The sequence below is a fragment of the Drosophila teissieri genome, unplaced genomic scaffold (genome assembly GCF_016746235.2).
Source record: "Drosophila teissieri strain GT53w unplaced genomic scaffold, Prin_Dtei_1.1 Segkk125_quiver_pilon_scaf, whole genome shotgun sequence".
Lineage (NCBI taxonomy): Eukaryota > Metazoa > Arthropoda > Insecta > Diptera > Drosophilidae > Drosophila > Drosophila teissieri.
The window spans coordinates 97,004-169,092 of NW_025224991.1; the positions used below are offsets into that span (position 1 = coordinate 97,004).

Genomic DNA, 72,089 nt, shown 5'->3' on the forward strand with positions numbered 1-72,089 from the left:
TGCAATTTCTGGAGCTGTCAGCGCTGCCAACTTATCTCAGAGGGCGATCTTGAGCGAGTGGCGTTGCCAGACGAACGGTTAGATCAGTGCAGTTCGGCGCGCAATTTCAAAATTAAATGTAAAATTTTAAATTAAATTTGATACTGCTTCGTTGTGAGCGTAACATTCTTTATTAGTTGAACATGCTTATAGTTAAACGATTTTACACACACAATATTATGGTTAATTTCGCATTTTATATCAAAATACCCCCTTCCGCTCTTTTTTAACACCGCATCTGAGAGCAGTTGGCAATATCTTATGCGAATATTACGTACAGTACCTGTTGCAAAGATTCCTAACACTCCTCTATGATCCAAGACGAGTCTGGGAAAGCCGCAGAGGGCAAGTGGCTAACTCTAGCTGAATGGTCCGTGACGTGGTAACGCAGAGCGACCACGACTTGACTTGACACCGGAAGGTGCGTTTTGGAGAGGGCACAGAAGAATGGCAGGGCAAGCATGGGACACCAGAAATATCGATGACGACATGCTGGCATACTAAATCGGTTCCCTGGTAATACCAACTGGCGATGCAGAAAGTATGGGGGCTGACCTCATAAATATGCTCGTCACAATTTACGATGAAACCATGACAAGGAAGAATAAGGCACAGCACAAACCACCTGCATATTGGTGGAGTTCCACCCTAAGTCAACAACGGTCTGAATGCCTGAGGGCTAGAAAAACGGCGCAGTAGCCACCACGTTGAGCTCATGGAGGTCTTTAGAAGAAAACGCTTGGAGCTCAAGCATGGCATTGCGGCTGCCAAAGCGCGTGCCTATAAGGAACTGCTAAATAGCGTAGACGAAGATACCTGGGGCCTTGCCAAGAAGCGAAGGAAGAGAGGGGTAACACCATCGGACCTGGGGTCCTGGCTAACACTGTAGGGGAACTATTCCCAGTGCAGGCCACATTATAGCGGCCAACAGTCAAAGAACTGGAAGTCGGCAGACATACAGGATAAATGTAACGCTACGATTGGAGGTGCCATCTACTGGCTCGAGAAAGCCGGGCTGGCAATCGCGGGGCACAATACTGAGGCAGTTCTCCTAAGCACCACGCGTTCTGTAAGCCACCCTTGTGGAGGGAGGTTGTCCTCGTGGGCAAGCAACCGACCTCCAGACTGTGGACCTCGGTGCTCCATTTGTGGCACTGCTGCAGGCAGGCCAGGAAATCCCTGGACCAGTCAGCGTAAGAAGAGGCTAGCCTATCAGCAGGTGTCCTGGTGTCAGAGCCTCTCCATCGTTGGGGTGGTAGCCAGTCGACGCGCAGGAGTGGCGTAGAGCAGCACTAATTCCGGGCGGAGTAAGAGGCTCGAAGAGGCAGCACGGTAGGTCTTCGAGGTCCTGAAAGGAGAGAAGAGGCGGTGAGAAGCGTCAGGATCAAAAAGTGGGAAATCTTCGACGGCGACCAGAACGAACTAGCCGTAGAGGATTTCGTCTTCCGGGTAGAAAGGCAGTCTAGGTGTTCTCGGGACAAGGTGCTGGGTAGCTTCTACCAGCTGATGCGAGGCCAGGCCGCCAAGTGGTACTGACAATACGTCCCTCCGCAGACGTGGGAGGACCAAAAAAAAGCCTGGTGGCGAGGTTTAGGGGCATCGGAAACAAAAACAATAGGATAAGATATTTACCAGCACAGGAGCGGATGCAGAGGTACCTCGAGGCTCGGAACCGGATTTTTGCCAACCACCAGATAGACGGGATGCGGAGCGTCAGCGGAAGGCTTTTAAAGGCCAGAGGCAGATTTCGGCAGAGGCATCAGACGCGACGTGCCGTGGTGGAAGCTAAATCGCTAAAATCTTAGCTACGCCAAAAACCTGGTGCCGTTATCTATTCAAAAACAACATTAGCCCTCAAAAACGCCACGAACTGGATATGTCTGGAGAAAATATTGTAAAATACCAAATGTATCGCCTTGGTTGTAAAGCAAATAAAAACACACACGAAGCATTTTACAGGAGCTCGCCTGAACGAGTCTACACTTTCGAGCAAACGGACGTTTTGCGATAGCTTTACGTGAAGGTCTTGTTGTTTACGTTGTTGTGCCGGAAAGTGATAGCTGCTATTCTGCAAAATAACACGGTGGATTTGTGCCATAGATCTGCGCGTAACCTAGGCGTGCTGAATGAACGCATGTTGCAGGTGGCTGGCATAAACCATATTGCAATTTCTGGAGCTGTCAGCGCTGCCAACTTATCTCAGAGGGCGATCTTGAGCGAGTGGCGTTGCCAGACGAACGGTTAGATCAGTGCAGTTCGGCGCGCAATTTCAAAATTAAATGTAAAATTTTAAATTAAATTTGATACTGCTTCGTTGTGAGCGTAACATTCTTTATTAGTTGAACATGCTTATAGTTAAACGATTTTACACACACAATATTATGGTTAATTTCGCATTTTATATCAAAATACCCCCTTCCGACCTTTTTTAACACCGCATCTGAGAGCAGTTGGCAATATCTTATGCGAATATTACGTACAGTACCTGTTGCAAAGATTCCTATTTTCTTGTAGACAACACTCCTCTATGATCCAAGACGAGTCTGGGAAAGCTGCAGAGGGCAAGTGGCTAACTCTAGCTGAATGGTCCGTGACGTGGTAACGCAGAGCGACCACGCCTTGACTTGGCACCGGAAGGTGCGTTTTGGAGAGGGCACAGAAGAATGGCAGGGCAAGCATGGGACACCAGGAATATCGATGACGACATGCTGGCATACTAAATCGGTTCCCTGGTAATACCAACTGGCGATGCAGAAAGTATGGGGGCTGACCTCATAAATATGCTCTTCACAATTTACGATGCAACCATGACAAGGAAGAATAAGGAACAGCACAAACCACCTGCATATTGGTGGTGCCACCCTAAGTCAACAACGGTCTGAATGCCTGAGGGCTAGAAAAACGGCGCAACGATCCAGAGGCAGTAGCCACCACGTTGAGCTCATGGAGGTCTTTAGAAGAAAACGCTTGGAGCTCAAGCATGGCATTGCGGCTGCCAAAGCGCGTGCCTATAAGGAACTACCAGCTGATGCGAGGCCAGGCCGCCAAGTGGTACTGACAATACGTCCCTCCGCAGACGTGGGAGGACCAAAAAAAAGCCTGGTGGCGAGGTTCCGGGGCATCGGAAACAAAAACAATAGGATAAGATATTTACCAGCACAGGAGCGGATGCAAAGGTACCTCGAGGCTCGGAACCGGATTTTTGCCAACCACCAGATAGACGGGATGCGGAGCGTCAGCGGAAGGCTTTTAAAGGCCAGAGGCAGATTTCGGCAGAGGCATCAGACGCGACGTGCCGTGGTGGAAGCTAAATCGCTAAAATCTTAGCTACGCCAAAAACCTGGTGCCGTTATCTATTCAAAAACAACATTAGCCCTCAAAAACGCCACAAACTGGATATGTCTGGAGAAAATATTGTAAAATACCAAATGTATCGCCTTGGTTGTAAAGCAAATAAAAACACACACGAAGCATTTTACAGGAGCTCGCCTGAACGAGTCTACACTTTCGAGCAAACGGAAGTTTTGCGATAGCTTTACGTGAAGGTCTTGTTGTTTACGTTGTTGTGCCGGAAAGTGATAGCTGCTATTCTGCAAAATAACACGGTGGATTTGTGCCATAGATCTGCGCGTAACCTAGGCGTGCTGAATGAACGCATGTTGCAGGTGGCTGGCATAAACCATATTGCAATTTCTGGAGCTGTCAGCGCTGCCAACTTATCTCAGAGGGCGATCTTGAGCGAGTGGCGTTGCCAGACGAACGGTTAGATCAGTGCAGTTCGGCGCGCAATTTCAAAATTAAATGTAAAATTTTAAATTAAATTTGATACTGCTTCGTTGTGAGCGTAACATTCTTTATTAGTTGAACATGCTTATAGTTAAACGATTTTACACACACAATATTATGGTTAATTTCGCATTTTATATCAAAATACCCCCTTCCGCTCTTTTTTAACACCGCATCTGAGAGCAGTTGGCAATATCTTATGCGAATACGAGTATTACGTACAGTACCTGTTGCAAAGATTCCTAACACTCCTCTATGATCCAAGACGAGTCTGGCTGTTATTCGATGTTTACATTTCTTATCTAAATTTACAAATTTCAACAAGTAGTTCTTCTCTAAGTTAACTACTGCTCCAACATTCCAGCTGCATTGAAGGTCCTTTGGTCGCTGCAAATTGGCAGCAACGCAAGTTTGTGGATGGACCGCTTAATGACGCCTCCAGACGTCATAATTTCTGAAACACGCGCTCTACCATCCTCACCGAGCGTTGTTGCCACCACGCGTTCTGTAAGCCACCCTTGTGGAGGGAGGTTGTCCTCGTGGGCCATCACCAAGCAACCGACCTCCAGACTGTGGACTTCGGTGCTCCATTTGTGGCACTGCTGCAGGCAGGCCAGGAAATCCCTGCACCAGTCAGCGTAAGAAGAGGCTGGCCGATCAGCAGGTGTCCTGGTGTCAGAGCCTCTCCATCGTTGGGGTCGTAGCCAGTCGACGCGATGGTACGAGAATTAAGCAGAGGCTCTACCTCTACCAGGAGGGTACTCAATTCGTCTGCTGTGAGCTTGGCGGTCGGCAACGCCTCGCAGCAACCGAAGCTTGGCGACCTTGACGGCTGCCTCCCATAGTCCCCCGAAGTGTGGTGATCTCGGCGGTATAAATGACCACTCGACGCCTTTCTGAGCTGCGTACCCTCTCAGTTGATCCTGATTGCGGTGAAACTCTAGGTGCAAATCTTCTAGGATCTTGCTGGCTCCAACGAAGTTGGTGGCGTTGTCGCTGAAGACTTTCTCCGGCAGACCTTTTCTTCCGACGAACTTTTTAAAAACAGATATAAAGCTGTCAGGGTTTCCTCGAGATGATGACCATGATAAATGAGGTTGTCCAGCCGCTGAAACAAACCGCAGCCGCCGTGCAGGCGATGCAGCAGCGGCGATACAAGGCGAATCCGGAGGTGGTCACCGGCAGGGAGGATCAAACGGACGCCAGAAGGCAACGGACGCGTATTCCAAGTCCAAGCCAGAGGGATTGAACCCTTGGACTCCACCCAAACCTCCAAGGGCACGCGACGTACCCACGGAGAGGGATGGCGACGGAGGTGGATATCCGGGAGAGCGGCAGCGCAGGAGTGGCGTAGAGCAGAACTAATTCCGGGCAGAGTACGAGGCTCGAAGAGGCAGCACGGTAGGTCTTCGAGGTCCTGAAAGGAGAGAAGAGGCGGTGAGAAGCGTCAGGATCGAAAAGTGGGAAATCTTCTTCGACGGCGACCAGAACGAACGAGCCGTAGAGGATTTCGTCTTCCGGGTAGAATACCTACAGTCTAGGTGTTCTCGGGACAAGGTGCTGGGTAGCTTCTACCAGCTGATGCGAGGCCAGGCCGCCAAGTGGTACTGACAATACGTCCCTCCGCAGACGTGGGAGGACCAAAAGAGAGCCTGGTGGCGAGGTTCCGGGGCATCGGCGGCGAGTTCGAGCGCGGATCGACGACAGCAGCAGGGCAAATCCGTGGAGGGTTATTTCCGAGCGATGCGGCGACTCGGAAACAGACTGGTGGCTCCGATACCGGAGGCGGAAATGATCCGAGTTGTTAAGAAGGGATCGCCCTAAGGGTGTTCAGCGTGGATCAGCTGCGGGAGGAGTGCCTCGAAGTGGAGGAGGCCTTCATGAAGCGTGAGCGGGACAGCCGAGCCGCATACCGCGGGATTCCGTGATTGCGCATCATTGGAGCGGAAAATCTTCTGCTACCGATGTGGAAAGCCGTAGGTGGTCACTCCAAACTGCCCGGTATGTGCGGGAAACGGGAGGCCCAACCGCTTATAAGCCTTCCACCGAAGCACTTTACCTCGGAGTCGATTTCTGGAGGCGATTCGGCTTGGCACCGGCTATCCTCCGCACCGGCACCGGCTATGCCAACAACGAACCGAAGGCGAACGTGAAAGAAGTGTGGGACGCGACAAATTAGAAGCGGTAAAGAAGGAGTTCCCATCTTTCGAGGACGTCGGTCTGGGCAAAACGTCGGTGGAGACACATAGAATCCAGCTCGTGGAAAGCGCAGAACCTTTCCAGGATCGGCATTATCTACAGTCGCCAGCGATGCAGGAGATTGTGTGGGCCGAAGTGGATAAGATATTGGAGCTTAGCGTGGTCGAGGTCAGCGAGAGTTCGTGGAGTAACCGCACGACAGTAGTGCGTAGGCCGGACAAGAACAGATTCTGTTTAGACGCACGGAAGCTGAACAACTTCACCGTGAAAGACGCTTATCCGCTGCCATGCATAGAAGGAATTCTGTTTAGAATCGAGCAGGCACACTATATTTCAAGTGTTGACTTGAAGTTCGCATTATGGCAGGTGGAGCTGGATCCCGAAAGTCGTCCATACACGGCGTTTACGGTTGCTGAAAGGCCTTTGTACCAGTTCGCCATGATGCCGTTCGGCCTGTGCAATGCGGCGCAGAGGCTATGTCGGCTGATGGACAAGGTGATTCCAGCGCAGTTGAGATCGAACGTCTTTGTTTACCTGGACGACCTGCTGATCATCGCACCAGACTTCGAGACCCATCTGAAGTATCTCCGGTTGGTAGCGGAATGCCTTAAAAAGCAAATTTGACGATAGGTCTGAAAAAGTCTACATTTTGCTACAATGCGTTAATATACCTCGTATTTATTATCGGTGGAGGGACCCTTCGGATGGATGTGGACAGGATCGTCGCAATGCAAAAGATTCCTGAGCCGAAATCTTGAAGGAGCTACGAATCTTCATGGGAATAGCGGGATGGTATCGCCGGTTCATCAAGGACTTCGCAACCATGGCGGCCCCGCTCATCGACGCCCTGAAAACGGGAAAGAACACCCGATTAATGCTGAACGACGAGGCCCTGAAGCGATACAGGAACTGAAGACGGCACTTACCTCGGCCCCTGTCTTGGTCCACGCCGATTTTAGACGACCGATTTATGTCCAGTGTGACGCGTCTCACTATGGAGTTGGAGCAGTCCTGTTCATGTACGACGAGCAGAAGAACGAGCGTCCGATCGTAAACACCAGATAAATTATTCAGTTACGGAGAAGGAGTGCTTGGCAGCAGTACTTTCCATAGAGTGCATCCACGCACACTGATATGGGTCAAGAGCACTGGCCTTGAAGTCGGTTCTCGACCTATAGAAGGGAGAAAAGGAGGAAATAGAAGTAGGAAAGGGAACGGTCAGAACAGAACCCATATATAGGGCAAGGTGACCACCATGTGGGCCAGTGAAAATTGGCAAATCGGACGAACCGCTGTCCGCGACTGCGATACTAACGGCCGTGTTTAAAATCGTGGGGCGCAAATAAACTTCGGCCGGTCTTCTGGAGGCGAAAGTTCCAATATAATCGTTAGTGATGTCTTTTGTTGTAGGGAAATTATTCAGGAAAAAAAAACCCGATCCCGAGATCGACGAGGAGAAGAAGGCAGGAACAGGAAGATACCAACCAGGAGGAAGGAAAAAAAAGTGAGTCCGTTCCAAAAGGGAACATAATTAGGAATAAAATATATCTGGGTTTTAGAAGGGCGGAAACGCATTTCCTCGGCCCCGGGATATCCTTATTCTGGACCCGGGAAGACCTTTTTCTTAGATCCGAGATCCTTTTTCTCGAACCCGTGGCCTTGTGAATCGATTCCAACCTCAAGCCCCACTCTGAAGCGAGCAAACCCGCCCGGGAGAAGTTCGGCCAAAATTTAAAATAATTAGGATAGTTATTTATTTCTTTAGTTAATCCACATTTATACCAGATACATTCACCTTATTTCATATTTATTTATTGAACTTAATTTATTTACTTATTTAATTTATTTAAGTGTTATTTATTGTTATATATGTTATATTTATTATTTATAGCACTTGTGCTAAAATTTTTCGCGAAAATATTTGAACTATTCGTCTGTGTGTAATTACTTCTTTATTTATTTTGGTGGCTAGTAACATGCCATACGAACACACGCGTATTTAAAAAAAGGCAATAGAATCTTAAAATAGCACGTAAACGTTGATTAAAACCGAAGGCACGTAACACGATAATTGATTAAATATAATTACGACATATAAAACATAAAACTCAACACAAAAACAAATATGTAATCCAAGCCCGGGTCCAAGCAAATTAAAACCTAAATCCAAAATATACTACATACGCGGAAGACTAGGCCGGTCTTGTGTAGGGGGAACCTTTTCTTAAGCAACAAGACCCGTCTCAGCCCCTGATCCTCATTGGAGCTCCATTTAGGCAGGAAAATCTGAAGGAATATGAAGGTCAATTGATTTTTTGAATATATAAGTTATGCAACCCATGGTTGCTAGGGGGTGTGACGAGCTCTTGTCACTGAATAGCTCACCTAGTGAGTGTAATCAACATCCTTGTTATTCTACAAATGGTAAAGGTGGCGATCTTCAGAAATAGACGAGACGATGTATTTCAACGTAATAAATTCGCTTTATTGTAATATTCTTAGAGAGATAACTCGATTTTATAATTGCTGGATTACTGTCGGCTCCGTTCTGGTGTCAGGAAAAGACTGACTTCTGCCGCTGGGACTGGTTCGCACTAGAGCTACGGCTCCAGAGTCGTGGGAAGTGTTCGCGGCCGGTGCGGGGTGAGGGGCGACTCCGCAAAGCAGTTGGGTAAGCGGCCGTAATTTGAGCCATGCCAAGCCGGCGGTCGCTTATCCAACGTCCGGCGGTTCTGCCGCTCCGCAACAAGAATTGCAGATGCAGCAGTTTTTCGGCAGCGCGATCGCGACCAACAACAAGAAGTGTCGCTGGCTGGCGTAGCAGTCGGCGCGATTGTAGCTAAGTGTCGCCTGCCGACGCAGCGCATCGCAGCCGGCGGGTCATTGAATACACTGTTGCGTTGCTGGATGAGGGAGGGGGCGAAGTCAGCGTTTTGAAGTGGGCATAGCGGAGTTGAGTGACCGTCAAGCGACGTAAGAGGAGGAAGCGCGTGTTAGGCAGGCTGGTGGGAGGGGGTAAGACAAAGGGAAAGGGAAGAGGGTTTATAACTCCTCCCCCCTCAAGATCTGCGTCCCGCAGATTATTGGGCCATGGGTGCTGTGAGGAGTCTTAAAACTCCCCACAAATCCGGGTGCAGCAGATCGGCGTAGCAACAGCGAAGACGGCTGGAATGCGAGAGGAGTCAAGGGCGGTCAGGTCAAACGGTAAATAATAGACTTTGGACCCCGGCAAAGCGGAGAGACCGTGAATTAACGGTACAGCGCTGGACCAAGCCAGCCAAGGGCACAAAGGTCGAACGGTAACGGTGCGTACTTTGGACAAGCACAAAGAGGACACACCGTGAACTAACGGGACATGTTTTGGACCTTGTACCCGAGCGAGCCGTGTGCAAAAAGAGAAATAACGGGATTCCCGCAGCCGATACGGAAAGCTAAGAAGTACGCGAAGAGTCGATACCGAGTGACAGTGAAACGGCGGGAACACAAGTGCGTCAAGCGGGCATCCAGAGTGGATCGCCGCACGTGAAGATCAGCGAAGGACGAGCAAACACAAGGACCTAGCGTGGTCAGAAAGGGACGGTGGAGTCAGTGGTCGCAACGGTGGTTCAAAGGAGAGCGCTAGCTTAACTCGCGGACGATACACCCTGCCCCATAACATCCTAAGCCCCGGTCGAGCCCGCAGGTTATCCTTCGGCGAGGGCAACAAGTGCCTGGCACACGCAGGAAGGGACGGTGGAGTCAGTGGTCGCACGGTGGTTCGGAGTGGAGCGCTAGCTTAGCTCGCGGACGATACACCCTGCCCCATAACATCCTAAGCCCCAGGCGAGCCGGTGCGGATCCCCGTCGGCAGCGACGCAGGCGTACGACGGAAGGACGACGAGGGAGCAACGACGTGCATCCAGCGGCGAGGATCACCGAATCCTGTTCAGCAAGTGACGCTAAATAAAAGTGGTTAAATCTGAGAATCTGTCTTCTTCTTGGTCGGGCAATCACACAAATCATAAATTTGGTGGGACGAACAAACAAAATCTCTGAGCTAGCCGTTGCATTTCGTAGCGAGCAGAAATAAGAAAAACAGTTCGTTACATCTGGCGCCCAACCGTGATTGTCCTGATCAAAAAGAACAGAGGAGAAGATGGGGAAATCGTGGATATACAGCCTGAAGAGGGATGACTTTCCCGCAATAGCAAGCGCCCTAGGCATTAAGCTCGAAGGGTTGGTCGAGGATATGCGGAGGACGCTGTCCGAATTTATCCAGCAGACCACAGACGAGCCCGAAACAGTCGCCATACTGGAGGCGTTGGAAAGGGAATACGCAAGGAGACCGGCCCCGGAAATCAAAGTCACCGGTGTGGAAGGCCTGGTGGGGAGCCTCGATGTCCACAGCATGATGGAGGCCAGCGGGAGCAGACCCGAAAGGCAGGAAACCGGGAGTGAACGGCGGGAAAGCAGCCGCGAGAGAAGGGAGAGGCGGGAGCCCAGCCGCGATCGGCGAGACATCGCAAGGGTAGCCCCTCCGGATTACGCAAAGGTGGCGAAACAGGTGCGGGAGTGGAGCTTCCGGTACGACGGTCACGACAAGCCGTTGGAGTTCCTGGAACAGGTGGAGTGGTCAGCAATGACGTACGGCCTGGATATCAACCAAATCCCACGAGCGATGCCGGAACTGCTGAAGGGCAGGGCCCTAAAGTGGTTCATCGCCAACAACAGATTCTGGGAGCCATGGGCAGAGTTCATCCATAGCTTCCAGGAATTCTTCCTGCCCAGAGGCTTCATGACGAAGCTGGCAGACCAGGTCAGGCAGAGAAAGCAGCGGCATGGCGAATGCTTCAAAGATTACATGGTGGACATGCAGACCCTAATGCGGCCCTTGGGGATGTCCCACAAAGAGATCCTGGAGAGGATAAGGGAGAACAGCACTCCGGCTCTACGGATGTTTGTCCGCCCATACGAGTGCCGAAACCTGGATGCTCTGATGGTCCTGGCCGACGAATTCGAGGAACTGGACTCCCAGAGGGAGCGGTTCGAGTCAGAGCGGACCCAAAGAGCCCGCCACCAGCGGGATTTCCAAAGAGGGGAACAGCACACGGTGTGCAGAAGGTGTCAAGAGGAGCCCACAGGACCGTCGAGGCACGAGACGAACGGGCGAGGCGGGGGTTTGTGTTAAACCCAGCGCAAGCCTGCCATAGGTGCGGAAGCCAGGAGCACTGGATGCGGGAGTGTCGGAACCGACCGATCACATTTTGCTGGTCGTGCGGGAGAATCGGCCGGAAGACCGCAGAATGCAGCCCAAGATCGGGAAACGCCACGCGACCCCAGCCTCAGAGAGGCAACCAGGGTTCGCAAGGTGCTGCCCCTCAAAATTAATGGGCAAGCTGAAGGCGGAATAAAGGCAACTGTCCGCTACAGTGCTCATAGACGGAATGGAAGTTAAGGCCACGATGGATACCGGAGCCACAGCAAGCTTTATTAGCGAAGAGTTGGCGGACAGGTTGCGGGCAGTGGGAGAGGTCGTAGCCACGAGAAGAGAGGTGCGGATGGCTGATGGACGGTTCGAGGAGGTCACATCGCTGCTCGAAGTGGACGTAGGACTGGGAGAGAGGACCGTAAGAATGCAACTGCTAATCCTCGTGGAAAGGACGACCGACTTTGCGGAGGAAGATATAGACGGCTTCCTGAAGGCAGAGCTAGCAGAATTGGGAAGAGTCCAAGGGACGTCAACGGTGGCGGTGCACAGAATCACGATGAAAGACGATCAACCGGTCAAACAGCGCTACTACCCGAAGAACCCGAAGATGCAGGTGGAGATCAACGCCAAGGTCGACGAGTTGCTACAAAAGGGGTGCATCGAGCCGTCTAGGAGCCCGTACAGCTTTCCCATAGTGATGGTGAAAAAGAAGACGGGTCAGTGGCGCTTGTGTGTGGATTTCCGCCAAATAAACGCAAAGTCCGTGAAGGATGCATACCCGATGCCAATGATCAACTACATTCTGGATCAATTAAGGGAGGCGAAATACATAAGCAGTCTGGATTTGAAGGACGGGTACTGGCAGATTCCGTTGGCAGCGGCAAGTCGGCAATATACGGCATTTACGGTGCCGGGAAAGGGCCTGTTCCAATGGAAAGTAATGCCGTTCGGACTGCACTCCGCATCGGCAACGTTCCAGCGGGCGTTGGACCAGGTGATAGGACCAGAGATGATGCCACACGCATTCGCGTACCAGGACGACATAATTGTGATCGGACGGACACTACAAGAGCACAAGCGTAACCTGAAAGAGGTGTTCCGGAGGCTGAGGGCGGCAAACCTGAAAGTTAACGCAGATAAGTGCAAGTTCTTTCGAAAGGAGCTACAATACCTGGGCCACCGGGTGACGGATCAGGGCATCGGAACGGATCCGGAGAAGGTAGCGGCAATAGCTCAGCTAAAGCCCCCGGGAAACGTTAAGGAGCTGCGACAGTATCTAGGAGTGGCGTCGTGGTACAGACGTTTTGTACCGGATTTTGCAACGTTGCAACATCGTCGCGGACGCCCTATCGAGGCAGCCGCTGCAGGAAACGAGCCGCAGGATAACGGTGAAGGAAGATGGGCAACCGGACGAACTGCAGGAGTGCAAGTGGATAGATGGGATGCGGAGGAAAATGAAGCAGGAGCCCCAAAAGTACCCGGACTACCTGGAGGAGGCCGGCCAATTGTTTAGGCACATTCCGCACCGGGCAGGACACGAGGATGTTGTGTCATGGAAGCTGTGTGTACCAACCAGGGAGAGACAGCGCGTCATGGCCGAGAACCACGACATGCCGACGGCGGGACACCTGGGAAGTCGGAAGACTATGGCGAGGGTGGCAGCCAGGTACCACTGGCCAGGAATGCACCGAGACGTCAGGAAATACGTGAGGAACTGCGAGAGCTGCATGAGATACAAGCCCAACCAGCTGCAAGCAGCCGGGAAAATGCTGACACAGGTGCCGGAAGAACCGTGGGCCACCGTATGTGCGGACTTTGTGGGCCCTTGTCGAGGTCAAAGCACGGCAATTCGATGCTGCTGGTCCTGGTGGACAGGTTCTCCAAGTGGACCGAGATCGTTCCGATGCGTAGGGCGACCACCGAGACGCTACGAAAGGCCGTGCGAGAGCGGATAGTGGCCAGGTACGGAGTGCCAAAGGTCATAATCACGGACAACGGAGTCCAGTTCACGAGCAGGGCATTCAAGAGGTTTTTGGAGGAGCTGGGTGTAAAACACCAGCTCACGGCTCCATACACTCCACAAGAAAACCCGACCGAAAGGGCCAACAGGACCGTGAAGACGATGATCGCGCAGTTCACGGGGGCCGATCAGAGGACATGGGACGAGAACTGGCCAGAGCTGCAGTTGGCGGTGAACACGAGCGTGGCAGAAACCACTGGATACTCGCCGGCATTTATAACGCAGGGAAGAGAACCGATGCTACCGAATGCGTTGTTCGATGAACAGACGGGCGGAACGGGCAGATGTCTACAGACGCCGGCGGAAAACGCGGGAAAACTGAAGGAGATCTTCGAACTGGTGCGAAGGAACATGGAAAAGGCAGCGCAGGATCAGGCGCGCCACTATAATCTCCGGAGGAGGCCGTGGAAACCCAAGGTGGGCGAAACTGTGTGGGCCAAGGAGCACCACCTATCAATAGCAGCTGAGGGCTTCGCGGCAAAGCTGGCACCGAAGTTCGACGGGCCGTTCAAAATAAAGAAATTCACGTCGCCGGTGATTTGTATTTTGGAACACGCCACAACGAAGAAGACAAAAACGGCTCATATTAGCGATTTGAAGCCGGGAAGCGCGGGCGCCGGCGGGCCAGAGGACAACGAGAGCGACACACCACAATAAAACCCTTTCGCGAAGAAGGGGGGAAGACGATACAGGGTATCGAGAAGTCGGAAGTCGCAGTTAATCACTCACACACACACACACACACACACACAAAAGGCCCGTTGGAGCGCGAGAGCGGGACAGGGAGGGTACACAGCCGGAAAACCGTTAACGGCTAACGCACACATTTGCGAATTCCGTAGGAGGCAGGTGCACGGAGGAGAATCCCGTTACCGGTACAGGCCCCGCGGAATAACGGCGGAAAGGAGTAAATCGAAAACCGAGGACGCCCTGAAAACGGGAAAGAACACCCGATTAATGCTGAACGACGAGGCCCTGAAGCGATACAGGAACTGAAGACGGCACTTACCTCGGCCCCTGTCTTGGTCCACGCCGATTTTAGACGACCGATTTATGTCCAGTGTGACGCGTCTCACTATGGAGTTGGAGCAGTCCTGTTCATGTACGACGAGCAGAAGAACGAGCGTCCGATCGTAAACACCAGATAAATTATTCAGTTACGGAGAAGGAGTGCTTGGCAGCAGTACTTTCCATAGAGTGCATCCACGCACACTGATATGGGTCAAGAGCACTGGCCTTGAAGTCGGTTCTCGACCTATAGAAGGGAGAAAAGGAGGAAATAGAAGTAGGAAAGGGAACGGTCAGAACAGAACCCATATATAGGGCAAGGTGACACCATGTGGGCCAGTGAAAATTGGCAAATCGGACGAACCGCTGTCCGCGACTGCGATACTAACGGCCGTGTTTAAAATCGTGGGGCGCAAATAAACTTCGGCCGGTCTTCTGGAGGCGAAAGTTCCAATATAATCGTTAGTGATGTCTTTTGTTGTAGGGAAATTATTCAGGAAAAAAAAACCCGATCCCGAGATCGACGAGGAGAAGAAGGCAGGAACAGGAAGATACCAACCAGGAGGAAGGAAAAAAAAGTGAGTCCGTTCCAAAAGGGAACATAATTAGGAATAAAATATATCTGGGTTTTAGAAGGGCGGAAACGCATTTCCTCGGCCCCGGGATATCCTTATTCTGGACCCGGGAAGACCTTTTTCTTAGATCCGAGATCCTTTTTCTCGAACCCGTGGCCTTGTGAATCGATTCCAACCTCAAGCCCCACTCTGAAGCGAGCAAACCCGCCCGGGAGAAGTTCGGCCAAAATTTAAAATAATTAGGATAGTTATTTATTTCTTTAGTTAATCCACATTTATACCAGATACATTCACCTTATTTCATATTTATTTATTGAACTTAATTTATTTACTTATTTAATTTATTTAAGTGTTATTTATTGTTATATATGTTATATTTATTATTTATAGCACTTGTGCTAAAATTTTTCGCGAAAATATTTGAACTATTCGTCTGTGTGTAATTACTTCTTTATTTATTTTGGTGGCTAGTAACATGCCATACGAACACACGCGTATTTAAAAAAAGGCAATAGAATCTTAAAATAGCACGTAAACGTTGATTAAAACCGAAGGCACGTAACACGATAATTGATTAAATATAATTACGACATATAAAACATAAAACTCAACACAAAAACAAATATGTAATCCAAGCCCGGGTCCAAGCAAATTAAAACCTAAATCCAAAATATACTACATACGCGGAAGACTAGGCCGGTCTTGTGTAGGGGGAACCTTTTCTTAAGCAACAAGACCCGTCTCAGCCCCTGATCCTCATTGGAGCTCCATTTAGGCAGGAAAATCTGAAGGAATATGAAGGTCAATTGATTTTTTGAATATATAAGTTATGCAACCCATGGTTGCTAGGGGGTGTGACGAGCTCTTGTCACTGAATAGCTCACCTAGTGAGTGTAATCAACATCCTTGTTATTCTACAAATGGTAAAGGTGGCGATCTTCAGAAATAGACGAGACGATGTATTTCAACGTAATAAATTCGCTTTATTGTAATATTCTTAGAGAGATAACTCGATTTTATAATTGCTGGATTACTGTCGGCTCCGTTCTGGTGTCAGGAAAAGACTGACTTCTGCCGCTGGGACTGGTTCGCACTAGAGCTACGGCTCCAGAGTCGTGGGAAGTGTTCGCGGCCGGTGCGGGGTGAGGGGCGACTCCGCAAAGCAGTTGGGTAAGCGGCCGTAATTTGAGCCATGCCAAGCCGGCGGTCGCTTATCCAACGTCCGGCGGTTCTGCCGCTCCGCAACAAGAATTGCAGATGCAGCAGTTTTTCGGCAGCGCGATCGCGACCAACAACAAGAAGTGTCGCTGGCTGGCGTAGCAGTCGGCGCGATTGTAGCTAAGTGTCGCCTGCCGACGCAGCGCATCGCAGCCGGCGGGTCATTGAATACACTGTTGCGTTGCTGGATGAGGGAGGGGGCGAAGTCAGCGTTTTGAAGTGGGCATAGCGGAGTTGAGTGACCGTCAAGCGACGTAAGAGGAGGAAGCGCGTGTTAGGCAGGCTGGTGGGAGGGGGTAAGACAAAGGGAAAGGGAAGAGGGTTTATAACTCCTCCCCCCTCAAGATCTGCGTCCCGCAGATTATTGGGCCATGGGTGCTGTGAGGAGTCTTAAAACTCCCCACAAATCCGGGTGCAGCAGATCGGCGTAGCAACAGCGAAGACGGCTGGAATGCGAGAGGAGTCAAGGGCGGTCAGGTCAAACGGTAAATAATAGACTTTGGACCCCGGCAAAGCGGAGAGACCGTGAATTAACGGTACAGCGCTGGACCAAGCCAGCCAAGGGCACAAAGGTCGAACGGTAACGGTGCGTACTTTGGACAAGCACAAAGAGGACACACCGTGAACTAACGGGACATGTTTTGGACCTTGTACCCGAGCGAGCCGTGTGCAAAAAGAGAAATAACGGGATTCCCGCAGCCGATACGGAAAGCTAACACAAGGACCTAGCGTGGTCAGAAAGGGACGGTGGAGTCAGTGGTCGCAACGGTGGTTCGGAGGAGAGCGCTAGCTTAACTCGCGGACGATACACCCTGCCCCATAACATCCTAAGCCCCGGTCGAGCCCGCAGGTTATCCTTCGGCGAGGGCAACAAGTGCCTGGCACACGCAGGAAGGGACGGTGGAGTCAGTGGTCGCACGGTGGTTCGGAGTGGAGCGCTAGCTTAGCTCGCGGACGATACACCCTGCCCCATAACATCCTAAGCCCCAGGCGAGCCGGTGCGGATCCCCGTCGGCAGCGACGCAGGCGTACGACGGAAGGACGACGAGGGAGCAACGACGTGCATCCAGCGGCGAGGATCACCGAATCCTGTTCAGCAAGTGACGCTAAATAAAAGTGGTTAAATCTGAGAATCTGTCTTCTTCTTGGTCGGGCAATCACACAAATCATAAATTTGGTGGGACGAACAAACAAAATCTCTGAGCTAGCCGTTGCATTTCGTAGCGAGCAGAAATAAGAAAAACAGTTCGTTACATCTGGCGCCCAACCGTGATTGTCCTGATCAAAAAGAACAGAGGAGAAGATGGGGAAATCGTGGATATACAGCCTGAAGAGGGATGACTTTCCCGCAATAGCAAGCGCCCTAGGCATTAAGCTCGAAGGGTTGGTCGAGGATATGCGGAGGACGCTGTCCGAATTTATCCAGCAGACCACAGACGAGCCCGAAACAGTCGCCATACTGGAGGCGTTGGAAAGGGAATACGCAAGGAGACCGGCCCCGGAAATCAAAGTCACCGGTGTGGAAGGCCTGGTGGGGAGCCTCGATGTCCACAGCATGATGGAGGCCAGCGGGAGCAGACCCGAAAGGCAGGAAACCGGGAGTGAACGGCGGGAAAGCAGCCGCGAGAGAAGGGAGAGGCGGGAGCCCAGCCGCGATCGGCGAGACATCGCAAGGGTAGCCCCTCCGGATTACGCAAAGGTGGCGAAACATGTGCGGCTTCATGACGAAGCTGGCAGACCAGGTCAGGCAGAGAAAGCAGCGGCATGGCGAATGCTTCAAAGATTACATGGTGGACATGCAGACCCTAATGCGGCCCTTGGGGATGTCCCACAAAGAGATCCTGGAGAGGATAAGGGAGAACAGCACTCCGGCTCTACGGATGTTTGTCCGCCCATACGAGTGCCGAAACCTGGATGCTCTGATGGTCCTGGCCGACGAATTCGAGGAACTGGACTCCCAGAGGGAGCGGTTCGAGTCAGAGCGGACCCAAAGAGCCCGCCACCAGCGGGATTTCCAAAGAGGGGAACAGCACACGGTGTGCAGAAGGTGCCAAGAGGAGCCCACAGGACCGTCGAGGCACGAGACGAACGGGCGAGGCGGGGGTTTGTGTTAAACCCAGCGCAAGCCTGCCATAGGTGCGGAAGCCAGGAGCACTGGATGCGGGAGTGTCGGAACCGACCGATCACATTTTGCTGGTCGTGCGGGAGAATCGGCCGGAAGACCGCAGAATGCAGCCCAAGATCGGGAAACGCCACGCGACCCCAGCCTCAGAGAGGCAACCAGGGTTCGCAAGGTGCTGCCCCTCAAAATTAATGGGCAAGCTGAAGGCGGAATAAAGGCAACTGTCCGCTACAGTGCTCATAGACGGAATGGAAGTTAAGGCCACGATGGATACCGGAGCCACAGCAAGCTTTATTAGCGAAGAGTTGGCGGACAGGTTGCGGGCAGTGGGAGAGGTCGTAGCCACGAGAAGAGAGGTGCGGATGGCTGATGGACGGTTCGAGGAGGTCACATCGCTGCTCGAAGTGGACGTAGGACTGGGAGAGAGGACCGTAAGAATGCAACTGCTAATCCTCGTGGAAAGGACGACCGACTTTGCGGAGGAAGATATAGACGGCTTCCTGAAGGCAGAGCTAGCAGAATTGGGAAGAGTCCAAGGGACGTCAACGGTGGCGGTGCACAGAATCACGATGAAAGACGATCAACCGGTCAAACAGCGCTACTACCCGAAGAACCCGAAGATGCAGGTGGAGATCAACGCCAAGGTCGACGAGTTGCTACAAAAGGGGTGCATCGAGCCGTCTAGGAGCCCGTACAGCTTTCCCATAGTGATGGTGAAAAAGAAGACGGGTCAGTGGCGCTTGTGTGTGGATTTCCGCCAAATAAACGCAAAGTCCGTGAAGGATGCATACCCGATGCCAATGATCAACTACATTCTGGATCAATTAAGGGAGGCGAAATACATAAGCAGTCTGGATTTGAAGGACGGGTACTGGCAGATTCCGTTGGCAGCGGCAAGTCGGCAATATACGGCATTTACGGTGCCGGGAAAGGGCCTGTTCCAATGGAAAGTAATGCCGTTCGGACTGCACTCCGCATCGGCAACGTTCCAGCGGGCGTTGGACCAGGTGATAGGACCAGAGATGATGCCACACGCATTCGCGTACCAGGACGACATAATTGTGATCGGACGGACACTACAAGAGCACAAGCGTAACCTGAAAGAGGTGTTCCGGAGGCTGAGGGCGGCAAACCTGAAAGTTAACGCAGATAAGTGCAAGTTCTTTCGAAAGGAGCTACAATACCTGGGCCACCGGGTGACGGATCAGGGCATCGGAACGGATCCGGAGAAGGTAGCGGCAATAGCTCAGCTAAAGCCCCCGGGAAACGTTAAGGAGCTGCGACAGTATCTAGGAGTGGCGTCGTGGTACAGACGTTTTGTACCGGATTTTGCAACGTTGCAACATCGTCGCGGACGCCCTATCGAGGCAGCCGCTGCAGGAAACGAGCCGCAGGATAACGGTGAAGGAAGATGGGCAACCGGACGAACTGCAGGAGTGCAAGTGGATAGATGGGATGCGGAGGAAAATGAAGCAGGAGCCCCAAAAGTACCCGGACTACCTGGAGGAGGCCGGCCAATTGTTTAGGCACATTCCGCACCGGGCAGGACACGAGGATGTTGTGTCATGGAAGCTGTGTGTACCAACCAGGGAGAGACAGCGCGTCATGGCCGAGAACCACGACATGCCGACGGCGGGACACCTGGGAAGTCGGAAGACTATGGCGAGGGTGGCAGCCAGGTACCACTGGCCAGGAATGCACCGAGACGTCAGGAAATACGTGAGGAACTGCGAGAGCTGCATGAGATACAAGCCCAACCAGCTGCAAGCAGCCGGGAAAATGCTGACACAGGTGCCGGAAGAACCGTGGGCCACCGTATGTGCGGACTTTGTGGGCCCCTTGTCGAGGTCAAAGCACGGCAATTCGATGCTGCTGGTCCTGGTGGACAGGTTCTCCAAGTGGACCGAGATCGTTCCGATGCGTAGGGCGACCACCGAGACGCTACGAAAGGCCGTGCGAGAGCGGATAGTGGCCAGGTACGGAGTGCCAAAGGTCATAATCACGGACAACGGAGTCCAGTTCACGAGCAGGGCATTCAAGAGGTTTTTGGAGGAGCTGGGTGTAAAACACCAGCTCACGGCTCCATACACTCCACAAGAAAACCCGACCGAAAGGGCCAACAGGACCGTGAAGACGATGATCGCGCAGTTCACGGGGGCCGATCAGAGGACATGGGACGAGAACTGGCCAGAGCTGCAGTTGGCGGTGAACACGAGCGTGGCAGAAACCACTGGATACTCGCCGGCATTTATAACGCAGGGAAGAGAACCGATGCTACCGAATGCGTTGTTCGATGAACAGACGGGCGGAACGGGCAGATGTCTACAGACGCCGGCGGAAAACGCGGGAAAACTGAAGGAGATCTTCGAACTGGTGCGAAGGAACATGGAAAAGGCAGCGCAGGATCAGGCGCGCCACTATAATCTCCGGAGGAGGCCGTGGAAACCCAAGGTGGGCGAAACTGTGTGGGCCAAGGAGCACCACCTATCAATAGCAGCTGAGGGCTTCGCGGCAAAGCTGGCACCGAAGTTCGACGGGCCGTTCAAAATAAAGAAATTCACGTCGCCGGTGATTTGTATTTTGGAACACGCCACAACGAAGAAGACAAAAACGGCTCATATTAGCGATTTGAAGCCGGGAAGCGCGGGCGCCGGCGGGCCAGAGGACAACGAGAGCGACACACCACAATAAAACCCTTTCGCGAAGAAGGGGGGAAGACGATACAGGGTATCGAGAAGTCGGAAGTCGCAGCTAATCACTCACACACACACACACACACACACACACACAAAAGGCCCGTTGGAGCGGGACAGAGCGGGACAGGGAGGGTACACAGCCGGAAAACCGTTAACGGCTAACGCACACATTTGCGAATTCCGTAGGAGGCAGGTGCACGGAGGAGAATCCCGTTACCGGTACAGGCCCCGCGGAATAACGGCGGAAAGGAGTAAATCGAAAACCGAGGTTTCGTTGCGGCGGAAAAAGCTATAGGCTTTCTTTTAAGATCAAGTCGGCACAAGATGAGTAGCAACGCACAGAACAACCGGGAGGTGAGGGTGACCGGCACTGGGGAACAGCCCGGAGCGATATGGAGGGCGGACTCCGAGTCCTACCTCCAGCTTCTGGCGTCACCCTTGGTGTCGCGATCCCCATCCCCGGTCCAAGAGGACACGGAGGAGGTGCCCGACACGGAGCTGTCGGAGGACGAGGCGATGGCCGAAGAACCCGTGGATTATGTGTCCCTCTCTTCGGAGAGCGAGGAGGACGACGGTGGTGTCCTCGGAAGAGGACGAAGGAGGCCGGAGCGCGAGGGCGAGGATGGCCTACCGCAGCGTGCGGCGGGCGACACAGGGCCACGGTCGGATTCGGCTTGGAGAGGCGATGCCGTCGAAGGACCCGCGGGAGATGCGCGAGTTCGCGGACGCACGGATCGCCACGCTGCGGCGGTTCGAGCGGATGGTGGTGGAGCGGAAGGCAGCCGCCGCCAAGGCCGCGTGGCAAAAACGCCTATCGGAGTGGCAAGAGGAGGAGGAGGCGCTGTGGGTGCCCCACTCACCGTCGTCGTTGCCACCGCGGCAGCCACCGCTGCCACCGGCACCACCGCCGCCGTCGCAGCCATCGCCACCGCCACCACCAACGCAGCAGCAGCAGGAGCAGCCGCAGCCACCGACGCCGCAGCCACAGCCGCCGCTGCCGCCACCGGCGCAGTCACAGCCGCCGACGCAGCAGCAGCAGGAGCAGCCGCAGCCGCCGACACCGGAGCCGCAGCACCCAGAGATGCCGCAGCCACCGACGCCGCAGCCGCAACCGCAACCGCCGTTGCCGCAGACGCCGCCACCGGCGCAGCCGCAGCCACCACCGCCACCACGCACGCCAACACCGCCGCCAACACCACCGACGCCGCCGCCACCACGCACGCCAACACCGTCGCCAGCACCACCGACGCCGCCGCCCGCCGCGCACGCCGACGCCGCCACCCCAGGATGAGGAGGGGCCCCGGTGCGAGCGGCAGCAGTCCTGGGAAGTGGACCAGGCGCACGTCGCGCAGACGCTATACAATCGGCCTGGGCGGCCGCCGGTGGCACCAGCAAACGGTGACATGGACATGGCCCGCACCGCCGGAGGACACGCCGGAGGCCCGCGTGTGGGAGGAGGTGGGCGCGGTCGGATGGAGGCCGGTGGAGAAGCGAGCGCGCGACCCGCAAGTTCGCGCACGGATAGAGGTCGGAGACTCGGAGGAGAACCCGGAGAAGGGTCCGTGGGTGTGGCCCGCACCACCACCACCGAAGCTCGCGCGGCAGGAGTCGTGCCCCGAGGCAAGACAGCCACCGCAGCGACCCTGCCTCCGCAGGCAGCAGTCGCTGTGCGAGAAGCCGTGGAGGGAACTCAAGCGCGCGGAGTGGCCACCCAAAGTGGTCGAAGAGGCCGAGGCCCAGGCGGGCAGAAGCCACAAGGACCGCTGGGCCAAGCTGTTCGTGTTGGACGGCCAGCGGTTCCGGCTGAAGGTGCGTCGCGGCGGGGACATTCGAGTATATGTTCCTTAATAAACACAGACAGCGAAAACGATACTCAGAGAGTTGTGGGTCAGGGGAGGGTAAGGGCACACATTGCTCACAGTAAAAAAAAAGGGTGCGAGTCATCTGCAGCAGCCAACAGGCAAGCGGGCCAGCGAGCGGACGCGGGGCCAGGCACGCGGGCCAGCAATCGGACGCGGGGCCAGGCACGCGGGCCGGCAAATCGACGCGAGGCTGCCGCAGGCGCGGAGACGGAAGAGGAGGCCTCCAGGGCGCTTGAGGGCCAGGAGCAGCCGCCCGGAGCATGTAGGGGCGTGCATCTGAGATCCCTGTTGAAGGGCCTCCAGGGTGCCCGTGTCCAGGGCCGGCAACCCTGGAGCATCAAGGGGCATCATGGCATGTCCGAGGAGCTGAAATGAAGAGAGGATGAGTAAATATGGCGGTTTTTACACTAAATTCCGTAACTTACCTCCATTGAGCTGCAACTCCGAAATCCACGTGTCTGGAGAAAATCGGGATGGGGGCGCTACGATAATAGCGGTCGATAGGGAGCAAAAAAATACTGGATATTATATTGATTTTCAACACGCTGTCACACTATTGGCAGCAATCGGCACGACATCGGAATATCGGAACAGGAAGTGGCAACGCCGGTCGCCAATATCGATAACTCGATCGCGCAATCAGCGATGGGACAACATCGGTAGGAATCGGAGGTGGCAACGCCGGTCGCCAACATCGATAAGTCGATCATGGTGAGTATCGGTGGAGTTGCCAGGGATGTGAAGCGATGAAGAGGCGGGAAATTTAAATGCGGAGCTGGTGACAAGAAGCGGACGGCAACAGATACAGGAGGCTGGAGAAGGGCGCAAATATCAAGATGCCGAGTCGAGACGTCGAACGACAGGGTCTACTAGGCTGAGGCTGCCGGGCTGAGATCAAGGAGGCGCAGGTCGACGTGAGGAGAATGGAACGTTGAGGATCAAGATGCCACGTCGAGATACTCGAATAGGCTGAGACGTAAGGATGCATCCAGCGGCGAGGATCACCGAATCCTGTTCAGCAAGTGACGCTAAATAAAAGTGGTTAAATCTGAGAATCTGTCTTCTTCTTGGTCGGGCAATCACACAAATCATAAATTTGGTGGGACGAACAAACAAAATCTCTGAGCTAGCCGTTGCATTTCGTAGCGAGCAGAAATAAGAAAAACAGTTCGTTACAGTGCCCTGTTAGCTTCTTGTACCTCCAGGTCCAATGTGCCGGCTCTTATGATTGGGATCCCCGTGGTCGATGTTAGCTTCCTCCATGCGGTGTATAGGGCCACATCGACAACCAAGGCGACCATTGCTTCCACCAGGAAGGAGAAAGAGACCTTCTAGGACATACTCTTCAGGTTCTCCATATTAAAGGCGTTGACGTAGTGCAGTGAAGGCGCGTATCCCGTGGCAGTTATTGAAGTGAGTACTGCCGGCATGACAGTAAAGTGCGTTGAGGAGTAGGTCGTGTAAGTTCTTCCGGCCACACTGATCGTCTCATTTGCGAAGTGGACTGTGTAAGTTCCGGCCAAGTGGAGGGTCCTGAATCCGACTTCCATCGTCCAGTTGAAATTAGACAGAAACATTGTCCCATCTTCGACCAGTTCTATGCGCGCCTCGTTGTTCCTGAGAAGTTCGCATTTAGCCTTACCGCCCTTTAACAGCTTGGCGTTGCATCCGTTCTCGTCTAGCTTCAGAAGACTTTTCTACGGGCAATCAGTCGTGATCCCCATGGAGAGGCAGTCGTCTACTACGGCGTAGGTCTCTTCGGTGGTTACAGCGACTTTGTCATGTTTGACCATGACTTGTTTCCCTCCATGCGTTGCCGGAAGAAGAAGAAAAAGGCGGTAGTCCTTAGGGGCGACCTTGTGCATAGACAAGATGTATAGCAGCGCCGTTCCAATTGTTAAATTCCAGTGATTCTACTGTATTCTGGTACGGCAAGTTCCTGACCTCGGTCAAAATGTTTTGTACCTCCACGTGGTCAAGTAAGCGGGAGTTTACAATTCCTGTCATAGCCAATTGGCAAGCTTGGGTCAGCTCGCCGACCTGACTATCGATGATCAGGGCCTTGTGCAGTAGCGTCGTTGCCGTGTGTACATCTCCATCGATGGCATTGACCCTCGCAGCTACTTCGTTCAATTGTCTCAGGGACTCATGTGAGGCGTCGAACAGGCCAGCGTTTATCCTTACTTGCTGGTCGGCCGTTTTGACGACGTTTTCCTGCGCACGAAGTATGGCGTCCCAATCCGATGCGTCCGGAGAACCCGCAATCCACTTCCACGCGGACCCAATCCAGTCCAGTGAACGACGTCCGCGCCGCGTGCCCATCAGTCTTGACAGGCCCTCCCGCGATTCTTAGAGGTAGTGCGTTACCAGCGCTTCAATCCTGGGATCCATTAGTAGCTTAGCCTCGCGTTGAACCTCCTAAACCAGTGCCTCGAGCCTTGCCAAGTCGATTACATGCGCCAGTTTGAATTGACCGTTGACCCGCCAGACTGTGCCCTCCTGCAGCGGCACAACCGGAGCTTCATACTTGAAAATGTCCGCAGCTCCCACCATTTGGGCCACGATGATGCTTGCAATTAAAAAATGTAGCTTGCAGTATTAAGTAAAAATTTTTTGGGGTGGGTGTTTGATTCCTTATTGTGTGTTATGTGCTTAGGGTTACGTGTAGTAAGGGAAGGGCACAAAGTGTGTGCGTGTAAGAAAGTTTGTGAAACACACATGTACTGCCCAGCGCTTTTTTATTTTTACCTTTTTTTTATATTTATTTTTTTATTATTATTATTATGATTTTTTTATTATTTCCGCAGATCGGACTTATCAAAAATTTTGCCTGTCTTGGTTTTAATCGTCACGTTCCTATCCTCAGCAACCTCTTCTTAATTTGTTTATTGGCGACAAATACCCTGTCTCCCTGATCGTAAGACACGGGTTCAGAACGGGTCTTATTGTGGGCCGCGTTTGTGAGTTTCTGCCTATACTCTATTAAGCCTCTAACATCCTCTAGGACCTTTGTCCTGAAGTTAGTCAGATAGTTGATCCTGGCCGAGCGCTCGAAGAACAGGTCCGCCGGCTTATTCCCAGTCACCGAGTGAATAGAATTGTTGTATCTGTCCACTGCTATAGCGACCAATTCGTTGAACTTGAAGTCAGGGTGTTCACCTTTCAAACATCGGTAAATCTCAAGGAAGGTGGAGTGAAACCTCTCGATTTTTTTGGTCGGAGTATTGTAGAGCGCAATCCCCAGCGTACGCAAATAGTTCAGTACCGTCGGGCACAGGAGGCCTCTCTCATTGTCTGAGACCAATACCTTCGGGACGGTGAAATAATGAAGCACCTCTACTAGTCTTTCCCGTAGATGAATCGAAGATTTTCATTCTAATGGGAAGAGCTTGGCAAATTTGGTGAACTTGTCTATACAGCTCAAGTAGATTTTCTTTTCTAAGGTGAAAATATCGATGTGAAGGATTTCGCATGGATATTTTGGGATAGGTGTCGATTGAAGGAGTGGTTTATTGGGGTGTCTCTCGTACTTGTAGAGTTTGCAACACTCGCACGACGAGAGTTGCTTGCGGATGATGCTGGCCATCTGAGGGAAATAAAATTTCTCCAAAATTTGCAGGCGCACCTCCTTAGCGCCCCTGTGAGCTCTGCGATGTTCTTTTTCAATAACTTCGCAAACCTCCTCGGGATCCGACAAATCTGTCACCAACCTTTGCGTTATTCGTTTTTTGAACGAGGCAAAATTCTCTAAGCATTGATGTTGGAATGATGACAGGTAAATTTCCGGAATCTTAACCCCGTTGATCACCGATGGCTTGAGATATTTTCCCAGGGTAACGACCTAATCGGATAAAAGACCAACTCCAACCGGGATGAGATGACGCACGAAGCCCCTGTGCGGTTGCTCGCACAAATATTCCGATCGGTTGGGATCGAAAACTAATTGGTTGCGGTATACATTAATGGGAACTTCTACGTGGTTGAGTAGGTGAGACGAGTCTTCGTCCGCGCTATGAATGGTTCAGTAGCCGATGCAGTGTCCGAACGGCACTCATCAAGGTAATGGTTAATCTGAAGTATACGGGACAAGGCGTCGGCAACGACGTTCGATTTACCAGGCTTGTAAATGAGTTCGCAGTTGTACTCCTCAATTCTCGCTTTCCAACGTTTCAATTTGGCATTGAAATTTCTGCTCCCTAGCGCAAACGTCAAAGGTTGGTGGTCTGTATAAACCTTAACAAATGCAGCGCCATACAAATAGGACCTGAGGTTGTCCAGTGCCCATACTTTAGCAAGCATCTCCTTTTCTATAGTGGCATAGTTTTGGTTCAGTTTTGGACAGAGTGCGCGAGATGTAAGCTATGGGGCGGTCTTTTCCCTCAATGTCTGGCGACAATACAGCTCCCAGAGCATAGTTAGACGCATCTGTGGTCAAATGGAATGGCTTGCCGAAGTCTGGGAAGGCAAGGACTTCTGAAGAGGATAAGGTTGCTTTGAGGTCAAAAGCCTGTAAGGCCGTGTCATCGAGCTCGACCGGGACTTTTTTAGATTGGTTCGCCTTAACGCGAGCGGATTCCCCGCGGGTCAAATTGGTCAGAGGTTTGGCGATTTTTGCATAATCGCGAATAAACTTTCTGTAGTAGGATGTCAATCCAAGGAAGCTTTTCAGTTCCTTGATATTGCCAGGGGGTTTCATTTTTGATATAGCTTCGACCTTTTTAATGTCCGCTCTGATACCGTCATGACTGACGATATAACCGAGAAACTCAACCTGGATGGACAAGAATTGATTCTTGGTCAGATTAACCTGAAGCCGGGCCTTTTCAAGGCATTCAAAGACCAGGCGAAGGTTTTCCCAGTGGTTTTCATAGTCGTTACTAAAGACGATGATGTCGTCAATATATACATAACAAATTTTGCCGATGTGTTCCCGAAGGACATCATCGATCATGCGCTGGAAGATAGCCAGGGCGTTTTTCAAGCCGAAGGGAAGGCGGAGGAACTCATATTTCCCGTTAAGGGTGGAAAATGCTGTTTTCACGGTGTCGGATGGTTTCATGTGTATTTGGTGAAACCCCGAAGTAAGGTCAAGTGTTGTAAAATATTTGGCTCCGCCGAGGCTAGCTAGTGTGGAATTGTGGAAATTGTGACCGCATTCAACCGTTTGAAGTCGATGACTTTTCGCCATCCGGTTTCGGCTTTTTTAGTACTATTCACACCGGAGAGTTATACGGACTTTTAGACGGACGTATGATACCCTCACTCAGGAGTTCTCTGATTTGCCTATCCACTTCAGACCTCAAGTTCGCTGGGTAGACCTCAAGAGCTGCGAGTACTCATCAATTAAGGCCTTTAAGGTTTGTTTTACACCATCCGGATGTGTTGGATCTATCAAAGCATTGACGTTGGGGGACCTTTTAGCAAGAAGGGGGATCTTTATCCCAGGGGATATAACCAAGTAGTTGTTCTTCCTGTCTACTAAGGCCTTTAGATCTTTGAGTGTGTCGTCCCCTATGATACCATCGAGGGTATTCAGTCCGGGGAGGACAACGAAGGTAAGGGTCAAGTTGTTTCCTAATTTCTTAAAAAACTTCCCGGCTACGCAGCGCGTTATTGTAACAGAGCCCATAGCCGATTGGACGCGGAAGGGGATAGGAAGGACAATCGACCCGGCGGCGATTCTGGGGCTGATGGAATTCTTGTTTGCGCCGGTATCGATCAGAAATTGTAATTTAGCCCCATCTTTCCCTTCGTATTCTAGGTATGGGACGCTGGAGAGGCCTCGGTCATAAAATGTGGGCCCTCAGTTCCCATCTCAGGGTCGTCCCAATCTTCCATAGCCTACTGGCGAGGCATCCTAGCGTTCTCAGTACCGAGCTGATCGTAGTAGGGGTCAGTTGGAAGGACCTCGCTATGCTCAACAGGAATTGTAATAGAATGGTTGGGTATGGGTTCCATGTGGTATAGCTTTCTTGCCCTTTGGAACGGGTTCTGGTATTCGGACGATGTTCGCTTTATTCCAGAACCCTCGCTCTGGGGGGACCTATAATCTGAGCGGTGGGATTGGCCCGACCGGTTCGACTCCATTTTTATGGCTGGTCTCGGGCCCTGGAAGCGGTTGTTGTTTTGGGGCCCACCATATCCCGAGCTTGATGAAGGTCTACCGTTTCCCTGATAGGGGGAAGAAAAGCGAGGAGCGTTTGGCAGCCGGTAGAACCGGGTATTTGGTACGAAACTCGCCGGCGCGGAGGACTGGGTAAAGTGACCCCCTATTGGGGCAACAGCCTGTATCTCCTTGCAAAAGAAGTATGCTTCTTGTAAATCTTTTGGTCTGCGCATGACCAGTAGCCTAGAGGCATTATTGCCGAATCCCCTGATAAAGACGTCAAGAGCCTTGTCCCTCGAGTGCTCTGAGAGGGCCCTAACTGCCTCCATTGGATAACCCATAGCCTTCAATCCGTTGAGGATAAGGGAAAGGTGCTTATTCATCTCCAAATAGTATTCCTCTAGAGTTTTATTCCCCTGGGTCAGTTGGCCAAGCTGATATTCCAGCGTAGGCACATCGCGCTTGTCCGCGTAGTGCAGTGCCAGAACTCTCTTAATTTCCGGCCAGTCGTCGTCTTGAACCCCATAAGAGTCAAGAGCTTCCTCAGCCTCACCTCTTATTTTTTGCCTAATGTGACATACTATGGCGCGGAACAGAGGTGCCCTTTGATAACTTCGTAATCGTTTAGAATTGCCTGCGCACGGTTAACCCAAGAAACGTATCTCTCGGCTTGACCTTCGAATGTTTGAAGTTCCTTGACGCAATCTGGAAGCGTAAAGACTTCCTTCAATTCGTATTCAGTGACCACCGGATTCAACCTTCGTTTTCGGTTTCTAGCGTACTGAGCCTACCATTTATCTTTTCATAACATCCTGCAACCCGGTCAACTGAGCAAGGAGCGCGTTAAGGGATTATTTAATTTCTTCCATTATTACGAGCGTGGGGGTATCGGAAGTAGATAGGATCGAACAGGTTAACCAAGAGTTCATTCACTTGATATTTAGAACGTATTTTTATTTTTTATTTTAGAGAGTCAATATTTAGGGCGTATTTTATTTTTTATTTTAGAGAGTCAATATTTAGGCCCTATTTTATTTTTTATTTTAGAAAATCAATATTTAGAACGTATTTTATTTTTTTATTATAGAAAATCAATATTTAGAACGTATTTTATTTTTTATAATAGAAAATCAATATTTAGAACGTATTTTATTGTTTATTATAGAAAAGCGCAAACTGGATGTAGATATGGTTTCACTCACCCTTGACAATTGATGTATGCGTGTTGAGGTGTATTGTTGTCTGTTGTGTACTTCTTAAAATCTGAGGAAAGATAAAGATGTTTCTTTTAGAAAATTCTAGTAGTAATTGTGGGCAATGGCTTATCGTTTTTTATATTCGTTTATGTTTCATGTTTTATTCTTTTTTCTTTCATGTGGTTTTGGTTTTTTTGACAGTGACGAGTGAATTTAGTGAACAGTTGAACTTTTGGCCTTGGCCTACTAATGGTACGGCTGCCACACAATCTACTAGGCAGCTTCCTCGGGTGCTTCCACCCCACTCAGCTTATCCAGCAGATTACCGCACATTTTAGTTAGAGTTTATCTGGTGATTATTTCATCTTTTCATTTTATTTATTCCTTTTTTTCCTTCGGCACATTGCACTCGCGAATAGGTTACAGCGAGTGTAGGCAAATCGCCGCAGTGGGTCATTACATAGGCCTTCACTATTATTTTTTATGAAGACGCTTTTGCGCCCGCGTATATTGCTCCTGGATGGAGACAGTATTAACGCTGTGGCGGGAGGTCTTTTCAGTTAGTTATGTGCGACTTTTTTACGCCCGTGCAGATTGTTGTTCCCGCTACAGACTGTAGGGGCATTCTCACCGCGGCGGATGGTCGTTTTTATTGTTTGATTGTTCACTGTCACATCACATCACTGTCACTCTAATTTTTCAAATTTTTCCACATTTCCACATTCCATTTTTTTCTTTTTTTTTTGTTTTAATTTCGTTTATTTCGATGTGAAGGATTTCGCACTGATATTTTGGGATAGGTGTCGATTGAAGGAGTGGTTTATGGGGGTGTCTCTCGTACTTGTAGAGTTTGCAACACTCGCACGACGAGAGTTGCTTGCGGATGATGCTGGCCATCTGAGGGAAATAAAATTTCTCCAAAATTTGCAGGCGCACCTCCTTAGCGCCCCTGTGAGCTCTGCGATGTTCTTTTTCAATAACTTCGCAAACCTCCTCGGGATCCGACAAATCTGTCACCAACCTTTGCGTTATTCGTTTTTTGAACGAGGCAAAATTCTCTAAGCATTGATGTTGGAATGATGACAGGTAAATTTCCGGAATCTTAACCCCGTTGATCACCGATGGCTTGAGATATTTTCCCAGGGTAACGACCTAATCGGATAAAAGACCAACTCCAACCGGGATGAGATGACGCACGAAGCCCCTGTGCGGTTGTTCGCACAAATATTCCGATCGGTTGGGATCGAAAACTAATTGGTTGCGGTATACATTAATGGGAACTTCTACGTGGGGGAGTAGGTGAGACGAGTCTTCGTCCGCGCTATGAATGGTTCAGTAGCCGATGCAGTGTCCGAACGGCACTCATCAAGGTAATGGTTAATCTGAAGTATACGGGACAAGGCGTCGGCAACGACGTTGGATTTACCAGGCTTGTAAATGAGTTCGCAGTTGTACTCCTCAATTCTCGCTTTCCAACGTTTCAATTTGGCATTGAAATTTCTGCTCCCTAGCGCAAACGTCAAAGGTTGGTGGTCTGTATAAACCTTAACAAATGCAGCGCCATACAAATAGGACCTGAGGTTGTCCAGTGCCCATACTTTAGCAAGCATCTCCTTTTCTATAGTGGCATAGTTTTGGTTCAGTTTTGGACAGAGTGCGCGAGATGTAAGCTATGGGGCGGTCTTTTCCCTCAATGTCTGGCGACAATACAGCTCCCAGAGCATAGTTAGACGCATCTGTGGTCAAATGGAATGGCTTGCCGAAGTCTGGGAAGGCAAGGACTTCTGAAGAGGATAAGGTTGCTTTGAGGTCAAAAGCCTGTAAGGCCGTGTCATCGAGCTCGACCGGGACTTTTTTAGATTGGTTCGCCTTAACGCGAGCGGATTCCCCGCGGGTCAAATTGGTCAGAGGTTTGGCGATTTTTGCATAATCGCGAATAAACTTTCTGTAGTAGGATGTCAATCCAAGGAAGCTTTTCAGTTCCTTGATATTGCCAGGGGGTTTCATTTTTGATATAGCTTCGACCTTTTTAATGTCCGCTCTGATACCGTCATGACTGACGATATAACCGAGAAACTCAACCTGGATGGACAAGAATTGAGTCTTGGTCAGATTAACCTGAAGCCGGGCCTTTTCAAGGCATTCAAAGACCAGGCGAAGGTTTTCCCAGTGGTTTTCATAGTCGTTACTAAAGACGATGATGTCGTCAATATATACGTAACAAATTTTGCCGATGTGTTCCCGAAGGACATCATCGATCATGCGCTGGAAGATAGCCAGGGCGTTTTTCAAGCCGAAGGGAAGGCGGAGGAACTCATATTTCCCGTTAAGGGTGGAAAATGCTGTTTTCACGGTGTCGGATGGTTTCATGTGTATTTGGTGAAACCCCGAAGTAAGGTCAAGTGTTGTAAAATATTTGGCTCCGCCGAGGCTAGCTAGTGTGGAATTGTGGAAATTGTGACCGCATTCAACCGTTTGAAGTCGATGACTTTTCGCCATCCGGTTTCGGCTTTTTTAGTACTATTCACACCGGAGAGTTATACGGACTTTTAGACGGACGTATGATACCCTCACTCAGGAGTTCTCTGATTTGCCTATCCACTTCAGACCTCAAGTTCGCTGGGTAGACCTCAAGAGCTGCGAGTACTCATTAATTAAGGCCTTTAAGGTTTGTTTTACACCATCCGGATGTGTTGGATCTATCAAAGCATTGACGTTGGGGGACCTTTTAGCAAGAAGGGGGATCTTTATCCCAGGGGATATAACCAAGTAGTTGTTCTTCCTGTCTACTAAGGCCTTTAGATCTTTGAGTGTGTCGTCCCCTATGATACCATCGAGGGTATTCAGTCCGGGGAGGACAACGAAGGTAAGGGTCAAGTTGTTTCCTAATTTCTTAAAAAACTTCCCGGCTACGCAGCGCGTTATTGTAACAGAGCCCATAGCCGATTGGACGCGGAAGGGGATAGGAAGGACAATCGACCCGGCGGCGATTCTGGGGCTGATGGAATTCTTGTTTGCGCCGGTATCGATCAGAAATTGTAATTTAGCCCCATCTTTCCCTTCGTATTCTAGGTATGGGACGCTGGAGAGGCCTCGGTCATAAAATGTGGGCCCTCAGTTCCCATCTCAGGGTCGTCCCAATCTTCCATAGCCTACTGGCGAGGCATCCTAGCGTTCTCAGTACCGAGCTGATCGTAGTAGGGGTCAGTTGGAAGGACCTCGCTATGCTCAACAGGAATTGTAATAGAAGGGTCGGGTATGGGTTCCATGTGGTATAGCTTTGTTGCCCTTTGGAACGGGTTCTGGTATTCGGACGATGTTCGCTTTATTCCAGAACCCTCGCTCTGGGGGGACCTATAATCTGAGCGGTGGGATTGGCCCGACCGGTTCGACTCCATTTTTATGGCTGGTCTCGGGACCTGGAAGCGGTTGTTGTTTTGGGGCCCACCATATCCCGAGCTTGATGAAGGTCTACCGTTTCCCTGATAGGGGGAAGAAAAGCGAGGAGCGTTTGGCAGCCGGTAGAACCGGGTATTTGGTACGAAACTCGCCGGCGCGGAGGACTGGGTAAAGTGACCCCCTATTGGGGCAACAGCCTGTAACTCCTTGCAAAAGAAGTATGCTTCTTGTAAATCTTTTGGTCTGCGCATGACCAGTAGCCTAGAGGCATTATTGCCGAATCCCCTGATAAAGACGTCAAGAGCCTTGTCCCTCGAGTGCTCTGAGAGGGCCCTAACTGCCTCCATTGGATAACCCATAGCCTTCAATCCGTTGAGGATAAGGGAAAGGTGCTTATTCATCTCCAAATAGTATTCCTCTAGAGTTTTATTCCCCTGGGTCAGTTGGCCAAGCTGATATTCCAGCGTAGGCACATCGCGCTTGTCCGCGTAGTGCAGTGCCAGAACTCTCTTAATTTCCGGCCAGTCGTCGTCTTGAACCCCATAAGAGTCAAGAGCTTCCTCAGCCTCACCTCTTATTGTTTGCCTAATGTGACAGACTATGGCGCGGAACAGAGGTCTCCCTTTGATAACTTCGTAATCGTTTAGAATTGCCTGCGCACGGTTAACCCAAGAAACGTATCTCTCGGCTTGACCTTCGAATGTTTGAAGTTCCTTGACGCAATCTGGAAGCGTAAAGACTTCCTTCAATTCGTATTCAGTGACCACCGGATTACGACCTTCGTTTTCGGTTTCTAGCGTACTGAGCCTACCATTTATCTTTTCATAACATCCTGCAACCCGGTCAACTGAGCAAGGAGCGCGTTAAGGGATTATTTAATTTCTTCCATTATTACGAGCGTGGGGGTATCGGAAGTAGATAGGATCGAACAGGTTAACCAAGAGTTCATTCACTTGATATTTAGAACGTATTTTTATTTTTTATTTTAGAGAGTCAATATTTAGGGCGTATTTTATTTTTTATTTTAGAGAGTCAATATTTAGGCCCTATTTTATTTTTTATTTTAGAAAATCAATATTTAGAACGTATTTTATTTTTTTATTATAGAAAATCAATATTTAGAACGTATTTTATTTTTTATAATAGAAAATCAATATTTAGAACGTATTTTATTGTTTATTATAGAAAAGCGCAAACTGGATGTAGATATGGTTTCACTCACCCTTGACAATTGATGTATGCGTGTTGAGGTGTATTGTTGTCTGTTGTGTACTTCTTAAAATCTGAGGAAAGATAAAGATGTTTCTTTTAGAAAATTCTAGTAGTAATTGTGGGCAATGGCTTATCGTTTTTTATATTCGTTTATGTTTCATGTTTTTTTTATTCTTTTGGTTCGGGCGCAAGCTATGCAACCCATGGTTGCTAGGGGGTGTGACGAGCTCTTGTCACTGAATAGCTCACCTGGTGAGTGTAATCAACATCCTTGTTATTCTACAAATGGTGAAGGTGGCGATCCTCAGAAATAGACGAGACGATGGATTTCAACGTTATAAATTCGCTTTATTGTAATATTCTTAGAGAGATAAATCGATTTTATAATTGCTGGATTGCTGTCGGCTCCGTTCTGGTGTCAGGAAAAGACTGACTTCTGCCGCTGGGACTGGTTCGCACTAGAGCTACGGCTCCTGAAGTGTTCGCGGCCGGTGCGGGGTGAGGGGCGACTCCGCAAAGCAGTTGGGTAAGCGGCCGTAATTTGAGCCATGCCAAGTCGGCGGTCGTTTATCCAACGTCCGGCGGTTCTGCCGCTCCGCAACAAGAATTGCAGATGCAGCAGTTTTTCGGCAGCGCGATCGCGACCAACAACAAGAAGTGTCGCTGGCTGGCGTAGCAGTCAGCGCGATTGTAGCTAAGTGTCGCCTGCCGACGCAGCGCATCGCAGCCGGCGGGTCATTGAATACACTGTTGCGTTGCTGGATGAGGGAGGGGGCGAAGTCAGCGTTTTGAAGTGGGCATAGCGGAGTTGAGTGACCGTCAAGCGACGTAAGAGGAGGAAGCGCGTGTTAGGCAGGCTGGTGGGAGGGGGTAAGACAAAGGGAAAGGGAAGAGGGTTCATAACTTATATGTATATTTGTACTGACATACCCGTGCAATAGTTTCGTGTCCTCGTCGTCTTCTTCCTGATCGATAGTCATCTTTGTTGTTATTGTTTGCTTTGGCCCAGGGCCAACTAATATAAAGTTTGATATATAAGTAAATATTATAATTAGGATGAAGTGCTAGAGTCTATTATTTTGGGGGGGAAAGATGAGCGGATGATCCGGTAGCCTGGAAGAAGCCAACGGACACATGCCAGGGAGATCCCAAAATGAAACAAGTCCGGATCTCAGGCAGGGAGGGTGCGTAAAAGGGTTGTTAACATCAACACCCCGAGCCCACGTTCAAGAGATCGAAGTTCGTGTTAGCTTTGTCGTATTTCAGTTGTAATTATTTCTTGTTTGATGTACATCGCGGCTGATATGTAGTTTGTTGTAGTTTTGTGGATTCAATGTCGATTGGAATGTATGGTGCGACCTGTGGGCACAAAGGAAAAGTCCGCCCTGATGATGACTGGTAAGCAAAACAGAGTATGCGTAAATCAATGGAAAGTTATCAAATAAAGTTAAAACAAGTTTGAGAACTGAATTTTGTAAAATGGTTTTGATTAATAAATTTCTGTATAATATAGACAAATTAAAAACCTAGATCAAATAGAAAGTCTAGTAATGAATGGTCATCTTTGTCATCCATTATTCGTAAATATATGTTGGGTTGACTTGGCTCGATGAACTGATCAAAGATATGATCATCATCAGGAAACTTATAGATTATAGTGTGTAGTATATCCAAATCGAAATGCTGTGCACATTTCATATAAGATCATCGTCCTGCGTTGCCGCTCCAAAAGGAAAATCGCTCCACTCAAGAGACGCAAATTCCCTTCCAATGTTTGTAGTGGGTGTAATTGACATAGAAGGGTCTAATACTCCTCTTAAGAATCGATCTACCGAATCCTCTAAGTCGGTAGCCTCCACATAATCTTGCTCCGAGCCTTCAACTATTACGACATCAGTGTCTTGGGTTAATGGAAGATCCATTGGTATGCAGTGCTGAGGTATTATAAGAACAGACTCTGTGCAATTTAAGGGGATCCATTTTTATGCACGAGGATTAGAGAGTTTGACATCTACAGGTGGTGTCTACTCTTAGAATCCACCTGATTGGATCTCGAATTAAGGAGCCTTCACAGACTGCAGACTGCAATGTGAAAGTCAGAAAGGGAGGGCGTGCTATGGGTTTGGATGCAGGTAAATAGCCGCTTGACTTTCTCGATAATATCTTCAAAGATTCATAAATATTTGATTTTATTGGGTCTCCTAGCGTAATGAAAATGGAGACAGATCACAGATAATCTGAAATACATATCTCAGTAGGGAATTATATCGGATGACCGCAGCCAGGGCTCAAGAAATTTTTGATGATTACTAGTCATTGTTACTTTATAAGTAACATTTTGCAAGGCATACATTTAAAACGTGGATAGCCTTAAGCTTAAAGTCTGTATGACTTCAGATTGTTTAGATTTTCTTCTCTCTATATATACGTATACACGACCCTATAACCAGTTTGTATGATATTTCTAAATATTTCTCAACAAATGTTCCAACCACCAGTTACCTTCCCAGAAAATTAAGCATAGAGTAATTTGCATATCCTTGAACAAAAATCTCACCCCCCACCCTTACGATCATCCTTATGACTGCTTGTGCGCGCAGGTACACCTCCTTCCAATATTGCTTGTGCGCGAAGAAGTGCAATTGTAATTTAGAGAGTTTTTATGAAAAGTCGTATTTGTAAATTGAAAATCATACCATTGGAAAGGGCTTGAAAAATCCTTTCCAATGACACCGAATTTATTATTTTATTTTTTTTGAGAGAGGTATTCCCATAGCATATACCGACTCGGCGGTTTTGAATGAGTGCAGTTGGCAATTTCTGATGCAATTTTTACGTTCAGTAACTGTTGAAAAGATTCCTATTTCCTTCAACGAAATCAGAAACCTTACTGACGTAAACCAATTATTCAAATATAGTTTAATATTGTTATCTTTGGGAAAACTTTTTGCCAAATATAAAACAACATCAGAAGATATTTACAAGCCATAAGAAGGACAAGTGGCTTCTCCCACATAGCCCCGTTCCACTTTTCCGGATTCGTCCAGGGGAATAAGTCTATTGTATTTTATCGCTATTGTTATGGGTTTTCTTTTAAAGTATATTTAGAGGTATCATCGCTAGGAAGCGGATATGTGCGATCTCTAGCTAGAATTGGCTGATCATTCTGTTTGTAACATGTGAAGTGAATAAACTAAAACTTGAAACGAGAAAATTCATCGTCTTCATTATTGGAAAAGCCGATCTGCCTCAGCACGACAGCGGCCTGCCCCAACATTTGGTCCTTAGAGCCGGATTTCCACACTATAGTTAGCATCGGCGCTATACAAGATAAGTTCCAGGTCGACTTTTTTTTTTTTTAATCAGGTTTATTATTGTGGGTGGATATTAATATGTACAAGTTGTAATGGTGTGGGGGGGGTAAGAGGGTGTTGTGTGTGTGTGGGGGGGGGGGGCTGGCAATTAAAAATGATGTGCTCAGCCGTCTCGTCGACGACGCATTCTGAGCAGTGGCTGTCGTCGTCGTGGCCAAACCTAGCCAGGTCGCTCCTGAAGCATCCATGCCCGCTTAGCATTTGGGTGAGCCAAAAGTTTACCTCCCCATGCCGTCTTCGCGTCCATGCGACCACATCCGGGATGATCCTAAAGGTCCATCGTCCCTTCGTCGACTGCTGCCACCGTCTTTGCCACCTTTCCAAGCTGTTGGTTCTGGCGTTGGCTTTTATGGCTCGCTTCTGGGCCGAGCTGCACTGTCCCACAATCTTCTTCACCTCGTGGTGTATTTCTTTCGCCTCCAAGGCCAGCAAGTCTATGGGCAGACTTCCCGCTATGACTTGGGCTGCGTCGTCTGAGATTGTCCGAAAGCCGGAGCACACCCTTAGGGCGCACAGCCTGTGCGTCGATTCCAGGCCCCTTATGTAGGACCACTTCTCCGCAGCTTCCGCCCATATTGGGGCTGCGTACAGCGCTGTTGCCCTGCAGACGGACTGTAGGAGTAGTCTGCGTCCCTGTCTTGGGCCCCTGCAGTTGAGCATTATTCGCGCTAGAGCCCTAGCGACGCTCGACGCCTTCCTGTTCGCTTCCGCCAGATGCTCCTTGAACGTTAGCCTAGTGTCTAACAAGACCCCTAGGTATCGAATCGCTCGCGCCGACGTGACCGTGGTGTCTCCGACTCGGATGGTGGCTGTCTCTACCTGCTTGCGACTAGATATAAGCACTGCCTCCGTTTTGTGGTGAGCAATGTCCAGGCCGACCGCTAGGAGCCACTCCACTATGATGCCGATTGCTGCATTCGCGAGGCTCTCGGCTTCATTAACGGTTTTTGCTACGATTACCACGGCAATATCGTCAGCGAAGACAATCACTTTGGTTCTTCCTGGTAGTGACAGCCGTAGCACACCATCGTACATTGCGTTCCACAGCAGCGGCCCGAGTACCGAACTTTGGGGGACCCCGCAGGTCACCCTGTGCTCAAGTGTGCCTCCGTCTGTGTCGTACAGTAGCACTCTGTCGCTGAAGTAGGCCTTGACTATGCCCACCAGAGCGTCCGGTACCCCTAGGTACTGTAATGCTCTTATGGTGACGCCCCATCTCGCTGTGTTGAACGCATTTCTAATATCCAATGTTACTACCAAGCAGTACTCCTTGCTGCCTCCGTGCCATATTGTGCCTTCAATTGCCTTCGAGGCGAACCCCTTGACCGTTGCTATAGCGTCCACTGTCGATCTTGCCTTCCTAAAGCCGAACTGCATTTCTGAGGTCCCCTGCAGCGAAGATGGCCTCTTGCAGTCTAAGGCTGATACAGCGTTCGATAGCCTTGCCCATGTGGTCGATCAGGCATATCGGTCTGTATGAGGATGGGTCCTCGGGAGGCTTGTTAGGCTTGGGGAGCAGTACCAGCTTCTGTCTCTTCCAGCGCTCTGGAAAGAAGCCTTCCGTGATACACTGGTTGAAGACGGCAGCGAATGCTTCCGGGTGTTCGTACATTCCAAGCTTGACGGCGATATCTGGGATACCGTCCGGCCCTGGCGCCTTTCCCGAAGGCATATCCTTTGCGACCTCGCGTATTTCCTCCGGTCGGAGCGCTATCTGCGACAAGTCGCCTGGAGCCGCGTGAGGAGGTTGCGGATCCGAGGGCACTATTGGAAACAGGTGTTCCACGATCGCTGTCATCGTGGCCGCGTCGCCTGTTTTTAGTGGTTTCGCCTTTAACTTTTTTACCACTATTTTGTAAGCTGAACCCCAAGGGTCCTGCTCGGCTGAGTCGCATAGCTCCAAGAAGCATCTCCTCTTCGACTGCTTGATGAGTCTCTTTAAGGCCCTTCGATTGTTAGCGTATTCTTGCCTCAGAATCTCGTTGATGGGGTGGCCGTGCTCCCTTTGCTGCCGCCGTTTTGCCCGAAGGCAGGTTCTGCGAGCCTCCGCGATCTCGTCGGTCCACCAATAGACTGGTTCCCGGTGGCGGTGGTGGCTCCTTGACACCCTCATGCTTGCTATGCATGCCCTCTCGACTGCTCTAGTCAGGCTGATTGCGCTTGCCGCTGCGTTCTCACCGATGTCGGGGCTCCCAAATTCCCTCAGGAACGCGTCCCGCTGGAGCGTCTTTGGGTTGAAGTGCCTCTTCGCTGATAGGGCTGTGAAAGATCCTCTGCTGGTGATGTCGCAGATAATCGCCTTGTGGTCACTTGCCGTATATGCATCGCTGATGGACCATTGTGCGCGCTGGAAAAGCGAGCCACTGCAGTAGGTCAGGTCTACTGCCGACCCTGCTCCAGCTCGGCTGAAGGTGTGCTCCGTCCCCGTGTTCAGGAGAGCTACGTCCATAGACGCGAAGGTTTCCTGAAGGATTCGCCCTCTTGCGTTCGTGTGGACTGAGCCCCACTCCTCTGCCCAGGCGTTGAAGTCCCCAGCGATGACCACGTTTCGCTCGCCTCTTGCGTCGTTAGCCAGCTCATCAATAACTGCCGAAAATTCCGGAAGTGAAAGGCGTGGTGGTGGATAACAGCTGTACAGGCACAGGTCGCCAACCAGCCCCCGTACAAAGAATGAGCCAATGCGCAGGTTTCCTGGTCGGCTTGTCCCGTTGATTAGGATCGCGGCGCTTCCTGTACCGTCCAATATGTAGTCAGGCCCGGGGGTTTTTCTGTACGGCTCGCTTATTAGCGCTACGTCGGCTTGGACTTCGCGCATGGTTTGGCTCAACAGGTGGTGCGCCGCTTCGCAGTGATTTAGGTTAATCTGGACGATCTTCATTTCCTCGGTGGCTTGGTGCTCATAGGACATCTTCTGCTACCCGCAATATGCCTAGCGTCGGCTCTCCTGGTACTGGTGCATAGGAAGCACTTGGCCTCTTGAGTGCAGCTAGCGATCTTGTGCCCGGTTTGCCCGCACTTGAGACAGCAGTCGCTGCGATTTGCAGGGCTCTTGCAATACGCTGCAATATGGCATCCCACCTTCAACTTTCCCTTGGCAAGGACCGCCTGTGCCTCGCTGCACGGCAGGCCCACTACTGAAGTTTGGGTGTCCCTGAAGGAAGGTCGGAGGCTTTTCAGCTTAATCGAGCCTGCCTCAACTTGGAACTGGTCCACCAACGCCTTTAACAGGTCCTCTTTACAGACTAATGGGTCCAAGTCGCAGATCGAGAGGAATTGCAACCTCGAGTCTTGCGTCAGTGCTCGCACAGATGCGACTCCATCCAGCACCGCCTCCAGATCGCTCTTCATAAGCGATGCGCTCTTTTCTCCATCCCTGCTTAGCTCGAGCAGTAGGTTTCCACTAGCTATGCAGCGAACCTTGTGCACGTTCCTCCCCAACTCCTGCAGTTGTCCGTCGCTTCGCCTGGTGACCAAAGCCAAGACCTCGCTGTAGGTTTTTCCCTTCGCTTCGACTATAACAGCGTCGGGTCTCCGCGATAGGTGTGCCTTCTTCCTAGTCTCCGCCTTCGTCCACGTGTCCGGCTTCCCACGACTTGGGACCCCCGCTGGCTGAGCCGGGATTTGCTCCGCTACTTTCGCCTTCCGTCTTGGGGGGCTCGCTCTCTTATCCCCAGGCTTCTTTCCCTTTGACGTTTTTTCCGTTTGCGCGAAACTGTCCCTTTTTCGCCTGGAGGTGGTCTGCTGCGACTTTTGCTCGGATTTCACTCGTTTGTCCCCACACTTGGGGCACCCTGGGAGGGCGTGGCGCTGTTCGTCCTCCATGTCCAGCTCCCGGCTGGCGTCTTTTTGGAGGGCCTTCATCCTGGCGAACATCGCCTTCATCTGCACGTTTATGTGCCTCACCTGCTTCACGTTGGTCAGGTTTATCAGCTGATCCAGGACCCGTCCGATTTCCGATAGCTTGTCGGCGCAGCGGATTTGCCCATCCGCCTTCGTCCTCTTTGGAGGTGTACTGCGGCTCGAGCCGGAGGGGCTGCTCGGGGTCCTTGCCCGCTTCGGCGTGTCCTGTCCATCTCCCATCTCAGCCAGGACTGACCCACCAATCTGTGGTGGCCAGGTGATCTTGGCAGGATCGGCGAACGCAAGATCTTTTTGCTGCTTTGAAAAGCTACCGCGTTGTCCATTTCGCTATAGTGTTTGCTTGTTGCGATCACTGTCGAGGCGGCCAAGCTTGCCACCACCTCGCCAGGTTGGTTTAGAACGTGGTTTGGGGCCTCCAGAATCCGTGCCCCTGCCATGGGATTAACCACGGGTGGATTTCAAACTAAGTGGTTGCCACCTGGAGTAGTAATGTTAGTTACCGACATTCCTCACTTGGATGCATTTTATACCCACTGCCAGGTTTATGTTGCAGATTTATCCCTTCTGCCAGGGTTGGATTTACTGCCGGCCACTATGGCGCAGACGCAGACCACGTAGCCGCCCACTCTGGGTCAGACGCTCCGTGGATTTTTGGTGAGAGGGGTGTGAAGGGGAAAGGGTTTTATTCGGTGGGAGTTATACCGCTCCTGCTCGGTCGCCAGAGCCCCGTTTTTCGGTGTACCGCGTTAGCGGCGGGGTTGGCTGTTGGTCCGCTCCTTGACCTTTGACACCTCTTATTCCTAGCCCCATCTTGTTGGTGCTATTTTCGCAATTAGCTTCTGACCAGTAGCATTTCCCTAGAAGCGCCACCTGTGGTTGGGGTCGCCTTCGGCTGTGCAGCGCTGCCAGACCGGTAGCCTGAGTCGTTTTCCAACACTGGTTTAGCAGCTGAGAGTGAGATCAGCTGGTGTGACAGTGCATCTCTAGTTGCACACAAGGAAAAGCGGACGAAAGAGAAAAACCGGAAGAGAAAGCTTCGAATTTTCTCACCCTGACCTGTCCCATGGGCCTGGAGATTGGGTCCGGCTGGCAGTCCATGGACCTCTGGAGAGCAGTCTTCCGCGGGTAAGTGACCGGGGCCGTGACGCCAGTGCACGCCGTCACCCATTGGCGCGTCCACGCTGGCTCAACGCGGAAATATTGGGGTCTTTCCCAGGTCGACTTGTGTATATACGTGTGTGCACTTAATTTGGACATTTACACACATATATACATAAACTCGTACACATCCATACACACCTATATACACCCACATATCTAAATATCCGCACACACCCATACACAGCCATATATAAATACACATATATATACATAAATTCGTACACATCCATACACACCTATATATACACCCACATATCTACGAGGACATTTTGGGCATTATGAACTCGAAAATAGCGGTACTGCTATCAGCTTTTGAGACGCCACGCCACGTTACCCGGGAAACTAAGGGTGTGATTTCGGAGATGGCAGCTCTAAATGTCAGAGCAATACAGCTGCAGGAGGCCATAGTAAAGGAGGCCCCATCAAAGAGCACGGCAACCCAGACGGAAGCGCAACTCAAACCACCGAGCACCCTGGCAGCCAGCAAAAGGAGCGTCCCAGTGAAGCCGCCCCCGAAGAAGCTCCCCTCTAGCAAGGACGTGACATTGCAGACGTCGAGTTGTTGCTCGAAGTGGAAGGGAAAGCTGCTGCAAGCATGCCCAAATACAGAGGAGCTATTGAAGAATGCCTTCGGGAAATATCTGCGGACCGCACGGGCGCGCGGAGAATGGCGCTAACGTGCAGCGGCATGGATGAGGCGACGACACCAATGGAGCTTTATAACTGTATGGCCTCTCAATTCGTAGGGATGCAGATGAAGCCAGAAGATGTGCGTGGGCTGTGCAAAATGCGAGATGGGACCCAAGTGGCGACGGTTACGCTTAGCGTTAACGACGCAATTGGCGTCCTGAAAGGGGGGTCGGTAAACGTTGGGTGGTCTCGCTGTCGCATCATCCAGGACACACGCCCCACCAGATGCTATAAATGCCTGGGTTACGGTCACAGTGCCATCAACTGCAAGGAGCCTGATCGCTCGGACTGCTGTCTTCGGTGCGGCGAACGAGGGCACAAAGCGAAGGGCTGTGACAATCCGCCGATTAGCCTGATCTGCAACAGCGATGTAGATAGGAATCACCCGACAGGTAGTTTTACATGCCCTACCTTCAAAGCAAGCATAACAAAAGTAGTCTTGAGTCGCCGCGTTGATGATTAACAATACAGCTAAATGTCAATTACTGCGCAGCTGCACAGAGCCTTCTGTCCCAGACAGCGTTAAAACGAAATGCTGACGTCATGCTCCTGAGTGAACCGTACGCACCTGGTGTGGAAGGAGTGCTCTTCGACTCTACACTAAGGCGGCAGTCATATGCTGCAGAAACCTCTACATAGAGGACCAAGAAAGAGTGCCAATGCGTGGAATTGCGAACGCTAAAGTGAAGGGTGTTCACCTGTATAGCTGCTATGCCCCGCCTAGTGACAGTCCGGACCTCTTCGAGGAACTGTTAGACCATCTAATACACCACGCTAGAGGACGCAAGCCTGTAGTCATTACAGGTGACTTCAACGCCTGGGCAATTGAATGGGGAAGCCGGACATCTAATCTCCGAGGAAGGGCCGTTTTTGATGCCATGAACCAGCTGGATCTGGTGCTGTTGAACGATGGTGCAAGCCGACGTTTAACAACGACAGAGGTACATCATTCATCGATGTCACCTTTGATAACAGAAGTCTAGTCTCCACTGCTAATTGGATGGTTCAGAAGGACGTAACGCTGAGCGATCATGCCTTAATTACATTCAGCGCCCGCTCGTTGTGCATCACACAACGACAGGCAAGGAGTACCCTTGGGCAAGCATGGGACATCTGGACAAGGACATGCTGGCTTTCAGCATCGAGCAAATGGAGCCCACAAATGGACAGGCGGAAACCATGGTGGCTACGTTCATGAAAATGCTGGAAGCTGCAGCTCTCGCGAAGCCGCGAAAGAAGAAAAAGCAAGGAGACAGGCGCAACGAGCCAGAGGACATCTTCAGCACGCCGATCTACATGAGGCGTACAGATCGAAACGTGCGGAGCTTCGAAATGGCATAGCTGCTGCAAAAGCAAATGCTTTTAGAGAGGGTCTGGCGAGTGTAGACAAAGACTCATGGGGTATCGCCTACAAAATGGTTAGTATTAAACTGAAAGCCGCTGAAGGAGGAACTCCACAGGACCCACTCCTACTGTCAAACATCGTGGAGAAGCTATTCCCAAATTAGCATGCTAAGTTAGAAATGATAGATGGTGTCTTCCCATCCCGTTGGAAGAACATAAAGCTGGTACTGTTGCCGAAAGGAAAGGGACCAACTAATGCTGCAAGAAGTTTCCGCCCACTTTGGCTTCCGGAAAGGAAAAAGCACTCTCGACTCTCTCACTGCCATAAGAGATCTGGGCAAGACCGCTCTCGATGGTGACGGATGGCTAAGTGGCAGCAAGGAGTATTGCGCCATCATCACGCTTGATGTAAAAAATGCGTTTAACACGGCTGGATGGCCAAACATCCTCGGGGCCATGCGCAACATGGGTATACCTCGTTACCTTAGGATCATCAATGGCAGCTCCTTTAGGGACCGTATACTTTGGTACGATACTGATGCCGGGCCAAGAAATCACCACGTCTTCGCAGGTGTCCCACAAGGGTCGGTTCTTGCAAAGACATTAGAATAACAAGATGCGTAACGCCATACGATTTTTTTGCACACGATTTTTTCGTCGTGGCACTGTATTAGTGCACACGTATGCACATGCATTGTAAAAATGACAAAATATGCCCTTGATCTTAGAAGTTCTTAGACTTTAAATCTATATTATTTTTTATAAATTGACACCACTTAAAAACTCTAGTCTTGCATTGCCTTAACATAACCATTATTCAAATTCAACACAGAAATAAAAATAGCACAATCTATGTACATAATAATGCATAATAATATTAAAATATGACTTTATATTAGAATAATTGTCATTAGAGTATTCAGCGTGCGACGTGTGAAAAATTTAAGAACACAATGATTCTTCGGTGTTTCTGTCCGCACTTCGTGCTTCAAGAAATCAATTTTGCAATAAACAGATTCTATATTTATACCCGTTACTCGTAGAGTAAAAGGGTATACTAGATTCGTTGAAAAGTATGTAACAGGCAGAAAGAAGCATTTCCGACCATATAAAGTATATATATTCTTGATCAGGATCAGTAGCCGAGTAGATTTGGCCATGTCCGTCTGTCCGTCCGTCTGTCCGTCTGTCCATCCGTATGAACGTCGAGATCTCAGGAACTACAAAAGCTAGAAAGTTGAGATTAAGCATACAGACTCCAAGGACATAGACGCAGCGCAAGTTTGTCGATTCATGTTGCCACGCCCACTCTAACGCCCACAAACCGCCCAAAACTGCCCCCCGATCGACCTAGAGATAGACCCCCAATAGCTAAATCGAGAAGGTATTTCTGGGAAAGAGATCGCTGACTGGCTTTATGAAGTGTGGCAGACTAGGTGGCATGACTCGCAACAAGGGTCGTGGACCTACCAGCTGATCTCAGATCTTGCTGAGTGGGAAGGATGCGAACACAAAGTGGTGGACTACCACTTGACCCAATTCCTCACCGATCACGGTTGCTTCCGGGGTTACCTGTTCAGGTTTCGTCATGTGGACTCAGCCCTTTGCCTGTTCTGCAGCGTCTATTTCGTCTCCAACTCTCAGAATGTCCTATTAGGAACCGAAGTGAATAATATCTGTCATCGTGGAACACGCTTTAAGGCTCGTGCTTTGATCGACTCCGGATCTGAGGCGAGAAGTTATGTCACTTTGATATTGGCTCTCCATCCAAACCTCGCATCAAGATCGAAGCTTCGGCCTTCGTCTTGCCTCAGCTGGCTGGCAATCTTCTATCGTATCCTCCCAACTTCGTAAATCAAATTCCTGATTTACCACTGCACTCCGCGTCGGCCACATTTCAACAGGCCCTGGATCAGGTGATTAGACCGGAAATGTCGCCACATGCATTTGCGTATCAAGATGACATCATCGTGATTGGTGGCACCCTAGAGGAACACAAAAGAAACCTCAGGGAAGTGTTCCGGCGTTTGAAGAGCGCGAACCTAAGAAATGCCTTCGAGGAGGTAAAAGCCAGACTAGTTACCGACCCAGTCTTGGCGTGCCCCGACATCGGAAAAATGTTCATCCTGCAAACGGACGCCAGTGACTACGGGATTGGCGCTATCCTCACACAGGACACAGAAGATGGCGAAAAGGTCATTTCATACTCCAGCCGGACCCTAAACGGAGCCGAAAAGAACTACTCAACAACAGAGAAAGAGCGCTTGGCAATTCTGTGGGCTATTCGGAAGCTGAAGCCGTACCTGGAGGGCTACCACTTTAAGGTAGTGACGGATCACATGGCACTGAAGTGGTCGAACCACATAGAAAGCCCTTCGGGAAGAATTGCCATATGGGTGTTGGAGCTACAGCAGTATGACTTCGAGGTCGCATATAGGAAATGCGAGAGAAGATAAAAGCGCATCCTCAAAAGTTCGCAGACTACGTATGGGAGGGTAGCACCCTTTACAGGCAGATTCCGCACAGAGCAGGGAACGAAGATGTAGTGACCTGAAAGCTATGTGTTCCGCGGCAGCTGAGGGAAACTGTCCTGCGCGAAAACCACGACTCCCCGGCAGCAGGTCATGTAGGCAGTCGGACGACGATTGCGCGGCTTGCAGCCCGGTACTATTGGCCAGGAATGCAGAGAGATTCGCAAGGTTCAAACCGAATCAGCGGCAGGAGGCGGGAAAGATTTTGACACATATCCCGGAATTCACCTATCAAGATCGAAGCATGGAAACAATATATTGTTGGTGCTGATGGACAGGTTTTCAAAGTGGACGGAGTTGGTGCCTTTGCGAACAACCACGGCGGAAACGTTGCAGAATGCGTTCAGGAAACGCATAGTCCATACACCATTTGGAGTACCGAAGGTGGTGAGAGAGAGATATTCCCATAGCATATACCGAATCGGCGGTTTTGTGCGTGAGTGCAGTTGGCAATTTCTGATTCGATTTTTACGTTCAGTACCTGTTGAAAAGATTCCTATTTCCTTCAACGAAATCAGAAGACTTACTGACGTAAACCAATTATAAAAATATAGTTTAATATTGTTGTCTTTGGGAAAACTTTTTGCCAAATATAAAACAACATCAGAAGATATCCAACATATAGTGTTCAAGCCCCGTTCCACTTTTCCGGATTCGTCCAGGGGAATAAGTCTAGTGTATTTTATCGCTATTGTTATCGGGTTTCTTTTAAAGTATATTTATAAGTATCATCGCTAGGAAGCGGATATGTGCGATCTCTAGCTAGAATTGGCTGATCATTCTGTTTGTCACATGTGAAGTGAATAAACCAAAACTTAAAAAAAAAAAAATTCATCGACTTCATGGCTCGAATTACGGCCGCTTACCCAACTGCTATGCGTAGTCGCCCCTCACCCCGCACCGGCCACGAACCCTTCCCACGACTCTGGAGCCGTAGCTCTAGTGCGAACCAGGCCCAGCTGCAGAAGTCAGTCTTTCCTGACACCATAACGGAGCCGGCAGCAACCCAGCGATTATCGATCCAAGTTAGAATATTTCAATAAATCCAATTTATAACGTTAAAGTCCATCGTCTCGTCTATTCTTGAGGATCACCACCTTCACCACTTACAGAATAACTAGGATGTTGATTATACTAACTAGGTGTGCTATTCTGTAACAAGAGCTCGTCACACCTTCAAGCAACCATCAATTGCATAACTGGCGCCCGAACCAAAAGAATAAATAAAACAAATAAATGAAATTAAAACAAAAAAAAAGGAAAAAAAGATGGAATGTGGAAATGTGGAAAAATTAGAAAAAAAAAGAGTGACAGTGATGTGCTGTGAACAATCAAACAATAAAAACGACCACCCGCCGCGGTGAGAATGCCCCTACAGTCTGTAGCGGGAACAACATTCTGCACGGGCGTAAAGAAGTCGTACATAACTAACTGAAAAGACCACCTGCCACAGCGTTAATACTGTCTCCATCCAGGAGCAATATACGCGGGCGCAAAAGCGTCTTCATAAAAAATAATAGTGAAGGCCTATGTAATGACCCACTGCGGCGATTTGCCTACACTCGCTGTAACCTATTCGCGAGTGCAATGTACATAGTGCCGAAGGAAAAAAAGGAATAAATAAAATGAAAAGATGAAATAATCACCAGATAAACTCTAACTAAAATGTGCGGTAATCTGCTGGATAGGCTGAGTGGTGTGGAAGCACCCGAGGAAGCTGCCCAGTAGATTGTGTGGCAACCGTACCATTGTAGGCCAAGGCCAAAAGTTTAACTGTTCACTAAATTCACTCGTCACTGTCAAAAAAACCAAAACCACATGAAAGAAAAAAGAATAAAACATGAAACATAAACGAATATAAAAAACGATAAACTATTGCCCACAATTACTACTAGAATTTTCTAAAAGAAACATCTATATCTTTCCTCAGATTTTAAGAAGTACACAACAGACAACAATACACCTCAACACGCATACATCAATTGTCAAGGGTGAGTGAAACCATATCTACATCCAGTTTGCGCTTTTCTATAATAAAAAATAAAATACGTTCTAAATATTGATTTTTTATAATAAACAAGAGAGAACGCTATAGTCGAGTTCCCCGACTATCTGATACCCGTTACTCAGCTAGTGGAAATGCGAAGGAGAGTCTTCAGCACTGACAGTTTTTGGCGGTTTGTGGGCGTTAGAGTGGGCGTGGCAAAAAGTTTTTAAGCAAGTCGATAGAAATTTAGAAGACTACGACAAAAATGAAAAAATATCAAAACATTTTTTAAAAGTGTGGGCGTGGCAGTTTTGGGCGGTTTGTGGGCGTTAGAGTGGGCGTGGCAACATGAATCGACAAACTTGCGCTGCGTCTATGTCTCTGGAGTCTGTATGCTTAGTCTCAACTTTTTACCTTGTGTAGTTCCTGAGATCTCGACGTTCATACGGACGGACAGACAGACGGACAGACAGACGGACATGGCCAGATCGACTCGGCTATTGATCCTGATCAAGAATATATATACTTTATATGGTCGGAAACGCTTCCTTCTGCCTGTTACATACTTTTCAACGAATCTAGTATACCCTTTTACTCTACGAGTAATGGATATAAAAATAAAATACGTTCTAAATATTGATTTTCTATAATAAAAAATAAAATACGTTCTAAATATTGATTTTCTATAATAATAAATAAAATACGTTCTAAATATTGATTTTCTATAATAAAAAATAAAATACGTTCTAAATATTGATTTTCTAAAATAAAAAATAAAATACGCCCTAAATATTGACTTTCTAAAATAAAAAATAAAAATACGTTCTAAATATCAAGTGAACGAACTCTTGGTTAACCTGTTCGATCCTATCTACTTCCGATACCCCCACGCTCGTAATAATGGAAGAAATTAAAGAATCCCTTAACGCGGTCCTTGCTCAGTTGACCGGGTTGCAGGATGTTATGAAAAAGATAAATGGTAGGCTCAGTACGCTAGAAACCGAAAACGAAGGTCGTAATCCGGTGGTCACGCCTCCGGTGCCATTGGCGCGTGCGCGCAATGAATACGAATTGAAGGAAGTCTTTACGCTTCCAGATTGCGTCAAGGAACTTCAAACATTCGAAGGTCAAGCCGAGAGATACGTTTCCTGGGTGAACCGTGCGCAGGCAATTCTGAACGATTACGAGGTCATCAAAGGGAGACCTCTGTTCCGCGCCATAGTCTGCCACATTAGGCAAAAAATAAGAGGTGAGGCTGAAGAAGTTCTTGACTCTTATGGGGTTCTAGACGACGACTGGCCGGAAATTAAGAGAGTTCTGGCACTGCACTACGCGGACAAGCGCGATGTGCGTACGCTGGAATATCAGCTTGGCCAACTGACCCAGGGGAATAAAACTCTAGAGGAATACTATTTGGAGGTGAATAAGCACCTTTCCCTTATCCTCAACGGATTGAAGACTATTTGATATCCAATGGAGGCAGTTAGGGCCCTCTCAGAACACTCGAGGGACAAGGCTCTTGACGTCTTTATCCGGGGAGTTGGCAATGATGCCTCTAGGCTACTGGTCATGCGCAGACCAAAAGATTTTCAAGAAGCATACTTCTTTTGCAAGGAGTTACAGGCTGTTGCCCCGAGAGGGGGTCACTTTACCCAGTCCTCCGCGCCGGCGAGTTTCGTACCAAATACCCGTTTCTACCGGCCGCCAAACGCTCCTCGCTTTTCTTCCCCCTATCAGGGAAACGGTAGACCTTCATCAGGCTCGGGATATGGTGGGCCCCAAAACAATAACCGCCTCCAGGGCCCAAGACCAGCTATTAAAATGGAGTCGAACCGGTCGGGCCAATCCCACCGCTCAGATTATAGGTCCCCCCAGAGCGAGGGTTCTGGAATAAAGCGAACATCGTCCGAATACCAGAACCCGTTCCAAAGGGCAACAAAGCTATACCACATAGAACCCATACCCGACCCTTCTATTACAATTCCTGTTGAGCATAGCGAGGTCCTTCCAACTGACCCCTACTACGATCAGCTCGGTACTGAGAACGCTAGGATGCCTCGCCAGTAGGCTATGGAAGATTGGGGACGACCCTGAGATGGGAACTGAGGGCCCACATTTTATGACCGAGGCCTCTCCAGCGTCCCATACCTAGAATACGAAGGGAAAGATGGGGCTAAATTACAATTTCTGATCGATACCGGCGCAAACAAGAATTTCATCAGCCCCAGAATCTCCGCCGGGTCGATTGTCCCATCTGCCCCAGAATCGCCGCCGGGTCGATTGTCCTTCCTATCCCCTTCCGCGTCCAATCGGCTATGGGCTCTGTTACAATAACGCGCTGCGTAGCCGGGAAGTTTTTTAAGAAATTAGGAAACAACTTGACCCTTACCTTCGTGGTCCTCCCCGGACTGAATACCTTCGATGGTATCATAGGGGACGACACACTCAAAGATCTAAAGGCCTTAGTAGACAGGAAGAACAACTACTTGGTTATATCCCCTGGGATAAAGATCCCCCTTCTTGCTAAAAGGTCCCCCAACGTCAATGCTTTGATAGATCCAACACATCCGGATGGTGTAAAACAAACCTTAAAGGCCTTAATTGATGAGTACTCGCAGCTCTTGAGGTCTACCCAGCGAACTTGGGGTCTGAAGTGGATAGGCAAATCAGAGAACTCCTGAGTGAGGGTATCATACGTCCGTCTAAAAGTCCGTATAACTCTCCGGTGTGGATAGTACTAAAAAAGCCGAAACCGGATGGCGAAAAGCAATGGCGGTTAGTCATCGACTTCAAACGGTTGAATGCGGTCACAATTTCCACAATTTCACACTGGCTAGCCTCGGCGGAGCCAAATATTTTACAACACTTGACCTTACTTCGGGGTTTCACCAAATACGTGCCGAGGAAGTTTGCGAAGTTATTGAAAAAGAACATCGCAGAGCTCACAGGGGCGCTAAGGAGGTGCGCCTGCAAATTTTGGAGAAATTTTATTTCCCTCAGATGGCCAGCATCATCCGCAAGCAACTCTCGTCGTGCGAGTGTTGCAAACTCTACAAGTACGAGAGACACCCCAATAAACCACTCCTTCAATCGACACCTATCCCAAAATATCCATGCGAAATCCTTCACATCGATATTTTCACCTTAGAAAAGAAAATCTACTTGAGCTGTATAGACAAGTTCACCAAATTTGCCAAGCTCTTCCCATTAGAATCAAAATCTTCAATTCATCTACGGGAAAGACTAGTAGAGGTGCTTCATTATTTCACCGTCCCGAAGGTATTGGTCTCAGACAATGAGAGAGGCCTCCTGTGCCCGACGGTACTGAACTATTTGCGTACGCTGGGGATTGCGCTCTACAATACTCCGACCCAAAAAAGCGAAGTCAATGATCAAATCGAGAGGTTTCACTCCACCTTCCTTGAGATTTACCGATGTTTGAAAGGCGAACACCCTGACATCAAGTTCAACGAATTGGTCGCTATAGGAGTGGACAGATACAACAATTCTGTTCACTCGGTGACTAGGAATAAGCCGGCTGACCTGTTCTTCGACCGCTCGGCCAGGATCAACTATCAGGGTCTGACTAACTTCAGGACAAAGGTCCTAGAGGATGTTAGAGGCTTAATAGAGTATAGGCAGAAGCTCACAAACGCGGCCCACAATAAGACCCGTTCTGAACCCGTGTATAACAATAAACAAATTAAGACCAAAGAAAAATCGCGCTTCAGGGCCAAAGAGGTTGCTGAGGGTAGGAACGTGACGATTAAAACCAAGACAGGCAAAATTTTTCATAAGTCCGATCTGCGGAATTAAAAATACAAAACTAATACAAAAATGAAAAAATATCAAAACATTTTTCAAAAGCGTGGGCGGTTTGGACGGTTTGTGAGCGTTAGAGTGGGCGTGGTAACATGAATCGACAAACTTGCGCTGCGTCTATGTCTCTGGACAGATTATGCTTAATCCCAACTTTCTAGCTTTTTCAGTTCCTGAGATCTCGACGTTCATACGGACGGACAGACGGACGGACAGACGGACATGGCCAGATCGACTCGGTTATTGATCCTGATCAAGAATATATATACTTTATATGGTCGGAAGCGCTTGTTACATACTTTTCAACGAATCTAGTATACCCTTTTACTCTACGAGTAACGGATATAATAATAATAATAATAAAAAATAAAAAAAAATATATAAAAAAAAGGGTAAAAATAAAAAAAGCGCTGGACAGTACATGTGTGTTTCACAAACTTTCTTTACACTCACACACCTTGTGCCCTTCCTTTACTACACATAACACTAAACACATAACACACAATAAGGAATCAAACACCTACCCCTAAAAAAATTTTACTTAATACTGCAAGCTACATTTTTTAATTGCAAGCATCGTCGTGGCCCAAATGGTGGGAGCTGCGGACATTTTCAAGTATGAAGCTCCGGTTGTGCCACTGCAGGGAGGGACGCTGATTCAGGAGGTTCAACGCTACTAATGGATCCCAGGATTGAAGCGCTGGTAACGCACTACCTGGAAGAATCGCGGAGGGCCTGTCAAGACTGATGGGCACGCGGCGCGGACGTCGTTTACTGGACTGGATTGGGTCCGCATGGAAGTGGATTGCGGGTTCTCCGGACGCATCGGATTGGGACGCAAGCAAGTAAGGAAAAACGCTGGCCTGTTCGACGCCTCACATGAGTCCCTGAGACAATTGAACGAAGTAGCTGCGAGGATGGAGATGTACACACGGCAACGACGCTACTGCACAAGGCCTTGATCATCGATAGTCAGGTCGGTGAGCTGACCCAAGCTTGCCAATTGGCTATGACAGGAATTGTAAACTCCCGCTTACTTGACCACGGGGAGGTACAAAACATTTTGACCGAGGTCAGGAACTTGCCGTACCAGAATACATACAAGCACTGGAATTTAACAAATGGAACGGCGCTGCTATACATTTTGTCTATGCACAAGGTCGCCCCCAAGGACTACCGCCTTTTTCTTCTTCTTCCGGCAACGCATGGAGAGAAACAAGTCATGGTCAAACATGACAAAGTCGCTGTAACCACCGAAGAGACCTACGCCGTAGTAGACGACTGCCTCTCCATGGGGATCACGACTATTTGCCCGTAGAAAAGTCTTCTGAAGCTAGACGAGAACGGATGCATCGCCAAGCTGTTAAAGGGCGGTAAGGCTAAATGCGAACTTCTCAGGAAAAACGAGGCGCGCATAGAACTGGTCAAAGATGGGACAATGTTCCTGTCTAATTTCAACGGGACGATGGAAGTCGGATTCAGGACCCACCACTTGGCCGGAACTTACATAGTCCACTTCGCAAATGAGACGATCAGTGTGGCCGGAAGAACTTACACGAGCTACTCCTCGACGCACTTTACAGTCATGCCGGCAGTACTCACTTCAATAACTGCCACGGGATACGCGCCTTCACTGCACTACGTCAACGCCTTTAATATGGAGAACCTGAAGAGACTCTCCGGTATGTCCGAGAAGGTCTCTTTCTCCTTCCTGGTGGAAGCATTGGTCGCCTTGGTTGTCGGTGTGGCCCTATACACCGTATGGAGGAAGCTAACATCGACCAAGGGGATCCCAATCATAAGAGACGGCACATTGGACCTGGAGGTACAAGAAGCTAACAGGGCACCCATGGCCCAATAATCTGCGGGACGCAGATCTTGAGGGGGGAGGAGTTATGAACCCTCTTCCCGCACCCTTTGTCTTACCCCCTCCCACCAGCCTGCACGCGCTTCCTCCTCTTACGTCGATTGACGGTCACTCAACTCCCGCTATGCCCACTTCAAAACGCAACAGTGTATTCAATGACCCGCCGGCTGCAATGCGCTGCGTCTGCAGACGACACTTAGCTACAATCGCGCTGACTGCTACGCCAGCCAGCGACACTTCTTGTTCTTGGTCGCGATCACGCTGCCGAAAAACTGCTGCATCTGCAATTGTTGTTGTGGAGCGGCAGAACCGCCGGACGTTGGATAAGCGACCGCCGACTTGACATGGCTCGAATTACGGCCGCTTACCCAACTGCTATGCGGAGTCGCTCCTCACCCCGCACCGGCCACGAACCCTTCCCACGACTCTGGAGCCGTAGCTCTAGTGCGAACCAGGCCCAGCTGCAGAAGTCAGTCTTTCCTTTCATAACTAGGATGTTGATTATACTAACTAGGTGAGCTATACTGTGACAAGAGCTCGTCACACCCCCAAGCAACCATGAGTTGCATAACTTATATATGTCGGAGAATGGAATATTCTTGATCGGAATTTCTTAGTATTAGAATTTGGTCGTCAGAGAACTTATAAATTCTTAGTATTAGGGTTTGAGCGTCGGACAACTTCTAATTTCGTAGTATTTGAATTTGCTCGTCTCTCTGTTCCTTCGTTTCGAGGAACCATTGGAGCAAGGCGACGGTGGCGCGTCGCCTATGTAGCGGTGCAAGAGTTACCACAAATGTGGCGCGACATCGTCGTCGAGTGCGGTTCAAGGAATCATATAAAAAGAGGTAGTAGTTTGAGGACGATGAGTTAGTCTTGATCGATCGTCGCTACCGTAAAGAACGAAACGCGCTGTGCCCCTATGGATCCTGAACGTAATTCGACATCAGAAGTGGGATCTGGCCCTCTACCTTCATCAGTAGATGGACCATGGCGTGCCATATTGGAACTACAAAATAAAAACTTAATTGAACTAGTGCGGGCCATACAAACAACGACCCCTGACTCAGTGCAAAGTAAATCGGTTCAACTTCCCAAATATAACCCAGATAAGACTGGCGCCATCGCTTCATCATGGTGTACTACAGTTGAAATTATTTTGAAAGAAAATCCATTAAAAGGCAGTGCGTTGGTAGTGGCCTTAAGTTCTGCATTGGAGGGTAGTGCTTCGCAATGGCTATCCCAAGTATGTTACGCCGATATAACCTGGCTCGAATTCAAGGAAATATTTATACAACGCTTTGACACAAAAGAATCTGATAAGAAGACATTCATCCGGGAAAAGCGAGTGGAGCAGTGCAGCGTTGCAGTACCTTTATGCAAGCCCTATATTGTTAGTAAAAAAAAAGAACGGTTCTGATTGTGTTGACTATAGAGAGTTAAATTCAAACACAATCGCCGATAAGTACCCGTTACCACTTATACAGGACCAAATAAATAGACTTCGGGGAGTTAAATATTTCACATGCTTAGATATGGCCAGCGGATACTATCAAATTCCATTAAATTCTGAATCCATTGAGTATACAGCGTTTGTGACGCCAGATGGCCAATATGAGTTTTTGTCGATGCCATTCGGGCTTAAAAATGCGCCCTCTGTTTTTCAACGCTTAGTAATGCAGGCTCTCGGTGATCTAGCCAATTCTTATGTCATTGTCTATATGGATGACATTATGATAACTGCTGCAAATCAATGTGAGGCTTTAGAAAGGTTAGAGATTGTTTTAAATATTTTGATAGATGCTGGGTTTTCATTCAACATAACAAAGTGCTCTTTCTTAAAAACATCGGTTCAATATTTAGGTTTCTGTGTTAGTGCTGGGGAAATTCGTCCAAACCCTCAGAAAATTGTAGCATTGACTGCTCTTCCGCCTCCACAGTCAGTTACGTCACTTAGGCAATTTATTGGATTGGCATCCTATTTCCGACAATTTATAAAGGGATTTTCGCAGTTGATGAAACCGTTATATTTCTTAACTTCAGAGAAAAATTAATTTATTTGGAAAACAGAACATGAAGAAATACGGAGGACTGTTATTTTTACCCTTACTGATAAACCAGTCCTTGTTATTTTTGACCCCAACTATCCAATTGAGCTGCATACAGATGCAAGTTGCAGTGGATATGGTGCAATCTTATTGCACAAAATTGATAACAAACCCCAAGTAATAGAATACTATAGTAAAACTACTTCACCTGCAGAGTCGAGATACCACTCATATGAGCTGGAAACCTTAGCAGTAGTAAACGCTATTAAACATTCTCGACATTATTTGTTGGGTAGGAACTTTACTGTTTTTACCGACTGTAACTCACTAAAGGCCTCAAGAAATAAACAAGATTTGACCCCTAGAGCGCAGCGCTGGTGGGCTTATTTACAGTCATTTACATTCGATATTCAATACAGAGAAGGAAAAAGAATGGCCCATGTTGATTTTTTGTCGAGAAATCCCATATCTACAAAGCCAACTTCTGCCGCTAAGGTTACTGAAGAGAAGAGAGTTAATTTGGCCGAAATTTCTAGCAATTGGCTCATTGCTGAACAGCGGCGAGACTCTGACATAGCGGAAATTGTGAATAGATTAAAAGAGTTTTCTCTTGCTGAAGATATCGCAAAAACCTATGAACTAAGGGCAGAAGTTCTTTATCGGAAAATACAGAGAAATGGCAGAACACGTTGTTTACCAGTAGTGCCACGTGCGTTCAGATGGTCTGTCATAAACCAAGTTCACGAGTCAATAATGCATTTAGGCTTTGAAAAGACACTTGATAAAGTTTACGATTTTTATTGGTTCGATAATATGTCAAAATACATCCGAAAATTCGTTGACAATTGCATCACTTGTAAAATGTCCAAATCCACCTCAGGAAAAATTCAGGCTGAACTGCATCCAATCCCGAAAATTAATATTCCTTGGCACACCATCCACATCGACATAACAGGGAAATTAAGTGGCAAGAGTGACCAGAAGGAGTACATTATTGTTCAGGTAGACGCGTTTACTAAGTATGTCTATCTATATCATACCCTTAAGTTGGACAGTGAGAATTGTATAAACGCTGTTAAATCCTCTGTTTCATTGTTTGGAGTACCAAACCGAATAATAGCTGACCAGGGAAGGTGTTTTTCCGGAGCGAAGTTTAGTCAATTCTGTTCTGATCACAAAATAAACTTGCACTTGATTGCCACCGGTGCTAGTCGGGCTAACGGTCAAGTGGAACGGACAATGAGCACGTTGAAAAATATGTTAACGGCGGCAGAGACAGGAACGCAGTCTTGGCAGGATGTGCTAGGAGATGTACAGTTAGCAATTAATTGTACAACTAACCGTGTAACAAGGGCTAGTCCTTTAGAAATGTTATTGGGAAGGGTAGCTCGGCCTTTAGGCCTACTTCCACCTAGTGATCTAGAAAATGATGTTGATCTGAAAAACGTAAGGGAACAGGCTGAAAAAAATGTTTAGCCACTGCAGTTTACGACAAAGAACGATTTGATAAAAACAAGGCAAAAATACTTAGACACCAAGTAGGAGATTTTGTATTACTTAAAAGCGAAGAAAGGCATCAAACCCAAAGTTTAAAGGGCCGTTTGAAATTACACAAGTTTTAGAGGGCGACAGATACATCTTAAAATCCTTAACCAATAAAAGAAAATACAAATATGCGCATGAAGATTTACGAAAATTGCCAGAAGGGGAAGTACCTGAGGAGTTGAATGTGTTTGATGATTATAATAATAATTTCGAAAGTAAAAATGAAAATAATGTTGAAGATGAAAGTGAAAAAGAAAATATTGAAGATGTTGAAGTAAATGTTGAAGACGAAAGCGAAAAAGAAAATATTGAGAATGTTGAAGTAAATGTTGAAGACGAAAGCGAAAAAGAAAACATTGAGAATGTTGAAGTAAATAAAGAATGTGAAGCACACCAATAAGGGTGATGAAATGAAGAGTATTAGAAGCAATATAATGCAAGCACAAGTGCAAAACTTACTAGAGTCTGTTTTGATCATGGCGTGTGGGGCATTTTATTGAGTTATTCTAATGTTGAATAAAGAATGTTGAATAAAGAATGTTGAAGAAAGAAGGTGAAATGATGAAATAAAAGAAAAATAAGAAAGAAACGAAATACCATAAGATCAAAGAGAATGGTATAGATTATGTTTAAATATGAAGGTTTGTCACTATAATGTTAAAGGATAACTAATTAAGGAAATAAAGTTTATTGTGCTATGGACAAAAAAAAAAATAAATGAATAAAAGTAACTTGAATTATGGAACTTTATACACGAGGTCGTGTTAGAGTCAGGATGGCCGTGTCGGAGAATGGAATATTCTTGATCGGAATTTCTTAGTATTAGAATTTGGTCGTCAGAGAACTTATAAATTCTTAGTATTTGAGTTTGAGCGTCGGACAACTTCTAATTTCGTAGTATTTGAATTTGCTCGTCTCTCTGTTCCTTCGTTTCGAGGAACCATTGGAGCAAGGCGACGGTGGCGCGTCGCCTGTGTAGCGGTGCAAGAGTTACCACAAATGTGGCGCGACATCGTTGTCGAGTGCGGTTCAAGGAATCATATAAAAAGAGGTAGTAGTTTGAGGACGATGAGTTAGTCTTGATCGATGATCGCTACCGTAAAGAACGAAACGCGCTGTGCCCCTATGGATCCTGAACGTAATTCGACATATACATAAATTCGTACACAGCCATACACACCTATATATACACCCACATATCTACGAGGCAATTTTGGGCATTATGAACTCGAAAATAGCGGTACTTCTATCAGCTTTTGAGACGCCACGCCACGTTACCCGGGAAACTAAGGGTGTGATTTCGGAGATGGCAGCTCTAAATGTCAGAGAAATACAGCTGTAAAGGAGGCACGGCAACCCAGACGGAAGCGCAACTCAAACCACCGAGCACCCTGGCAGCCAGCAAAAGGAGCGTCCCAGTGAAGCCTCCCCCGAAAAAGCTCCTCGCTAGCAAGGACGTGACATTGTAGACGTCGAGTTGTTGCTCGAAGTGGAAGGGAAAGCTGCTGCAAGCATGCCCAAATACAGAGGAGCTATTGAAGAATCCCTTCGGGAAATATCTGCGGACCGCACGGGCGCGCGGAGAATGGCGCTAACCTGCAGCGGCATGGATGAGGCGACGACAGCAATGGAGCTTTATAACTGTATGGCCTCTCAATTCGTAGGGCTGCAGCTGAAGCCAGAAGATGTACGTGGGCTGTGCAAAATGCGAGATGGACCCAAGTGGCGACGGTTACGCTTAGCGTTAACGACGCAATTGGCGTCCTGAAAAGGGGGTCGGTAAACGTTTCTGGTCTCGCTGTCGCATCATCCAGGACACACGCCCCACCAGATGCTATAAATGCCTGGGTTACGGTCACAGTGCCATCAACTGCAAGGAGCCTGATCGCTCGGACTGCTGTCTTCGGTGCGGCGAACGAGGGCACAAAGCGAAGGGCTGTGACAATCCGCCGAATTGCTGATCTGCAACAGCGATGTAGATAGGAATCACCCGACAGGTAGTTTTACATGCCCTACCTTCAAAGCAAGCATAACAAAGGTAGTCATGAGTCGCCGCGTTGATGATTAACATAATACAGCTAAATGTCAATTACTGCGCAGCTGCACAGAGCCTTCTGTCCCAGACAGCGTTAAAACGAAATGCTGACGTCATGCTCCTGAGTGAACCGTACGCACCTGGTGTGGAAAATTCAGGAGTGCTTCTCGACTCTACACGAGACGGCAGTCATATGCTGCAGAAACCTCTACATAGAGGACCAGGAAAGAGGGCCAATGCGTGGTATTGCGTACGCTAAAGTGTATGGTGTCCACCTGTATAGCTGCTATGCCCCGCCTAGTGACAGTCCGGACCTCTTCGAGAAACTGTTAGACCATCTAATACACCACGCTAGAGGACGCAAGCCTGTAGTCATTGCAGGTGACTTCAACGCCTGGGCAATTGAATGGGGAAGCCGGACATCTAATCTCCGAGGAAAGGCCTTTTTTTGATGCCATGAACCAGCTGGATCTGGTGCTGTTGAACGATGGTGGCAAGCCGACGTTTAACAACGACAAAGGTACATCATTCATCGATGTCAGGAGGACGTAACGCTGAGCGATCATGCCCTAATTACATTCAGCGCCCGCTCGTTGTGCATCACACAACGACAGGCAAGGAGTACCCTTGGGCAAGCATGGGACATCTGGACAAGCACATGCTGGCTTTCAGCATCGAGCAAACCATGGTGGCTACGCTGATGAAAATGCTGGAAGCTGCATGCGATGCAGCGATGCCGCGAAAGAAGAAAAATAGCAAACGCAAACCTCCGGTCTACTGGCGCAAGGAGATAGGCGCAACGTGCCAGAGGACATCCTCAGCTCGCAGATCTACATGAGGCGTACAGATCGAAACGTGCGGAGCTTAGAAATGGCATAGCTGCTGCGAAAGCAAACGCTTTTAAAGAGTGTCTGGCGAGTGTAGACAAACCCCATGGGGTATCGCCTACAAAATGGTTAGTAATAAACTTAAAGCCGCTGAAGGAGGAACTCCACAGAACCCAGTCCTACTGTCAAACATCGTGGAGAATCTATTCCGAAATTAGCATGCTAAGTTAGAAATCTTCAAGGACGCCTTTCAACAGTGCCTGATAGATGTTGTCTTCCCATCCCGTTGGAAGAACATGAAGCTGGAACTGTTGCCGAAAGGAAAGGGACCAACTAATGCTGCAGGCAGTTTCCGCCCACTTTATCTGCTGGACATTATGGGAAAGCTCTTCGAACGCATCATATACACGCGTATTGAGGTGATCACCGAGAGTTCCGATGGCCTACAAAGACAGCAGTATGGCTTCCGGAAAGGAAAAAGAACTCTCGACTCTCTCACTGCCATAAGAGATCTGGCCAAGATCGCTCTCGATGGTGACGGATGGCTAAGTGGCAGCAAGGAGTATTGCGCCATCATCACGCTTGATGTAAAAAATGCGTTTAACACGGCTGGATGGCCAAACATCCTCGGGCCCATGCGCAACATGGGTATACCTCGTTACCTTAAGATCATCATTGGCAGCGACTTTAGGGACCGTATACTTTGGTACGATACTGATGCCGGGCCAAGAAATCACCATCACCAATCAGGTGTCCCAAAAGGGTCGGTTCTTGAACCAATCCTGTGGAACATAATGTATGACGGGATATTGTCCATTAGCAACTTCGTACATCACATTCCTGATTTACCACTGCACTCCGCGTCGGCCACATTTCAACGGGCCCTGGATCAGGTGATTGGACCGGAAATGTCGCCACATGCATTTGCGTATCAAGATGACATCATCGTGATTGGCGGCACCCTAGAGGAACACAAAAGAAACCTCAGGGAAGTGTTCCGGCGTTTGAAGAGCGCGAACCTAAGAAATGCCTTCGAGGAGGTAAAAGCCAGACTAGTTACCGACCCAGTCTTAGCGTGCCCCGACATCGGAAAAATGTTCATCCTGCAAACGGACGCCAGTGACTACGGGATTGGCGCGATCCTCACACAGGACACAGAAAATGGCGAAAAGGTCATTTCATACTCCAGCCGGACCCTAAACGGAGCCGAAAAGAACTACTCAACAACAGAGAAAGAGTGCTTGGCAATTCTGTGGGCTATTCGGAAGCTGAAGCCGTACCTGGAGGGCTACCACTTTAAGGTAGTGGCGGATCACATGGCACTGAAGTGGTCGAACCACATAGAAAGCCCTTCGGGAAGAATTGCCAGATGGGTGTTGGAGCTACAGCAGTATGACTTCGAGGTCGCATATAGGAAAGGCCAGTTGAACGTGGTAGCAGATGCATTGTCGAGGCAGCATGCTGAGAAAAACGCAGGACACAGAGGCCGAGTGGGAGGGTAGCACCCTTTACAGGCAGATTCCGCACAGAGCAGGGAACGAAGATGTAGTGACCTGGAAGCTATGTGTTCCGCGGCAGCTGAGGGAAACTGTCCTGCGCGAAAACCACGACTCCCCGGCAGCAGGTCATGTAGGCAGTCGGAAGACGATTGCGCGGCTTGCAGCCCGGTACTATTGGCCAGGAATGCAGACAGACGCAAGGGCCTACGTTCGGAAATGCGAGGACTGCGCAAGGTTCAAACCGAATCAGCGGCAGGCGGCGGGAAAGATGTTGACACAGATCCCGGAAGAGCCCTGGGCGACAGTGTGCGCCGATTTCGTCGGACACCTATCAAGATCGAAGCGCGGAAACAATATGTTGTTGGTGCTGATGGTCAGGTTTGGTGCCTTTGCGAACAGCCACGGCGCAAACGTTGCAGAAAGCGTTCAGGGAACGCATAGTCGCACGATTTGAAGTACCAAAGGTGGTGAGAGAGAGGTATTCCCATAGCATATACCGAATCGGCGGTTTTGTGCGGGAGTGCAGTTGGCAATTTCTGATGCGATTTTTACGTTCAGTACCTGTTGAAAAGATTCCTATTTCCTTCAACGAAATCAGAAGACTTACTGACGTAAACCAATTATTAAAATATAGTTTAATATTGTTGTCTTTGGGAAAGTTTTTTTCAAATATAAGGCAACATCAGAAGATATTTACAAGCCATAAGAAGGACAAGTGGCTTCTCCAACATATAGTTTTCAAGCCCCGTTCTACTTTTCCGGATTCGTCCAAGGGAATAAGTCTAAGGTATTTTATCGCTATTGTTATCGGTTTTCTTTTAAAGTATATTTATAAGTATTGGCTGATCATTCTGTTTGTCACATGTGAAGTGAATAAACCAAAACTTGAATCGAGAAAATTCATCGTCTTCATTATTGGAAAAGCCGATCTGCCCCAGCACGACAGCGCCCTGCCCCAACATTTAGTCCTTAGAGCCGGATTTCATCGGCGCTATATAAGATAAGTTCCCGGTCGACTTCTGTATATACGAGTGTGCATTTAATTTGGACATTTACACACATATATACATAAATTCGTACACATCCATACACACCTATATACACCCACATATCTAAATATCCGCACACACCCATACACAGCCATATATTAATACACATATATATAAATAAATTCGTACACATCCATACACACCTATATATACACCCACATATCTAGGAGGACATTTTGGGCATTATGAACTCGAAAATAGCGGTACTTCTATCAGCTTTTGAGACGCCACGCCACGTTACCCGGGAAACTAAGGGTGTGATTTCGGAGATGGCAGCTCTAAATGTCAGAGAAATACAGCTGCAGGAGGCCATAGTAAAGGAGGCCCCATCAAAGAGCACGGCAACCCAGACGGAAGCGCAACTCAAACCACCGAGCACCCTGGCAGCCAGCAAAAGGAGCGTCCCAGTGAAGCCGCCCCCGAAGAAGCTCCCCTCTAGCAAGGACGTGACATTGCAGACGTCGAGTTGTTGCTCGAAGTGGAAGGGAAAGCTGCTGCAAGCATGCCCAAATACAGAGAAGCTATTGAAGAATCCCTTCGGGAAATATCTGCGGACCGCACGGGCGCGCGGTGCAATATCTTTTAGTTGGGATAGGTATATATGTAGTAGATGTAATAGATTTGGTTTTGGAGCTCAGAGCATCTGCTCTGTTTGAATCGGTTTATTCGAATGAATTCATATTGCTGTTCTTGGGTACAGCTACCCGTACATGGTGTGCTTAAGACTATGTGTTTGTTATATTATATACATATACATGTGTATGCAGAGGGCATACATATGTTATGTATAGCTTGACCAGTTGAGCTGCTAAGTGCATGCTCAGCATTCTCACGCTCCGCGGTCGGCTTATGTATAAGCGTTAGATCGTATTTCAAGAGCTGGAGTGTTCATGTAAGTGTTGGTGGTCTTTTGATATTATTTATGTTTATTATAATTTATGTGACAAAGTGTCACAATGTATATACTTTACTTACATATTAAATCTACTCTACATATTGAGGGTAGATACACTACACCTCCCTTTTTAAAGAAATGAAGAAATGGCTCGGCGGTAAGAGATTCGGGTCAAATGAAGAGGTCATCACAGAAACAAACGACTATTTTGAGGGCCTTGAGAAAACCTATTATTTGGAAGGAATAAAAAAATTGGAAAAACGCTGGACTAAATGTATAGAGCTAAAAGGAGATTATGTTGAGAAATAAAACGCTTCTTTGACGAAAAAAATATATTTTATTCAAAAAGTCACGGACTTATCAAACGACCCTCGTATGTAGTCATTTTTAAAAAAAATATTATTTTTTTTTTTTTTCATTATTTTATATTGTTGCTTTTTTTGTTTTTGTGTTTTTTTTTTATTATAATATACATATAATTTTTATATTTGTTATTTTTGTGTATATAAAATTGTATTTGGATTTGTTATTTATTTATATGTATTGTGTAGATTTAAAAATATTGTGTCTCTTTGTAAATTCGTAAATACATGAAATTTTTGTATTTATTAATTTTTGTATATTATTGTCATCATTACCATATTCTGTTGATGTGGTTGATCAGACCAATCGGTTGCATGATGATAAGAATAATTTGTGTGTTTTCTTTTGAATAAAATTGAGAGTTTAAATGTTTCGTATTTATTTGTCATTAATGAAAAATTACGTTATTCGTTAAAAGTTTTTAATCTATCCTTATGACCCTTTTGAGTTTTGTTTTTATCGTCTTTTATTATTATATTGTTCGGTTCTTCTATTCCTACTACTATATTTGGTCCTAAATATCTATTGTCTAGTTTATGTCCTGTTTCATTTCTTAAAAGAACTTTATCGTTAATTATTATTTCCTTATCTAGTACTTTCCTATCGTAGTATTCCTTATTTTTACGTTTATGGTTTTCTAACATTATTCTGGCTCTTTTGTATGCCATTTCTAATCTGTATCTAGATTCTATTGCGTAATTATCTATGTTGTATATAGGGTCTATGTTATTTTTAATGCTTAATTCTTTAGGTAAATTAGGTGTTTTACTGTATACTAATTCATATGGACAATAATTATGTGCCATTAATGTTGTAGTATTGAAACAATATACGAAATAGTTAAGCCATACGTCCCAATCAGTTTTATCGACTGATATGTATGAACGTAGATATTCATTTAGTGTTCTGTGGCTTCTTTCTACCGTACCAAGTGTTTGATGGTAATGAGCTGTTGATGTAAGATTGTTTATTTTCAAATACATACAAAGTTCGTTCATGATTGTGTTTCTATATTCTGTTCCCATATCGGTGATGAACGTCTTCATCGGACCGTATTTGAGAATGAATGATTCGAATATAGCCTTGGCTACTGTACTAGCACTTTGGTTTGCTATGGGGATAGCAATAAGGTATTTGGTCAGATCACATATTAAGGTAATTATGTATTCATGACCATTGTCTGATTTGGGTAATGGTCCAACTGTGTCAATAATGACTTTGTCAAATGCTTTAATTGGTGTGTCTGTAGTTGTTAAAGGGGTCTTTATGTGCTTTGTTGTTTTTGCTTTCTGGACATTTACGTATGTACTGAGATATGAAATTTATCATCCCTTTCCAATAGTAATGTCTTTTGATTTTCGCTAGCGTTCTTGAAATGCCAGTATGACCTCCTTGAATAGGATCATTGTGAAATGTAGACAGTATTGCTTCTTTTTCAATATCATCAGATATTGTGGTCACCGGCTTGAGTAGCGCTACTCTTATGTGTTTTAAAAATTCATTGCCCATATTTTTGAAAGTTTCAGTTGAAATTAATTCAAAGATCTTTCCGCTCGGTGCCATTTTGAGTTGGCTGATACCAAGTATACCGGCTTCTTTTTCAAGCCTGTGGAAGAACTGACCTAAGTCGAGAGTTCCATTAGTATATAGGTCGCTAATCTCAATTCTTGCAATAATTTTCTTACCATGTTTAAAGAAACATAATGTGTCAGTTATATGCAAGGTCACTATTTTTCGTACATCGTCATTATTGATGACTTCATATACGTTGGGCTTAGATGCATTTTCAAGTATTTGACTTGGCAAAATTTCTTGTTCTTTTTCATTTACTGCGCAGTTGTTTTGTCTACTCTGTTGTCTTGTAGTGACTTTCAAGACTTGTTTTTGCATATTTTTTAATTCATCGATGGTTATTCTTGATAACGCATCGGCTACATGATTATCTTTTCCTTTAAGGTATTCTACTGTGAACTCATACTCTTCTAAATCAAGTCTCATTCTAGTGAGTTTGGAAGTAGGATTTCTCATTGAGAAGAGGTATGTTAAAGGCCTATGATCTGTTTTAACAACGAAATGTTTGCCATATATGTATGGTCTGAAGTAGTTAATTGCCCAGTGTATTGCCGCTAATTCTTGCTCTGTAGTGTTTTTGTTACTTTCTCCCTTAGTGAAGCTGCGAGAGGCATACGCAAGCTTGTTTACTTGCATCTGTTATTATGCAAAATTCTTTGCTGAAATCTGGGTATTGTAATAACGTGGGTTGTATTAATGATTGTTTGAGATATGTGAATGCATTTTGGCATTCTGAAGTCCACTCGAATTTTACATTCTTTTTACATAACCTTGTTATGTGACGAGAGTAGTCAGAAAAATTTTTGATGAAACGTCTATAATAATTGCAAAATGCAATGAATCTTCTTGCGCTGTCTGCGTCCGTAGGGACGGGGTATTTGTCAATGACTTCGTATTTCTTATCATTTGGCAAAATACCACGATCAGTACACTTATGACCTAGAAAAGTCACTTCATGCTTGAAGAATGAACATTTGTCTGGGTGTAGTTTTAGGTTATTTTTCCTACATAGGTCAAAGACGTTAGTCAAAGTTTTGATCATATGATTTTCGGAACAACCGATGACCATTAAGTCATCCATATACAGGAATGCCTGTGAAGGTTCTAATCCAGAAAATGCCATTGTCATCATTCTTTGAAATAAATTGGGCGCAATTTTTAAACCATAGGGTAATCGCGTGAAGCGATAGGAGCCGTTGCTCGTTGAATATGACGTTGCGTTTCTTGAGTTTTCATCTTGTTCTATTTGATGGAATCCTGACATTAAGTCTAGGCACGAGAAGAATCTTGCTCGTCCTAATTGATCAAGAATATCGTCTATTCTTGGAAGTGGAAATTTCTCTGATAAGAGCTTATTATTAATTTGTCTATAATCGATTACCAGTCGCCATCGTTTTGTTGCGGAACCTGGTAATGATTTCTTCGGTACTAGTAGCAATGGGCTGTTGTATTCAGATACGGCTGGTTCTACTATTTTATCATAAATTAATTTGTTAACTTGTCTATTGTATGTGTTATTGGTACGTTTATTGGACAAGTGATATTGTCTGGTCGCAAAATTAACCAGTCTTCTTCTGTATTAAAATCTAATTTGCAATTGTATTTCTTTATAAGGTCTATTCCGATGATTCCATCGGTGGGTATTGGGAAATTAGAATTAACTATGTGGAATTATGTAATTATTTGTTGCTAGTTCTATGTTTACTAGACCTAGAGAGGTTGTTGAACCTTCTCCAACTCCAAAAATGTTTGTTATTGTATTTTGGTCTATGTCTTGGAAATTATCTGAGCTGTTTTTGATAAGTGAAATATCTGCTCCTGTATCTATTAAAAATGTTAATTTTGTATTCGTATTATTATTATGCACATGTATAAAATTGTTGAAATTAAGATTGATTGTGTGAACCGTCTTATTTAGTTTCCCGAAGCTGTAGCATTTTGTGATGTACTAGCAGTTTCGATTGCTCGGACATTGTTATTGTTGTTGTTATTTTGATTTTGTCTATTACCTCGGTTGGAATTATTCCTTCCTCGGTTGTTTCCTCTGTAATTTCCTCTGAAATTACCTCTGTTGTTGTAATTGGTATTGTAACCACCGCGGTTACCTCGGCCTCGGTAATGGCCGCGATAGTTGTTATTTCCCCTGTAGTTTTGTTGTCCATTGTTGAAATATAGGACGCTACTGGGACTGCCTGTCATTTCAGTGGAGCAGTGTATGTATTTTCCTGCTGCATCACTGAATGTATTGTAATTACCAGCTTCGAGTATTATTCGTAGCTTTTCGTATTTACAATTTTTAGTCATTGCTTGTATTGACTCTTTAGTTGCGAAGTTATCCGCAATTTGGTCTGAAAGGCTTAAGTCAATATATATTGTTTCTAATTGCTTACGCAAATTGTCAATTTCAGTGGTGTATTGGGAAGCTGTCTTCCCTTTCTGTTTAATATTTAGTAACTTTGCTTTTACAACTTCACCTGACTCGCCTTTTACATTACTATTTAGTATGTCAATGATGCCTCTGATGGTTGTTTCATTTGTTACTTTGTATAAAATTGGTCCTATTATTTTTGATTTTATTATCTCTACTGCTAGATCTTCCTGAGTTCCCTTTGTTCTATCTGTTATTCTTAACGCTGTTATAAAGCGTGTCAATGATGACTTTTTGCCATCGAATTCTGGTATTGTTGTCGACAATTGTCGAACATATTCTCTATCTTTCTCAATTTGGTCTGGCATTTTGGTTTCGTTGTTTTTTATTTCAATGTCTTCTGGTAACGACTCAATATCGCTTTCGATTTCAATGTCGATATTACCTTTAGACTCCTGAAGATTTTGTAATTGGTTTTCATTTATATTAACCAATGAATGCAAATCTTCAGGTATTTGAATATCTAGATTATGTCTGATGCTAATATTGATCAATCTTTTATTGAGAGATCTTAGTATTTTTTGACAATGTTTCTTATGTGTTTCTGTTAATCTATCTTCTATAGTTGTGACTATTCTACATATGTTATTGTATTCTTTCATTATTATCTTTATGTGTATTTCTAGAGTCTCTACTTTAATAGGTACTTCTTTGTTTACACATTTATATGATTTGTCAAATACTGCTTTATTATGGTTTATTGACGCTGCTATTTTGGGCCATTCCATGTGTAACCACTGTGAATCACTCATTTGGTGTTTCTTTTATATTCGCAACAATTTTGTCTACTAAAGTGGAATTCGGAATCATATAAATGTATTTGACAAGAAGGATGTCTACCTATTGTGTTTTTCCTTGATAAAAATGGTATTCTATACTGTCGTCTATATTCTGTATAGTCTTCTAAGTTATATCTATATTGTTTTATTTCGTAAGTACAGTTTATATCTTGTCTAGGCCATCTGCACGGCTCTGATATCATTTCTTAAGTCGTTTATTATGTTCCTGATAAATCAAACTCAAAATTGATATGACAGTCATAATCAATAACAAGATGGATATATTTTGTAGTTCATCTTTGTGATCAATTATTCTTACTTCATTAACTACATTGGCTGTTGGGTGACCTACTCTTGATTCAGTAGAACCCATTTTGGAAATATTAATTTGCAATAAAGAAAAAATGAAATCTGTTTAATCTCTCAATTTATTGGAAATAAAGTTTGAAAAGTTTTTATAGTGAATATTGAAATTTAATGAATTTACTTTAAATATTTGCAACTTGTATTAAATATATAAATATATGCCAGAGACATGGAAATTTGATAGTTCTAATGTGGTTGGCTCACAAGTCAAAGTTTACATTTCATTAAAATTTAAAAAAAAATCTCCAACCACATTTGTTAGTATATAGCCTGACAGCTTTGTTGTTAGTTTTTCCAAGCAGCGGTTTCCCGCCTCGGCTTGGGTTTAGTTTAAATCTATGGCAAATTGGGGCATTTGCATTTAAGCAGCCCGTTTGCGTGTCTTCGCACTTTGGCGAAGTTCTTTTTCTATAATTTCCAAACGCTCTTTGTAGCGTTGCCGGGCTGATTCCTCCTTGGCCAACTGGGTCATTTCCTTAACCAGTCGGCGTTGTTGTAGTAATTTCACTCTACGTCCAGAGCGTTTATGTTTCCTGGGTTGGCGCTTCTCCTGACGTGCCCGGTACTCAGCTATTGTGAGTGGGCGTGGTCCATCGGCGGGGTTTAATTCCAGCGCTTCCTCCAGCGTTGGGTGGTCCCTCTTTACCTCGGGTTGCGCCTCGGTCAATTGTGGCTCGTCTGCCATCAATTGCCGCTTGTGTCTGTGTGTTTTTGTGCGTTTGGCTGTGCGTTGTTTGTTTTAAAAGAACATTTGTTGTTGCAAATGTTGCATTTAAATCGTCCAACAGTAGAACAAGTAACAACTTGCACATTTTAATTCACAATGTATATATAATTTTTATCCACACACACAACACAGAGACAGACTCGAGACCGAGTCACGGTCGCCATGTAATATCTTTTAGTTAGAATAGGTATAGATGTAGTAGATGTAATAGATTTGGTTTTGGAGCTCAGAGCATCTGCTCTGTTTGAATCGGTTTATTCGAATGAATTCATATTACTGTTCTTGGGTATAGCTACCCGTACATGGTGTGCTTAAGACTATGTGTTTGTTATATTATATACATATAAATGTGTATGCAGAGGGCATACATATGTTATGTATAGCTTGACCACTTGAGCTGCTAAGTGCATGCTCAGCATTCTCACGCTCCGCGGTCGGCTTATGTATAAGCGTTAGATCGTATTTCAAGAGCTGGAGTGTTCATGTAAGTGTTGGCGGTCTTTTGGTATTATTTATGTTTATTATAATTTATGTGACAAAGTGTCACAATGTATATACTTTACTTACATATTAACTCTACTCTACATATTGAGGGTAGATACACTAGCGCGGAGAATGGCGCTAACCTGCAGTGGCATAGATGAGGTGACGACACCAATGGACCTTTATAACTGTATGGCCTCTCAATTCGTAGGG

The 72,089-nt window shown here is 47.6% G+C and overlaps 1 pseudogene; it reads left to right on the top strand.

Annotated features, from left to right (window-relative positions):
* Nucleotides 1–43,300: 43,300 nt before the first annotated feature.
* Nucleotides 43,301–45,668, top strand: LOC122625562 (annotated as a pseudogene).
* Nucleotides 45,669–72,089: the final 26,421 nt, after the last annotated feature.